We start from the raw sequence: 72,089 nt of genomic DNA, 5'->3' as shown, positions 1-72,089 counted from the left end.
TCAACTAGTTTAACCGCCTTGCTAAATATTTACAATCCAATTACACATGCATATGTATGTTAGTATATTCGGCAATCACCCTTACTAATCACCCACTTGCTCAATTATAGAGAATCAAAGTTAATATCACAATGTGTACCCTATATGGCCCATTATACATAATCAAATTTAACATCATCTATATATTTACTCATATGGCCGAATATACCTAATCATACATACACCTAACCAAAAATAATTTCTAAGATCTTTATATCATTTATACACTAAGCCGAGTACTCTTACCAAGTTCACCTATATTTTTCCAACAAATTCTTCATTGATCAAACACATATTCGGCTAAAGAAATGGCAATTTTAGCAACTTTTGATTTAATACTTAATCACTTATAATACATCTAAATATATATTTTTTTCATATTATTAACACAATTCACATACATTACTTAATATAACATTTTCACATTCGGCATTAGTATCAACCATAGTAGCCGATTCTTCCTACTTTGTACCCATGCATCTATTTGATCCTTAGTTAATTCAAACACTCAAAGTCAACCATCTCCATACCTCATCACCAAAGACATCAAAATACCAACCAAGAATGTAACATTCATGGCCGAATATCATCTCCATCATTTAACAAAGTTTGAAACATGGCTAGGTAGATTTCAAACTTACAACTTAAAATATACATGAATCTCAAAGAATAATATCAAACATACCTCAATCTAGTTACATGCATGGCCAAACTTCCTCCTAATTCTCTTCCAAACCAAACATGAAGCAAGAACTCCTTCCTCCTCCCTTAGAATTTTCGGTCAAAAGAGGATGAAAAAGGATGAACAAAATTTTTCTTTTCCTTTCTTTAGCTCACGGCAATGGGGGGGAAACAACCACTCATTTTTTTTTGTTTTCCTTTCTTTATTACCCATACTCCTTATTTTATTTTTTTCTAACATACCTCACTAAGCCAACATGTTCCCAACATGTTTCCACCCATAACATGGCCAACCACTAGCTCAAATTTTGGGTAATTTGACATGCAAACCCATCATTTTCATAACATGCATTAATAGACCATTTTAAATTAGCCTATCATATTTTCACCATGTCTCATATCGATCCCTATTTAATAATTTCTCATGCAATTGGCAAAATTGGAGAATGAAACTTCCACATACTCATGTACACACATAATAAGCATAGAATATGGAAATTAATTATTTTTATGACTCGGTTTTGTGGTCCCGAAACCACTTCCCGACTAGGGTCAATTTTGGGCTGTTACAGTTAGTGGCAACACCGAGGCGAGATGATGTTACAGAAGAAAATTGGATGACAGTTCTCTAAAATTTGCGAGCAGAAGACGTTGAATGGAGAGCCCCGTGGATGGTTCCTGATGAAATATTATACCGATGCGGAGATTTTGATTGGGTTCCCTTGTTAGGAGTATGGGGAGCCGTTGGATATGCTCATCTGCTTGCATTAAGACAGTACAGATCTAGACAGTTTACACCACCAACATACGGGTCAGCCCAGTGCGAGTTCGTGTTCACAGGGAATAATTACAAAAAGAAGGTTCGCGATATATCAAATGCCTGGAACTAGACTCGTAGAATGAAAAAGTTTGCTGCCAATCCCATGACTACTCCTGAGTACGACCAATGGTGGAATCAGAGGATTAATGACAACATCCCTACATCAGATCAAGGGAATCCTCAGTCGATAGAAGAACATTTGAAAGTAATCACATCTGAGCTAGAAATCATCAGGCAAGATTTTGAGAGGAAGAGTCTAGAGCTAAAAAAAAGGATCGAGCAATTGGAAGAAGAAAAGATGCAGCTAGGGTTAGATGTCGATGTCCAGAAACTAAAAGCTGAAAGACTTAGAAAAGGAAAAAATAAGGCTGAAGAAGACTTGGACAGTTTGAAAATGGACTATAAGAAGCTGCGTAGATCAATGAGAACCGCTGGGTTAGGAAAAAAATTCGAACAGTGGCGACAGGAAGTTAAAGAAGAGCAAAGCAAAGCCAACCAGTGGGAAGAAAAATTCCGCGATGCTCAAGCTCGAGAAGGTGCTCTGAAAAGAAGTTTGGTAGAAGGCCAGAATGAAAATAGGGGTTAAGAATTCGGGTATCAGAGTTAGAGAGGTCATTGTATCAGTATCGGTCGCGTAACTCTGTAATCAAGTTGAAAGCTAGTCAGAGTAGAATCGAAGAATTAAAAGAGAATATAGAAGAACTCAAATAGCACTGCAAAATCGTGAACTTCAGACTAAACTCTTTGAAGTAAATAACGAGCGATGGAAGGAGCAACTTCATCAATCTCAAGACCAATTCAGGAGCAGGGACTACGTCATGGGCGAAGCTTTGACTTAGGTGCGAGAAGTGGCTGATCACTTGCAAATATTAGCAGTACAAGCCGATGTGTTGAGTTTAAAATACGAGTCAGAATCGGACCGAGGCCGAGAACTAGCTTGGCTTCTTAGGCAGGTCAAGGCCTTAAGTATCAGGGCCAAGCCTTATATGTAATCTATTTTATGTAAAGAAACTTGTTTTCTAGAAAAAGTTACTCTAATGAAATCGAATTGGAATCAATACTTTTTTGCATTCATTGCATCCATTGCATTCATGCATCAGCATTGCATCATACGCGCTAAAACTCACAAAAAACCCTAAAAATCATGGCAGTTACCTTGTAACATCGTTACGGTACAAGAGGAAAAACAAGAGCAATGGACCAAAGGTTAGAGAGATTGGAACAAATGCAAAAAGAGTTGCAGGATCAATTACAAACACATATGCAAGAACAGCTTGCCAAAATCCAGCAAGATATGAGGACCATATGTTGGAGTCCCAGAAAAGCATTATGGACCAATTAACTCGTCTATTGGCTGGCGGATTAGAAAAAGGGAAAAGCCCTTTGATCAATGCGAGAGAAGATAATGAAGATCCTACCTACCCTCCGGGTTTTGCCCCAGTGGACGTTTAGACACAACCTGACATGTACACAAGAAGGCCATCGATCATAATTAGGCCCCAACCATTTCAGGCTGGTGTTTCGGGACCGATGAATTATCAGGCCGGCTTTGGCTCTAATCTGGGGGACAACCCAACCAACCCTGTGATCCTCAATCTCGATGAAGTAACAGAAGCAGAAAAGATAAGGGTAGAACTCCCGAGAGAGCTTGAAGAAAGGTGTAGATAGTTGGAAGAAAAATTTAAAGAAATGGAAAGCACCGACTATCGTGGTGGAATCGATGCTAAGGAATTAAGTTTGGTTCCGGACCTGGTACTCCCTCCCAAGTTCAAAACTCCGGAATTTGAGAAATACAATGGACTAGCTGTCCCGAAGCTCACATCACTATGTTCTGCAGACGAATGACAGGCCATGTCAATAATGACCAACTATTAATTCACTGCTTCCAAGAAAGTCTGGTTGGGCCGCTTCTAGATGGTACAACCAGCTGAGTCACACCCAGATCAGTTCATGGAAAGATTTAGCACAAGCCTTCATGAAGCAACACGGTCATGTGGCAGACATAGCCCTTGATAGAATCACTTTACAGAATATGAAGAAAAAGCATAATGAGAACTTTAGGTAGTACGCCCAGCGATGAAGAGAGATGGCCACACAAGTCCAACCCCTCTGTAGGAAAAGGAAACCACTATGCTCTTCATCAATACCCTGAAGGCACCTTTTATTAACCACATGCTGGGTAGCGCAACCAAGAGATTTTCGGACATAGTAATGTCTGGAGAAATGATAGAAAATGCCATAAGATGTGGGAAAATAGAGGCTGGGGAAAACGCCAAGAGGTCTGCGTAGAGAAAGAAAGAGCACGAGGTGAATAATGTGAGCTCATATTCGAAATCGATCACCGTAAGCCAACCAAGGTCGACAACTACTGGACAGCAGGGCCCACCTAGACAAAAGCCTAATACAAAACAAAATGGGGAAAAACTCCAATTTACGCCCATTCCAATGACGTACAAGGAGTTATACCAAAGTTTATTTGATGTACATGTCGTGTCTTCCTTCTATCTAAAGCCAATGCAACCTCCATACCCTAAATGTAATGACGCAAATGCCCAATGCGAATACCATGCGGGAGCCACAGGACACTCGATAGAAAACTGCACCACTTTCAAGAAATTAGTTGAAAGACTCATCAACATGGGGATTGTGAAATTTGATGATACATCTAGTACAGAGTGTAACAGCCCAAAATTGACCCTAGTCGGGAAGTGGTTTCGGGACCACAAAACCGAGTCATAAAAATAATTAATTTCCATATTCTATGCTTATTATGTGTGTACATGAGTATGTGGAAGTTTCATTCTCCAATTTTGCCAATTGCATGAGAAATTATTAAATAGGGATCGATATGAGACATGGTGAAAATATGATAGGCTAATTTAAAATGGTCTATTAATGCATGTTATGAAAATGATGGGTTTACATGTCAAATTACCCAAAATTTGAGCTAGTGGTTGGCCATGCTATGGGTGGAAACATGTTGGGAACATGTTGGCTTAGTGAGGTATGTTAGAAAAAAATAAAATAAGGAGTATGGGTAATAAAGAAAGGAAAACAAAAAAAAATGAGTGGTTGTTTCCCCCCCATTGCCGTGAGCTAAAGAAAGGAAAAGAAAAATTTTGTTCATCCTTTTTCATCCTCTTTTGACCGAAAATTCTAAGGGAGGAGGAAGGAGTTCTTGCTTCATGTTTGGTTTGGAAGAGAATTAGGAGGAAGTTTGGCCATGCATGTAACTAGATTGAGGTATGTTTGATATTATTCTTTGAGATTCATGTATATTTTAAGTTGTAAGTTTGAAATCTACCTAGCCATGGTTCAAACTTTGTTAAATGATGGAGATGATATTCGGCCATGAATGTTACATTCTTGGTTGGTATTTTGATGTCTTTGGTGATGAGGTATGGAGATGGTTGACTTTGAGTGTTTGAATTAACTAAGGATCAAATAGATGCATGGGTACAAAGTAGGAAGAATCGGCTACTATGGTTGATACTAATGCCGAATGTGAAAATGTTATATTAAGTAATGTATGTGAATTGTGTTAATAATATGAAAAAAATATATATTTAGATGTATTATAAGTGATTAAGTATTAAATCAAAAGTTGCTAAAATTGCCATTTCTTTAGCCGAATATGTGTTTGATCAATGAAGAATTTGTTGGAAAAATATAGGTGAACTTGGTAAGAGTACTCGGCTTAGTGTATAAATGATATAAAGATCTTAGAAATTATTTTTGGTTAGGTGTATGTATGATTAGGTATATTCGGCCATATGAGTAAATATATAGATGATGTTAAATTTGATTATGTATAATGGGCCATATAGGGTACACATTGTGATATTAACTTTGATTCTCTATAATTGAGCAAGTGGGTGATTAGTAAGGGTGATTGCCGAATATACTAACATACATATGCATGTGTAATTGGATTGTAAATATTTAGCAAGGCGGTTAAACTAGTTGATTTATTGATTAAGCTCAATGAGTTAAAGGAGGAGAATCGAGCAAAGGCAAAGAAAAGATCATCGAGTAGCCGAGTTGGAACCATCTTACCCAACACAAGTAAGTCATTAAGCATATCTTTGGTATTGATTTAAATGATCGTAATACCTATACCATTGTGTTTAATGAGATGAAATATATACAAATGTATATGTAAGTAGAGATGAAATTTGTCGAATGTAAAAAGGAAGTGAAGCCTATAGAGTGGCTGGTTTTCGGCACTAAGTGTGCGAGCAATAAGTGTTCATGGTCATGAGATTGGCACTAAGTGTGCGGGTTTAAATTGTACAGCACTAAGTGTGCGAGTTTAAAGTACATGGCACTAAGTGTGCGCGGTTGATTATTAAGCACTATGTGTGCGAACCCAATATATATTTTCTATAAATTATTTACATTAACGGTGCGACTTTACCGAGTCGATTTTGGACAGCGGAAAAGGTAAGTGTGCGAACTTGAAATGCATGACACTAAGTGTGTGAGTTTAAAGTGCATGGCACTAAGTGTGCGTGGTTGATTACTAAACATTATGCGTGCAACCCTATATATATTTTCTATAAATTATTTACATGAAGGGTGCGACTTTACCGAGTCAATTTTGGACAGCGGAAAAGGTAAGTACCTTGAGTTCATGGCTAATAGGCGCTATGTTTATATTTGGAGGTGAGCTTGGTAAGTTTTGAACCTATGTGACGATTATAGTTGAAGTCATGTACATAAGGTTCATTGTGGAATAGGTGAAAGTTCGTTTAATTGTATGATTATGACGAAAATAAAATGATGTATGAAAGGTCAATGTAGGACTTGGTATGAGATTGAACCATAGGGTTTAAGGAACTATGGTATAGTTCGGTATGGATGGAGTACTTAACCTCATTTCATTGTTTCCTGTTGTGATAATTTTATTAATGGATGGTTGTGGAATGCTTATGGCTTACTGAGTTATATACTCATTCGGTGTTTGCTTGTCACCTATTCTAGGTTTCTTGGACTCGTCTCTTTTTGCGTGATCGTGCCGTCGTCGAAGTCATCACACCGGCTAGCAACCTTTGGTATTTTCTTCTTAGTTGGTCTAGGAGAACATTTCGGCATGTATAGGCTAATATGTTTTGTTGAAATTTGGTATGTAAACTTTAGCCATGCGAAAATGGCATAATGTTCGGTTGAATTTGGTTCTAATGTTGGGTCGTAAGTCTTGGTAATACGATTTTTATGCCATATGTCATGGCTGATTAATTTTGGTGTTGAGATTCATGATACGGCAATAGCGTAGTAGGGAGATGTTTGACAATGATTAGCCTTTGGTATGGCTAGTCATGATTATAATTTTGTGATATGTATGATGAATTACTAGTTAGATCAATGAGAAATCACGAAATGGACATAGTTGCTTCAGTAACAGATGCTGGCAGCAGCAGTGACGTGGGATTGAAAAATTACAAAAATTAGTAGGAATGGAATTAAATAGTGAATAAATTATGCAATCGAAGCTTGATGAGTCTATTTTCATATAGAATCAACGAAACAATCATATGGACAGTATGTTAAGAGATATTCAGGTTCTTGTGAGACAGGGCCAGAACGGTTTCTGGGTTCCCTGTTTCAACTTTGGAAATTCATTATAAATTAACCAGAGATAATTAGGAGCCATTCCATATATGTATAGATTCCACTCTGAGTCTAGTTTCTATAGAAACAAACGGCATCAGTATTGAAGCTCTGTACAGGGAGATATCCAGGTCGTAATGCGCAAAGGTTAGTGTAGTCGACCCCAGGAACATGGGATACTTTTACTAATAAACTGTACTAATTGACCTGACCAAAAATTCTAGAAAAACATATGTAGATGGGCATATGAGTCTAGTTTCAGGGAAAATTCACGGAACTGGATTTCGAGTTCCAGAGCTCAAGATATGATTTTTAAAGCGACTAGTACGCAGATTGGCAGCTTGTCTGGAAAAATTTTAATAAGTGGTTTGAAGTCTGTTAACACCTCGTGTTCGACTCCGGCGACGGTCTCGGGTTCGGGGTGTTACACAGAGAATCCATTACCTAACCATGGGGATAAGGGAATAAATGCGATAATCGATAGTTTGGGGAAAGAAATTAAGATGAATATTGCAGAAGTGAATACCCCGTTGAAAGAAGTATGGAAGAAAATGGTGGAAAGATGTTTGATAGCACAGAATTCAGGGGTCAGGCCCCGAGAAGCGAAGAATTATTATGAGTTCCACGATCAAGAGGATCACGAGATTCAGAAATGCAGCCAATTCAGGGCTTTAGTACAAAGATTGATGGATAATAAGGAGCTGGAATTCTTCGAATATGTCGGGAGTCCAGAAGAAACAGATGTGTGTGCCTCCGAAGAGGGATCAATGAAGGATGTTTACAAAGTCAACCACCCAGTGGTTATCATATCATGTCCGATAATAAATGAAGCCGGGGCACAAGTTGCGCCAAAGGTCGTGATCCAAAAGCCTGTTGCTTTCCCTTATAAAGATAGCAAAAGGGTACCGTAGAACTATAGCCGCAATGTGACATTCTCGGGAGAGGAGACCCCGATTAATGCATCAGAGGAAGTTCAAGACGAAGGTTTTTATACGTGCAGCGAAAGGCGTTATACCCCAAATACAAAAGTCAAGCAGGTTAAAGAAAAATCATTAGCAATTGAGCAAAAGAAAGAGAAGTCGGCGGGGCCTGAACCAACTGTTAATGAATCAGTGACTGAAAAAGAAGCCAAGTAATTCTTAAAATTTCTAAAGCACAGCGAATATAGTGTCGTAGAACTGTTGCACAAACAACCAGCGCGTATATCGGTACTGCCCTTACTTTTAAGCTCCGAAACCTATCGCAGCGCTTTGATAAATGTGTTGAATGAAACTTATGTTGCTAACGATATCTCTGTAAACAAACTGGACCGCTTAGTCAACAATATAAGTGCCGACAACTTCATATTCTTTAATGACGATGAGGTACCGCCAGGGGGCCGAGGATCAACTAAAGCTTTGCACATCACGACTCGCTGTAAAGGGTACACATTACCGGGGGTATTGATTGACAATGGGTCTACACTGAATGTCCCACCCCTATCTACGCTGAGTAGGTTGCCAATGGATAGTTCCCATATGAAGACATGCCAAAGTGTAGTGAGAGCATTTGATGGCACGGAAAGGAAGGTAATGGGGAGAATTGAAATACCCCTCTTAATCGGGCCGAGCACATACGAGGTATATTTCTTGGTCATGGACATTAAGCCTTCGTATAATTGCCTATTGGAGAGACCATGGATACACTCGGCAGGGGCAGTCCCTTCATCGCTGCATCAAAAGTTGAAATTAGTGATCGAAGGTCGGTTAGTAACGATCAATGCTGAAGAGGACATCATCGCGGCAATAACCAGTGACGCCCCATATCTGGAGGCAAATGATGAAGTAATCGAGTGCTCTTTTCGATCTTTGGAGTTTGTGAACGCGATGTTCATCACCGAAGGAAATAAGATTCCAATGCCCAGGTTATTTAAGACTACAAAAATTGGATTACGGCTAACTGTTGGGAAAGGGGCTCTACCTAGAAGAGGACTCGGGAGATACCTCCAGGGAAGGATTAATATACCAGTGATGAAAGACAAACAAGACCGTTCTGGGTTAGGGTTTAAGCCGGACATGAAACAAAGAAAGAAGGAACTTGAGAAGAAGTAAGAAAGACGGAGAGCGCGATTGAGCGGGAGAGAAATCGAATGGGAACCAATGATCTTCCCCCATAGATCGAAGACTTTTGTGTTTGGAGGGGTCATTCACTCTGAGCGGAAGACGTCGGGAAAGGAAATCATGGAAGGAATGATGGAGAGTTTGGACAATAACGCCACATATGAAGAAGGAACTGGGGTAGAGAATTTGTCGGGCATTCGCCCCTATGAGCCAGGAAGTGTTCTAAATAATTGGACTGCAGAAGAGATTCCTGTAGTCTTTAGAACTAACTCAGAGTAATGTCCAAAACACACTTATTGCTCTAGGCCTAGGAGTAATAAGTGTCCTTTTGTGAAATAGGCTTATGTTCGAAATCGTTATTTCAATTAAATGCATCCTTTTGACTTATTCCGTGCAAATATTCTTTTATTCTTTTATTCATGATCATACCATACATATCATTGTCCTTAGATTCTCTTGTTCTTTGTATCTGCCTTCGCACCTACAACGGGTCTCCCGATATCAATGATGTGAGTGACGTTGCTACTAATTCAGAGTCTCCTTTTGAGCGGGATATGTGTCTAGAGGGATCTCAAGACTTTGAGGATGACGGAGATTGTAACTTATCCCCTGATTTGTTAAGGATGGTGGAGCATGAGGAGAAACAGATTCTACCCCACAAAGAGACCGTAGAAGTCGTGAACTTGGGAGATGAACTAGAAAAGAAAGAAGTAAAGATCGGGGCCTGTATTACCACAAAGACAAAGCGGGACCTTATTGAGTTACTCCAGGAGTTCAAGGATGTCTTTGCATGGTCATATCAAGATATGTCTGGGCTAAGTACTGATACTGTGGTACACAGGCTCCCCATCAAAGAAGAATGCAAGCCAGTTTAGCAAAAGCTTCGAAGGATGCGGCCCGATGTTTTGTTGAAAATAAAAGAAGAGGTCAAGAAACAATTTGATGTTGGTTTCTTACAAGTAGTTAAGTACTTAGAATGGGTAGCCAACATCGTCCCCGTCCCTAAAAAAGATGGAAAAGTATGGATATGTGTAGACTACAGAGACTTAAACAAAGCCAGCCCGAAGGATAATTTCCTGTTTCCTCATATTGACACCTTAGTAGATAACACGGCAGGTTACTCACTCTTCTCCTTCATGGATGGTTTCTCAGGGTACAATCAGATCCGCCCATAGCCTGCAGCCACCACCCTTGTCACATCCACCGCCCGTGTACCTGCAAGAAGAGCAGAGTAGCCAATTAAGAAGCAAGTTGTAAAGAAACTTGGATATAAAAAAGCCAAGTAAAGATTGATTTTCTCTCTCGGCAACCTATGATATATACAAAAAATCTTTTGGCCAATACAAACCATCAAGCAAACTTTTATCAACAAAAATAGATCCAAATACATACTCAAGCCATCAAGCAAACTTTTATCAACAAAAATAGATCCAAATACATACTCAAGGTGCAGCAAAGAACATCAAAGACCAAATTAAAGGTCTACTCTTTTCTTTTTCTTTTCTCTTTCGAATATATGTGAATATACAATCTTCATTCCATTGTAAATAATACATATATATATATATTAGATAAATTAAAAATATAAAAAAAAGAGAGAAAAATTACTTATGGGCGACTTTCGGCCACCGTGTACGGTGGCCAGCACGACGGAGCCACGGCGGGGGGGGAATGACCAATTCTGGGTACTCTCCAGAGAGAAAAACCTTTTCTCTTCCTTTTTTTCCCTCAATCTCAGAAAAATGAAATTTCAAAAAAAAAATTGACTTTTAAAGGCCCCTGGTACGGCGACGTTTTGGGGCCAATGCTCAGCACCCAAAATGGCGTCGTTTTGGCGTAAAACGGATCGACCCGACCCGATAAGAAGGATCCGCGTGTTTTTATTGCTTCGTGATATTTATGACCACGGTCCCCTCGCATTTTTTACTTTTTTATTTTAATCGTTTTTCATTTTCCTTTCTTTTTAATTCGGCCAAGTAATTTTACCTCCGTTGCAATTTAGTCCTCGGTCTATCTGAAGAGATATCCAGTTGAAACGCAGCGTATCAGGCCTGGAATATTTCCCAAATGGCCCTTATCCTTTTGCGCGTATTGCATTTAGACCCCGTATTTTCATTTTATTTCGATTTGCTCCAAAAAACTTCCATTTTAACTTCAATTCCGTCCTTTTTCATTGCCATTTTATTATTATTACTATTATTATCATGTATTAATGTACACTTTTATGTATGTATATATATTTATATAAAGTATTATTATTATTTCACTTTAACATTATTATCAGCATCTTTGTAATTACTATTATCATTGTATTATAATTATTCTTATATTTTCATTTTCTTATCATTCATCTATTATGTTCTTATCTGTTTATATTTCCATTATTATACTATATCTATTATTTATTAGCATTTTAGTATTACTATTGTTAACATTAGCACTATTTTTTATCAATGCTTATATGTATGTATTATGTTTTTTAATACTATTTTTAATACCATACATGTTGTGCATAGTCTTAATACTATATTATGCATATATATATATTGTCAATAACTATATTATGTATATATTTCATATATATATATCACGTATATACATTTTAATATCTCATATATATTATATATATGTATATAATGTATATTTTCTTTTTTAATACTACGTATATATTTTATTTCTATTATTACGTATATATCTCAATGCATCTATGTATATATCTACGCATCGTTTTATATTATTATTATTTATGTTATCGCTATTATTATCGTCTACATTATCATCGCCATTTTTATTTTGCCATGTTTTATTTATTTTTATTTATTTACTCATGTATTTGATCGTTTTATTTTCCTCATGCATTTGTTTATATTTACATATTACTAACATTTCTATTTATTCATCACTTATAACTGCTCATGTTAATGTTTTTTTGACACTATCACACCTATCATTATGTTATTATACATATTAATACCCTAATTAGCTTTATATTTTACTATAAATCACGTTTTTACTTAATATGTTAAAAACGATTCTTTCATAAAAGTAATATCTCGTATTAGGTAATTCGAGATAATCGTACCCTAACTTACTGGGTTTTGATTTTTCTCATTTAACCTAAATAACGGAATACTCTTTTAAATCGCTATACGAGTTTTGAAATGCTTATTCTCGGAGATACAAAGTGTTGTGCCCTAACTTACCAGGTATGACATTTTGTCACCTCGAAATAAGAATTTGTTTTAAAATAAAGGCAATATTCGGTGTTTGAGAATTCGAGAAAACGTACCCTAACTTACTGGGTTTCGGTTTCTCTCGTTTACTCTAAATAATCGGATCCCCTTTTAATAAATTAAAATACGCAAATTCTATATAAAAGGCAAGCTCGCTCTCAAAAATCCAAGATGTCGTGTCCTAACTTATTGGATGTGACATTTCATATTTTGAGACGAGAAGATCTTTAACACTTGAGCATTTTTATAAAGAAGGATCGCATTTCAAAAGTCTTTCAAGTTTTCAATCTTCGACACTAAGACACTAATTAATCAACTAGGTACCAATTTTGGGCGTAGCGAAGGTGCTAACCCTTCCTCATGCGTAACCGACTCCCGAACTCATTTTTTGATTTTCGTAGACCAAAAAAAATTATCTTTTTAGAAAATCTTAGCTTTTATTAAAATGATTAATTTAAGGTGATCCGATCACACCTCATCAAAAAAGATTGTGGCGACTCCCATTTTTCATTTTCGTTTCCAAAACTTAAGTCGATTCCCGTTTTCCGAAAAAATGGTTACGACATCAGTATAATGCTTAAGCAGAGTACGTGATCAGATTTGTTCTAATGACAAATATTAGCAAATTTACTGCAATCTTATGCTTTAGATCCCATGTTCTAATGACAACTATTCATTATAATACAAACATATACTAAGAGATCAATTATCAACTCACCCTTTTCAAAATTATGAGGAATATAAAAAATGAACAACCCAATACCTTTTTTTTTTAATTGGGATTTTAAAGATTTTTTTTTGGGGGGGGGGGTTGGGGGACAAATATAATTGCCGGACATGGATGAACCCATTAGAGGATTTGTTTGAGGGCTAGAGCCAGTGCATGAAATGCAGGTAGCCTGAGGGCTCAAACTTTAATTTAAAATTGTCCCATTTGTGACTGCAATGTGTCGTCATGTGCCTTGTAAAGAGTTTGCTATTTTGGAACATACAAGATTGGCCTCAGAGCTGGTCTTAATTCCATATTCTCGTTGTAAAGAAAACCATGTAAATATTTGAGGAGCTTGAAGCACTTGCAGATCCTATGAGGAAGGAAGTTGCTCTGGTCCAAAAGAAGATTGATGCAGTTAACAAAGAATTGAAGCCACTAGGCGACACCTGCCAGAAAAAGGTACAATTTTGCCACTTTTTATAACATATTTTGTGACGGTGCTTGTTGTAGCTATAAGATCAAGAAGATAATAAGAAATTCACTTAATTGACCTTTGTCGACGGTTAGAACGTCAGTAGAGGTATTATCAAATCAACAAAGTATACAATGTTTATATCGACAGTTTTTACTTTAACAGTGTACGAATCATCAGTATAGACTTTTAGACCTATTTCGACAGTCACATATTTCGACACTAAAAGGGTACACACGTTACATGTGCCAATGGGTAATTTTTTCGAAATTACCAAGCAAAAAGAAGCAAATCAAAACCAAGACCCATTTTGAGTTTCTGGGTTCTTGAGATTCAGGCATCGTTCCAGAAATCCGACCGATCAAGACGTCGCAAACGGTGAGGAGAAGCCACGATCGAAGTTCCATGATTATTCAACAATTGGATCTGCAGATCGAGGCTTGAAAAGTTCTAAAGGTTGAATTGTTTTTCCGAAATTTCGACAAGTTTTTCAAGAAAGCTAATCGTAGAACTAGAAAGAAGAGAAAGAGGCGAATCTTTCAATCCCAATTTTGGCTTGAACAAAGGCCGAACTGCAGCATAATGGCAACGGCGGCCAAGGCTGTTCATGGAAGAAGGAAGAAAAGAAAATTATATGTTAATTTTTAACTTAATTTTTTAATATTTAATAAATATGTTTAAAGAGATATTTTATTATTTTGGCTTTTTTATTTTATTCGAATTTAAAAACTTAAAGGGATATTTAGTCTTAGGTCCTTGGTTCAATTTTTCCAAAATTTAGGTATCACATTAGAAGAATTCTCAAGGTTTAAATACCAAATACAACATTATCCCTTAATTTTAACAAATAATATAAATAAATAAAAATATAAATATTATTTGATATTATTTATTTTTAATTATAATTAATAAAATTATTATATGCCATAACTATAATTTTAGTAATTTTTATTATTTATTAAGTGAATAAAATAAAACAATAATTTTTTATTATATATGTACACAAATTAATTTTTTATCCAATGTTTTTAATGTTTCTTTTCTCATAATAGTTCATTTTATTGCTATTGTTGCGATTTAGTCTAAATATATATTTGATCATGATTTTTAATCTCAATGTCATTGTTATTTTCAATCTTACCCAAATTAGTTTTACCGTTGAACCAAATGGGGTCTAAGGGTTTTGGTTGGATGCATTTTTGGAGATGATGATTTAGCATAGTCTATGGATCAAATTAGGTTGTTGGAGAAATATTGCACTGTTTTTAAAATCAAATCGACTGGATTGAGAATAAGTTGAAATATCGGTCTAAGGTTGAATCAGTTGATTGGGAAATCATTATGAATTAATTGAATAGAATTTTTTAATGATCGAATTAGGAACCGATGACTTTATCGATTACCAAATCGGTTACGAAAACTTTGCTTGGATTTGATAGTTGTTATGGGTTGGAGCACTTATGAAGTTGCCATGATTTGGGGTTTGTGAGGTGGATGATTTTATAGGTTTAAGTCAAAAGATTATGGAGCCTGAGAGGAGGTAATTTTGCAAATTTATGTAACAAAGATTTGTAACCAGACAAGATTGTCACAAATCTAGTTTTGACCTAAACAGATGCTCTTAGTTTCAAGTACAAGCAAATGGATATTTACAGATGAACCAACTCCTGATTAATCTTTTCATCAATAACAGATGACATCAAACACAAGTTGTTCTAATTGTATGATGGTGTAACCAAACGTAGCCACAACACTACATTCTTTGCAACTTAAAGATGGATTTTCATCGAGATAATTAATATTTTGATTTTTGTTCTGTACCATGGATTCTAAGTAAAGAAATATCTAAAACCAATATGCATTTCACTGCATAAATATGATGCAATCGGAAATAAATCTGTACCATGGATTCTAAGCAAAGAAATATGTAAAACAAAACATTAAACAACATGAGGAAACAAGCTGTAATAAAAGAAACTAGTTCATTTTAAACTGTTTGTAAAGTTGTGTTGGACTGAAAGTTCCAACCTTAGTCTTCAGTTTTCAGCTAAGATATTATTCTAAAGCAAACCAAACATAATAAAGTTATAACAATCCTACAACAAACATTGGAACAGTTTTCCAGTTGGGAAATGATAGTCAGAACATCGAAACTTAGAAAGGACCGATGTTGGATGCCTTGTTACAGCTCAAGGCTCGGCATTTTGGACGAAATCGACGCAAGTGCGACACTTGCAATCGAGAAATCGGCACTTGAAGCACCCGAAACACACACAAGTAGTGCAGCCTTTGCACGATGGAGATCGAGGGCAGCCTCTGCAACTCTTCCTGCTTGCTCGTTCTTCATCAACTTTGCAGGTGATTCTGAAATCGAAAAACAAAACAAAACAGCCGATTAGGATTTTTATCAAGCTCGAAACCGAGTACGCTATGTTGAAACTTACTTGTCATATGGCCAGTTAGCACACTTCCACTTTCTTGCCTTCGCAGCATCATGGAACCTCCGGCATTCCTCGTCGGTCCGGAGTCGAAATCGACGTTCTTTCTTGCACCTCGAACAACGGACAAACTCGTCACGATGGAAAAGGCGCTTGGCTCGCGTGCTTGTTAGCTCATTGGCTCCATTTGATGCATGTTTGTAGTATCTCAGAAGAACAGTCCTCCATAAAGGAACCTTCTTATTTTTCATGACCACCCAAATATGGTTCTTCCATTTCCTAGTTCCTTCTTTCCCAGAATGTTTTTCGAAATCATAAGGTGTCAATTTCTCTGGTTATCAAAGAATTCACCAAAACAATGTCAACAAAACAAGATTTGAGCTCGAAGATGACATGAACCAACTTAATTAAACTCGGCTTTAATGCTATTCTATCCTTATCAACATAGATAGAGTTTCAACATTGATGATCTTGGATCAAACCAGGATATTAAAATCAATTAACAGCCAATGCAAATCACTGTGTATGCTAATGGGAGACTCTTAAATGCATATAATTAAAATCAAAGAAGAACAAACAATAGCTTGAAGCTTTTTTATTGACTGTTTGATGTTCAACTTGATTTGACAACTACATATATGATTCCAAGAAATTTCAGAAATGGAAAACCAATGATTAGTTCAATGTATATAAGGTGAAATTGAAGCTCATCAAAGAATTGAAAAGCCAAATATGAAGTTGAAGTTACAAACAAAATTAAGCTAAAACAATTGCATTGATACAAAAAATGAATTACCTTCCTCACAATATGGAGTGCATTCGCAAGATATCAGAAATTGACCATTGGTGAAAACCCTAAGCTTCCCAATGGTATCACCATATTTTCTGCTGGTACATCCGCACTTAACCTCAATGAAGTCCGACCCTCTTTTCAATCCCTCAATGTCTTTCAACTCTTCTTCAGTGAACATATTTGATAACCTAGAAAAGAAAATTCAAAAAGAAAAACCCTAATACAATTGCTTTTTATTTAAAAAAAAACAAAAAGCAATAAAAACATTGAAATTTTTGTCAAACCAACAAGAATTTGAAAGAAAACCCAAGTATGGATTTTGATGTATTTACATATTGAGCAAAGAAAAGGGTTTCCTTCTTTATTTATTTAAATGTGTCCTAAAATTAAAACGAAGACATACAATGCTGAAGAAGGTACCAAATTGCTGGTTCTATGTAAATAAAGAACCGAAACTCACTCATCGAAGATATGTCACAAGCATGCAAGAAAGCTAAAACGTGTAAAAGATGAGAGAAAGAGAAGGGAATTAGTTTGGGCAAAGGACAATTCACATACATAAACTTCACCTAAAAAGATTATATCAATCAATATAACTACATAAAAAAAATCAATGTGAGATCAATTAAATAATACAAAATTTTACAATTTCCACCAATTATTAATAAAATAATATCTATTTTACAAATAATCAATAAAAACTCCACATCTTTTTACATTAATTTTTTTTTCAATTTTATGAAAAACAATTTTTATATGGATTTTTTTTCATGGGTTTTTTAATCGTTTCTTGTTAAATAAAATAAAATAAAAATGGGTTATTATATATCTAGGAAAAGAATTACATGCATCATAAATTCTTACAATATGGTAAAAGGAATTTTCAACATATATTAGATCTTTCTAAATCACTAAAAAAACCCCTAAATATTACAACTTAATAATCAATTCATCATTAAATGTGTTTCTCATGTTGTCATAATAATGGATTATCAAATAGTTGTCTCAATTGCTCTTTACAAATAAGAAAAACAATAAATTTGAATGAAGGAAAAAAGGGGAAATATGTAGATAGAAAATAAGAAGTCGAAGCATTTATTTAAGTGTTGAATGAGGGATTTTCCACTAAAATTTTGAACAATTAATCAAAGGAAAATGGTTTTAACAAATGAAAATTTTAATATTTTAATTAATATAACATAACAAAATCTTAGTTATTTTATAAATCCAAATAATTGAAGCACATAATATTGAAGAAATATCAGAAATTACCTTGGGTTCATCTGAGATAAGCGAAATCTGATTCCGGAGTTTCCGATGTTTTGTCAAGATTAATCACTCTTTACACTCTATTTCAATGACACAGTCGGCGAAATGAATTTATAATCAGAACAACAATTGATATCTCTCTAAACAGATTTAAAAGTTGAAATCTGATCTGTCAAATTATTTTTCACTCATTTTAACAATTCTTTCCCTATATTGAACTAAATATAATTTCATTTAGTAGGCTGTTTTAGTATAGAATCTAAAAGTTAATAAAACGAGTTAGGTAAAAGAATGACGCCACTCAGTCCACAGCACACGAAATAAATTTAGATACCTGTGTATTTATTATTGGTTAAGAGATGCCTACAAAAAGCAATGTTAACATTTATGAGAGGTGATTTGCCTCTCATGGAATTTCGAGACATCTAGTATGATAGAAAATGACCGCTTCTTTGAAAAAAATTAATTAGTTGGAAAAAAATCTTCACTTTTGTTATGCTAAAAAATATAATTTTTTCATGGGAATTTGGTTATTTAAAATAATTGTGGGAAAGTAACTTTCTCTAGAGAAAGTTAAAATTTATGCTTGAGATAAAATTACCCTTTTATGATTTATTTATATTTTTACTTTTCTACCAGACATTTTTCACCCCAAAATCATAAAAAATATATATATTTAATTTTAAAATTAATACTTTTGGTACATACTTTTAAATTTCTTTTGAATACTATCGAATTAACTTTTAAATTATATCCTAATTTAAATACATATTAGTAAATATTTAAATTCAATTATATATTAATTTTGAAATAAATATGCTAATTTATTTTTATTAAAATAAAAAAAATATTATTTAAAATAAATAGATTAAATTACATATTTATTAATAATCAATAAAAACTTCACATCTTTTTACATTAATTTTTTTTTCAATTTGATGAAAATTAATTTTTTATATGAATTTTTTTCATGGGGTTTTAATGGTTTCTTGTTAAATAAAATAAAAAAATGGGTTATAATATATCTAGGAAAAAAACTACATGCATCATAAATTCTTACAATATGGTAAAATGAATTTTCAACATATATTAGATCTTTCTAGATCACTAAAAAAACCCCTAAATATTACAACTTAATCATCAATTCATCATTAAATTTGTTTCTCATGTTGTCATAATAATGGATTATCAAATAGTTGTCTCAATTGCTCTTTACAAATAAGAAAAACAATAAATTTGAATGAAGAAAAAAAGGGGAAATATGTAGATAGAAAATAAGAAGTCGAAGCATTTATTTAAGTGGTGAATAAGGGATTTTCCACTAAAATTTTGAACAAATCAAAGGGAAATGGTTTTACCAAATGAAAAAAAAATTAATATTTTCAATAAAATAACATAGATTGAAGAAAGATCGAAAATTACCTTGAGTTCATATGAGATAAGTGAAATCTGATTCCGGAGTTTCCGATGCTTTGTAAAGATTAATCACTCTTTACACTCTGTTTCAATAACAGAGTCGGCGAAATGAATTTATAATCAGAATAACAATTGATATCCCTCTGAACAGATTTAAAAGTTGAAATCTGATCTGTTAGATTAATTTACACTTATCTTAACCTAAATATAATTTCACTTAGTAGACTGTTTTAGTATAGAATCCAAAAGTTAATAAAATGAGTTAGGTGAAATAATGACGCCACTCAATCCACAGAACACAAAATAAATTCAGATACATGTGTATTTATTATTGGCTAAAAGATGCCTGCAAAAAGTAAGGTTAACGTTTATGAGAGGTGATTTGCCTCTCATGGAATTTCGAGACATCTGATATGGTAGAAAATGGCCACTTCTCTGAAAAAATTATTAATTAGGAGGGACAGCCATGAACCCAAACATAAATCATAAAACGGAAAATTTTTGAGAATGTAACTTTTTTTTAGAAGTTACTTTTTCTCTACCATGAGAATGTGGTTTCTCACAATAATAGTGGGATGGTAACTTTCTCATCTTGAGATAAAATTACTGTTTTTGTTGTTGATTTATATTCTTATTTTTCTACCATAGTTTTTTCACCACAAAATCATAAAAATTATTTAATTTTAAAATTTATATTTTTGGTACATAACTTTTAAATTTCTTTTGAATACTGTCGAATTAGCTTTTAAATTATATCATAATTTAAATACATATTAGTAAATATTTAAATTTAATTATATATTAATTTTCAAATAAATATGCTAATTTATATTTATTAAAATAAAAAATTTAAAATAAATATATTAAATTAAATATTTATTAATAATAAACTAATTTTTGCTTTAACATTAATTTTATTGGCTAATTTTAAGGAAGAAGAGATTTATTAAATTTAACATTTTACAGTGATATTTGCAATTAGCAAAAATTACTTTTACAATGATAAAATAAAATCTTATAAACTTGAGAATATAACCCATATTTTAATCAGGCTTAAATATCTTATTTAAAAATACTTTTTAATATAACATTTTTATTTAATCCCTCTCAAATATCGAATAAGTCTTTAGATTTACACACTTAAACGAGTAACTCGTAATTTGAATAAATCTGTCCAAGACTAATGCCTTCCTTGTAAAATAAAATAAAATAATTTTAGTTTTAATTATTTTTTGTATAAAAAATTATATAATTTTCTTACAAAAGTTTCTTAATTTTATGATAATTACGGTATAAACAACTGATATACAATTTCATCCTTATCAAGTGTTGATTGAAGATATCACCATTTTTTTTCTGCTTTTCAATTGAACCTAGAGATTAATGGGTTATCTTTATATGGAATATATAATTATAAATAAATAATATTTTGAAATTATTTTAAAATATAAATATTATAGTAGTAGATGGTGTGAAATTCTATTTTTATATATGGTTTTTTAACTTAATTTTAGTTACTAATTAGAGAATGTAGATTTCTAAATTAAATTAAAATATGGTGACCACTAAATAATTTATTGTAACATTATTTATATTTTAAAATATTTAATTCAATTTTAATCGTGTATTTAATTTTTAAAAATAATGATAAACTTAATAAGACTTTTTTTTAAAACAACGCTAAAATTTATAATGGTTTATTATGTAAAAATGTAAGTCAAATTATTAAATATTAACAAATTGGAAGGACTTATTATAAAAATATAACTAGCAAAACAGCATTAAAAAATATATAAAAAGGCAGAAGGGCTTATTTTACAATTTTCCCTCCACAAATAATTACTTTCTTTCCTTGCCACATGTAAAATTTTTATAGTGTAAACACATAATAACATAAGAATTATTTTACAAATAATCAATAAAAACTTCACATCTTTTTACATTATTTTTTTCAATTTGATGAAAAAGAAATTTTTTATATTGAATTTTTTCATGGGTTTTTCATGGTTTCTTGTTAAATAAAAATAAAAAAAAGGGTTATTATATATCTAGGAAAAATATTACATGCATCATAAATTCTTAGAAGATGGTAAAAGGAATTTTCAACATATATTAAATCTTTCTAAATCACTAAAAAAACCCCTAAATATTACAACTTAATCATCAATTCATCATTAAATTTGTTTCTCATGTTGTCATAATAATGGATTATCAAATAGTTGTCTCAATTGCTCTTTACAAATAAGAAAAACAATAAATTTGAATGAAGAAGAAAAGGGGAAATATGTAGATAGAAAATAAGAAGTTGAAGCATTTATTTAAGTGGTGAATAAGGGTTTTTCCACTAAAATTTTGAACAAATCAAAGGGAAATGGTTTTACCAAATGAAAATTTCTTTTTAATATTTTCAATAAAATAACGTAGATTGAAGAAAGATCGGAAATTACCTTGAGTTCATCTGAGATAAGCGAAATCTGATTCCGGAGTTTCCGATGCTTTGTAAAGATTAATCACTCTTTACACTCTATTTCAATAACAGAATTAGTGAAATGAATTTATAATCAAAATAACAATTGATATCTCTCTGAACAGATTTAAAAGTTAAAATCTGATCTGTCAAATTAATTTACACTAATTTTAACCTAAATATAATTTCATTTAGTAGACTGTTTTAGTATAGAATCCAGAAGTTAATAAAATGATTCAGGTGAAATAATGACGCCACTCAATCCACAACACGCAAAATAAATTCAGATACCTGTGTATTTATTATTGGCTAAGAGATGCCTACAAAAAGCAATGTTAACGTTTATGAGAGGTGATTTGCCTCTCATGGAATTTCGAAGCATCTGGTATGATAGAAAATGATCACTTCTTTGAAAAATTTTAATTAGTTGGAAAATAATCTTCACTTTCGGCATGCTAAAAAAATATTAAAATTTTGAGAATATAACTTAGAATAATAGTGGTAAACTTAATAAGATTTTTTTAAAACAACAATAAAATTTATAGTGATTTATTATATAAAATTGTAAGTTGGATTATTAAATATAAACAAATTGGAAGGACTTATTATAAAAAATATAACTTGCAAAACACCATTAAAAATTATATAAAAAGGCAAAAGGGTTTAAGCTGCAATTTTCCCCTACAAATAATTACTTTCTTTCCTTATCACATCTCAATTTTTTATAGTGTAAACACATCATAACATAAAAATCTTGTAATAACATATATAAGATTTGGATTGAGTATTTGTTGATTTGAAATATTTTTAGTTTTATTTCATTAATTAAGTATTATGTGAATTTTTATGAAATTAGTTTTAACAAAAAAAAATCGAAGCTTTTTTTTATTTTTTTAAATCAAAGGAAAATTAGATGAAAAATCTTAAATTTCAAAATAGAGCTGTAATTGCTAAAAAAAAATTATAACTTATTGACATAAAAATGAACTTATTTTAGTTAAAATTTTATCTTAAAAAATTTTTAAACCATTTTTTAAAAATGCATTTTTCCTAAAATGTTTCACATTTTTAGAATTTTCTTTTTTCAATTTGATGAAAAAGAATTTTTTATATTGAAATTTGTTCATAGGTTTTTAATGGTTTCTTGTTAAATAAAATAAAAAAATTGGAATATTATTTATCTAGGAAAAAATTTACATGCATCACAAAAATTAAACTTTCGAATTAATTTGAAATTACTAAAACAAAACCCAAAAAATTACAATTTAATCATCAATTCATCATTAAAATTATTTCTCATGTTGTCACATTTAAAATTGAAGCATTTATATAAGAGGTGAATAAGGAATTTTTCAGTAAAGTTTTTAACAAATGATAGAATTAATGTTTTTCAATGAAATAACATCACATAATCTTAGTTACTTATATCTCTAAATAATTGAAGCAAATAAGATTAAAGAAAAATCAGAAATTACCTAAATTTTATCTTCGATAATTGAAATCTGATTTCGAAGTTTCCGATGCTTTGTAAAAATTAACCCATTTTTACATTCTATCTCGATATTAGAGTTGGCGAAACTAATTTATAATCACAATAACAATTGATATATGTCTGAACAGATTTTAAAGTTCGAATCTGAACTGTCAAATTAATTTACACTGATATAAACATTTTTTTCCTACATTGGCCTAAATATAATTTTATTTACTTGATTTAATAAAACGAGTTAGGTGAAAGAGGGACGCCACACAATCTACAATATACATATATATAAAAAGATACATGTTTATATATTATTGGCTAAGAGATGCATATAAAACACAATGTTTATGTTTATGAAAGAAATGTGATTTGCCTCTTCCATGAAATTTAGAGTGGGTTTGGATGGGCGTTGAAGTGTGGTGCGTTGCATTTAGCTTACTTTTTGTCTCACGCTATAGTATCGTTATAGTATTTAATTTTACCGCTACCGTTGTTTTTACACTAACCACAGGTAAACGCATTGCCTATCCCAACTCACCCTTAGAAGTATTCAGTATGATAAAAAGTTGTAACTTTCCAAAAAATTTAATTAGTGAGAAAATTTTATTTCTTTTAGCATGTATTTTTTGTTTGTAAATAACTTTCCCTTGACTATGGAATGTGATTCCTTATAATAATGGTGAACAACTATTTTTTACATGTACCTGGAAAGTTAATTTTTATTTTTGAGATAAAATTACCATTTTATTATTTATTTTCTTATTTTTATACAATACATTTTCACCACAAAGTTATAAAGAATATTTGGTTTTAAATTTATTTTTTTGGTACATAGTTTTAAATTTATTTTGAAAACTACAAATTAGATTTTAAATTGTATTCTAATTTAAATAAATATTAGCAAATATTTAAATTTAATCATAAATTAGTTTTGATATAAATATATTAATTTATTTTTATTAAAATAAATAAATTAACTTACGTCTTTATTAATAATAAACTAATTTTTGCTTATAGTATATAACACTGTAAAATATTAAAATTAAATTTTATTGGCTAATTTTAAGGAGGAGATTTATTAATTTTAATACTTTGGAGTGATATTTATTATGTGTTAGTATTTAGTATAGTAACAGTTAGAGTTGTGCATGGCCTAGGTCACTCAATTCAGTCGAAGGCTCACCTAAAAAGTACGAGGGTTTGGGTAAAAATATAAGCCTGAAAAATGGGCTTGAACAAAAAATAAGACCTATTTTTTAAACGGGTCGAGCCTTGGGTAAGATTTTTTCCCAGACTCGCCCGACCTGAATTTGCAAAAAAAAAAAAAAATTGTTGCTATTTTTGTACTGTTTTTTTTTATTTTGCTATTATATTGCTACTATTTTGTTGTTATTATTTGGATATTGTAGAACGCTTGTTTTATTATTAATTTCGCTATTATTTTAGAGATATTTGCTTGCTAAGTTGCACTTGTTTTAGTATTACTTAAGTATATTGTTAAATTCTTTTTCTATCTGTTGAAAAACATTTATTTTAATGTTTTTAGTGTATTTGATGTATTATATTCTTAAAAAATTATTTTTGTAAAAAAACAATATAAAAATTTTACTACGGGCGAGTTGAGTTTGAGTTTTAGCATTTTTATCCCAACCGAGCTTGAGCAAAATTTTAAGCCCAATATTTTGCTCGGGCTGAGCTCGAGCCTAGAACATGCCTAATTTTTTTACTTGGCCTGGCCCAAACTCGGCCCGACTAATGAACTTTTCTACTAATAGTGTATTTTTTTATTTCACAAGCAATTTTTTTACTACCATTATATTATTTTATTAAATTTCTAAATATAAAACTTAACATAATTTTTAACATATTATAATATAGTATATTCAATTTTCATATGATATAAATTAAGAAACAATAAGAACATAAAATAACATATTATAAACTTGATATTATTGGTTAGGGAGGAACTATTAATAGTTCTAGACATTATGTTAAAAAGAGCAAATATATCAAAACTTATAATGAGATTGTTAAAAAAATACATATATATTTTTATTTAGTATATAATCATATATGTGTACAATTTTTACTACCATTTTATTTTTTTTTCCTTTATTAAATTTCTAAGTATAAAAACTTAATTTACATTTTTTAAATAACTTAACATACTTATTATTATATTCAATTTTCATATTATATAAAATACTTAATACATAAAATAATAACAAAGCAAAACAACATATTCTTAATTTAAATGATTTGTTTTAAATTTATTTTTTAGTATAATATTTTTATCTAAATCCTTTCAAATATCAGACAAATCTTTGAACATAGATGACTAACCAACCTTTAAGCAAGTCTATTTGAGGAGAAAGGGTATTGTATGAAATTGTGATTCCACGCAAACCCTATCCCTTTCTAATATGAAAATGACAAATTAGATTTTTCTTTTAATTTTTAGCATTTTTAATTGGGTTTAAATTTGTTCATGAGTAAAAGGTTAAATCTGATTTGTTATTCTCCTATTGAAAAGGGATAGAAATAATTACAGTTTTACACAATCCCTTCTCTTATTTGAGACTATCTTTGTAAGAAAAATAAAAGAATTATAGCTTTACTTATTTTTGTATAAAGTATAAGGGCTTTTTTGTGTAATTTTCTATAGAAGTTTCTTATTTTTATGATAATTACGGTGTAAGCAACCATAAATTTGAATGACTTACAATTTCACCCTTATCAACCTTATCAAGTGTTGATGGAAGATATCACGATACCTTATTTGCAGTTTTTCAATTCAACATGTAAATAAAAAATGAGTAGGGTAAACTATACTATTGCTCACCCAATTATCAACATGTTTTTGTTTGGTCCATTGAATTCCAAAAATTTTCAATTTCATCACCAATGTTATCCACATTAAATTTTCCTGTCACTCCTCCATTATAACATCAACAAAATACTTGCATAACATTTTTTTATTGGTATAAAAATAAATTTAGCACTCAATGATTACACATTATGTCAATTTGGTCCAAATTCTAAAAAAATTCAAGTAATTTAGTCCTTAATGTTTACACATTCTTTCAATTTGGTCCTAATTCTAAAAGATTCAAAAATTATAAATAAATAAATAAAATTGCTTAAAACTTCAAAAAAAATTATGTGACAATGCATAGTCGTTTATGTGATCATACAAATTTGATTAAAATAAAATTTATTAGTTTCCTTTGCTTGTAAAATATACATAAAAATGAAAATATTCCACTGCAAATTCATATGCTCATTTAAAGGTGAGGCTTATGGGCCAACAATTAGATGGGTTGGCAAAGTTGGAGCAAATCTTGGACTTGGGTGAGGATTTAGAGAAAGGCCGGTTGAGATTGTGGATGGGAAGAAAAGGCCTCGTTGGACTCGAAAGTAGGTGTTGTTTCTGTAAATAAGGATTCAGCTTCTACAGGAGGTGATCACGCCATGAATGTTGATCAATCTTTATCGACTGAGCCTACAGAGGAGGTTAGCCGTGCCCAATGAAAATAATATGTTAGAACGTTCATGGGCTAGTAACCCTCGAACCGTTCATCGCTTTTAGTCTATTCTAAATGTAACAGTTTGATTTTTAATAGTGTTAAAAATGATAAATTTAAAACTTTATTTTCATAATTTAAATTAATAAATATAAAATATTAATACTTATGAAATTAATATAAAATTATATTAAAATTTGATCGACTAATTTTATTAAATTGATAGTTAACATAACAATAGCTTCAGGAAACATCTTTAAGGATTTTCAAATAAATTATATCTTCAATTTCAAATCTCAAATCTCATGGACCAAGACTCTTCTAAAGCTTGCTGCTGAGATAATGATAAGTTCAAGAGTCACACTCAAAATAACACTCTTCTATCTTGGAGTCTTCTAAATGTGTCATATTATGTAGAATGATATCTAATGTTTATTCCATGTTTTTGTTGCTTATAAGAAAAGTGTAAGAATAAGTATAAATATGAAGTTAAAAACTACCAACAGTAAAGTTGATGCACAAACGAGTTGTGGGTTTTAATATGGGCACAACTTGCACCACAACATGTTATGTACTAATAGGAAATTCTAAGGAAAGTGGGTTGAGAGCTAGCCACCAACTCTAAACTGGTGAGCTAGTTAGAGATTACCAAAGATTGGTTCCCAGTAACAACCTCCAGTTGACAACTACAATAGCCAAGTGTGAAGCTAGTAACTCTAATATACCACTTGGACGTGTTGGGAAAGGTGCGACAATAACACTTATGTTTTTTAAGCACTTGGCTTAAATCTAGAGACAAATTTGTGTCAATGATTCTAGATTAGCACTAATCCAACCTAAGTTATTAATTGTCATCAACTAAAGGTGACCCTTAACCATTACTTTCATGAATTGAGGTTGAATAATCAAAATAGTTGGGTATTGTTTCATTTACTTTAATTGCATTTTTGTTATGTACTTATCATATTTACTTGCTCTACTGTCTTTTAACTTATATTAGTTAGGTTCTGAGTCGAGATAATTAGTTAAAGTCTGTTGCAGGCTTCTAGGTTCAATCATCAAAATACTTCCTAATGGATTTATATTATTGTAATTATTACTTGACAACAGTACTGTGTAATTGCAATTATTGGGCGAGTAGTGAACTGTTGGAACAAAGGCAGCAGCAACAAAGAGATTTGCAAGCAGAAGCAAGAGTAATCGAAGCAGAAAAACAACAAGCAGAGCAGCAAGCAAGAAACTTGAATGTACAGCAAGAATTGTAATTGAACATTACATTTTTTTCATTCAAAATTTGAAATAAAAAGAGTTACAATTTGTTCATTTGATAGTTACCTACTAATCTAACTGCCTCCACTAATTTACAACCAATGTAAGTTAAAGTCAAATACAAAATGAGCTACCATATCAGCTTTTACATCAGCTATCTAATCACTAACTTAATCCTACTAACTATTAAAGCTAGTTACAATCAAACTGAACTAAATTACATCAAAACAAAACAGCAATGTCAGTTGCTTCATTTGGTCCAAAAACCATTCGTGCGCGCCAAGCAAAATGAGTTGAGCTTGATAGCTGCTGGTCTCGACAGTAGCATGCTTCTGGCTCCATGTTGCATTGCAGTCCAGCTTTCAACACTCCTCCTTGGACTGTATGCAACACATTCCAATTGCACTTCTCAAAGATTCAAATCGAGCAGCCCCTAAAGGCTTGGTCATTATGTCAGCCAATTGTGCCCCTGAGCTGCAATGCACAAGGCTGACTTCCTTTGCTTGTTCAGCCTCTCTAACAAAATGCAGTTTGATTTTAAAATGCTTAGTCTTACCATGGAACACAGGGTTCTTGGCTATCGCAACTGCAGACTGATTATCCACCCAAATTTCAGTTGCTTCATCTTGAGTTTCATTAAGGTCATGAAGCAGCTTTCTTAGCCAAATGGCCTGATTAACTGTTCCTGCTGCAGCAATGTACTCTGCTTCAGCTGTGGACTGAGCAACAGTTTGTTGCTTCTTTGAACTCCAACAAAACATGCCCGATCCAAGTGTGAAGAAGTATCCAGAGGTACTCTTCATGTCATCGAGGGATCCTGCCCAATCACTATCAGAGTAACCTTCTAATTTCAGTTCCTTCCCACTTTCAAACATTACACCAAAGTTAGCTGTGCCTTTGATGTTTGCAGCTTTCAAATGTGCCTCATTGCAACAATGCATGAATCTCGATAACAGGCTAACACCAAACATGATGTCTGGCCTGGTTGCTGTTAGATACAACAGACAACCAACTAGGCTTCGATAATGCCTCTCATTAACCCTTTGCTGATCACCATTGCTGGTTAATTTTTCACCCTGTGCCACTGGTGTACTTACTGCTTTACAATTTTGCATGCAAAATTTGCCAAGAATCTTCAAGGCAAATGTTTGTTGGCTGATGAAGATGCCCCGATCGGACTGGTGAACTTCCATGCCAAGGAAGTAAGTCATGACCCCTAAATCTGTCATCTCAAACACTTGCTGCATTTGAATCTTGAACTCATCAATGAGCTCAACTTTGCTCCCTGTCACTAACAAGTCATCCACATACAAGGAGACAATCAGCAAGGTTTCAAATTCTGACCTCTTAACATACAGAGTAGGTTCACTAAGGCTCTTCACAAATCCAAGCTTGGTCAGATAAGCATCAACTCTGTCATACCAGGCCCTTGGTGCCTGTTTCAGGCCATAGAGAGCCTTTCTTAACTTGTACACTTTGTCTTCATGTCCAGCAACTTCAAAACCTTCAGGTTGCTCAATGAAGATCTCCTCCTTGAGAAAACCATTTAGGAATGCAAATTTGACATCCAATTGGTGAACTTTCCACTGCTTCTGAGCTGCTAAAGCAAACAGTAGCTTGATTGTGTCCAGTCTTGCCACTGGAGCAAAAGTCTCCAAAAAGTCCACACCATACTGCTGACTGTAACCCTTCACCACAAGCCTGGCCTTGTGTTTGTTCAGTGAGCCATCAGTATTGTACTTGGTCCGGTACACCCATTTAACCCCAATAACCTTCTTATTTTCTGGTCTGCTCACCAACTCCCATGTTTCATTTTTATTGATCATTTCCAGCTCAGCTTCCATAGCTTCCATCCAGCTTCTGTCCTTGGCAGCCTCTTCAAAGTCTGAAGGCTCAATCACAGCAACATTGCACCTCTGATAGACATCAGCCAAAGTTCTGGTGCCCCTCACTGGTGTGTCATCTACAGCATCTTCACTTGGTTCATCTTCTGTAGGCTCAGCAACCAAGTCCAACTGATCCATTTCAAACATGTTAGCTTCAGCACTATTCCAATTCCACACCTTTTCTTCATCAAATTTTACATCCCTGCTGACTAAGACTTTCTTTGCTATAGGATCATAAACTCTATAGCCCTTCTTGTTGCTGCTATAGCCAACAAAGATTCCTGGAGTGGCCCTGCTCTCGAGCTTGGTTCTCTTTTCCACTGGAACAAGAGCATAACACACACAACCAAACACTTTCAAGTGTGTTACTACAGGTTTAACTCTATGCCAAGCCTCATAAGGAGTCTTATCCTTGACTGCTCTAGTTGGCAGTCTATTGAGCAGATACACTGAAGTGTTAACTGCCTCAGCCCAAAACTGACTTGGAAGCTTTCCTTGAAACAAGAGGCACCTGGCCATGTTCAGCACAGTCCTATTCTTCCTCTCACAGACTCCATTCTGTTGAGGAGTATAGACTGTTGTGAGCTGATGATGAATCCCATCACTGTCACAAAGCTTTTGAAATCTCTCAGACACATATCCAGAGCCATTATCAGTCCTCAAAGCTCTAATTTTGCAGCCTGACTGATTTTCAGCATAAGCCTTGAATTTACAGAAGGCTTCAAACACTTCTGACTTTTGCCTCAAGAAGTAGACCCAGCACAACCTTGTCAAATCATCTATAAACAGGGCAAAGTACCTGTTCTCACTGATTGAAGGTGTTCTCATAGGACCACAAACATCAGAGTGCACCAATTCGAGCTTGTTTTGAGCTCTCCAAGCACTGTCAGCAGGAAAAGGCAGTCTAGCCTGCTTACCAAGCTGACAAACCTCACAAACATTCCCACTAACCTCAACTTTTGAAATGCAATCAACCAAATTCAGCCTATGTAGCAGATCAAGCGATCTGAAATTGGCATGGCCTAGTCTCCTATGCCACAAGTCAGTGCTGTCAGCAAGGCTGGTGTATGCCTTTCTTTCTACTTGGCTAACATCCAGCATGAAGCATCTATCGGTCATGGAGACTGAGATTAACTCTAGACCATTCATGTCTTGAACAGTACAGCAACCATCCTTAAAAACTAATGTATAGCCCTTTTCGACTAATTGGCCTACACTAAGCAAATTCTGGTCTAAGTCAGGTACAAAAAGCACATCTGAGATCAGCTTGTTACCTGAACCAGTGCTAACCAGCACACTGCCCTTGCCCTTAGCCTCAATCAGCTTGCCATCTCCAATTCTGATCCTAGAGTAGAAGCTTCTGTCTAAGCCCTTGAACAACTTCTCATCGGCTGCCATATGGTGTGAGCAGCCACTGTCTAGTAGCCAATCATTGCTGGTTTTTGTTGTGCCAACAAAACAGGTTGCTATAAACACATGATCCTCCTGAGCTTGCATGTCCTCAGCTGGTCTAGCTTGTTGTAGAGCAGCCTCCCTTGGTTTGCCTTTGCACACCTTCTCTACATGACCAAACTGCTTGCACTTTCTGCACTGAATATCTGGCCTAAACCAGCAATATTTTTCTGAATGTGTTGTCTTCTTGCAGTGAACACATGGTGGAAACACCCTTTTTGCTTCATCTCTTCCTGACTTGGCCTTTCTATTGTGCCAAGCTTCTTGCCTTTTGCACTCATGCTTGAGCCTTCACTGGCTTTAGCCTGGAAAGCAGCTTCAGGATTCTCCTCCTGCCTATTTGCCCTCCTTTGCTCAAGTGCATACAGGGAGTTTATCAGCTCAGACAATGAAATGGCTGATAAGTCCCTCGAGTCCTCAAGTGAAGAGATTTTAGACTCAAATTTCTCAGGGAGAGTTGTAATAACCTTTTCAACAACTCTGCTCTCTGTGAAGTCCACTCCCAGGAGCCTAATGCTGTTGACAATGGCCATTATCCTGTCTGAGTACTGCTTGATGGTCTCAGACTCCTTCATCCTCAAATTTTCAAAATCTCTCCTGAGGTTGATCACTTGCTGTTGCCTTGTCTTGTCAGTCCCCATGAACTCCTCCTTCAGCTTCTCCCAGGCCTGTTTTGGTGAGTCACAGGCCATGATGCGAGTGAATATCACATCAGAGACTCCATTTTGCAAGCAGGCCATAGCCTTATGCTTCTTGGCTCGCTCCTCAGCATGCTGCCTCATCTGTGCAATGGTGGGATTGGCTCTCAATGGAGGTGGTTCAGCATCATTCTCAATCACACTCCAAAGATCGTGTGCCTGAAGATAAGTCTTCATTTTAACTATCCAAATGTGATAGTTTTCTCCAGTGAACACTGGTGGAGGTGGTGGAGTGAAACTCATCTTGCTAGACTGAGTTTAAGTGCTTCGATCCTTTTTAGTTTTAAGCTTTGCTGTAGATTTTAAATTGAAATCAACAGAATGCAAGCAAAGGCCCCTCAAAGACTCGGGCTCATGATACCATTTGTTGGAACAAAGGCAGCAGCAACAAAGAGATTTGCAAGCAGAAGCAAGAGTAATCGAAGCAGAAAAACAACAAGCAGAGCAGCAAGCAAGAAACTTGAATGTACAGCAAGAATTGTAACTGAACATTACATTTTTTTCATTCAAAATTTGAAATAAAAAGAGTTACAATTTGTTCATTTGATAGTTACCTACTAATCTAACTGCCTCCACTAATTTACAACCAATGTAAGTTAAAGTCAAATACAAAATGAGCTGCCATATCAGCTTTTACATCAGCTATCTAATCACTAACTTAATCCTACTAACTATTAAAGCTAGTTACAATCAAACTAAACTAAATTACATCAAAACAAAACAGCAATGTCAGTTGCTTCATTTGGTCCAAAAACCATTCGTGCGCGCCAAGCAAAATGAGTTGAGCTTGATAGCTACTGGTCTCGAAAGTAGCATGCTTCTGGCTCCATGTTGCATTGCAGTCCAGCTTTCAACATGAACACTAGTTTTGAGGCTTTTATTAATATTATTTTCAACTGAAATTCAATATGCTATCTCCCACTGATCAAGACTACATGGCCTGAAGGTCAAGATTTTAGAGCCTTAGAACTTTAGCCAACATGCTGCTCTACAAGCCATTGCAATAAGAGTTTAGCTCATTAACATTTACAACATGGTGGAGAACAAAAGGATGGTTGCCTTACTATACAAAGTAGAGTCAGTTATTCCTTTTGATCTTGGATAACTAATATTTAATTAAATTGCCAAGCATGCAAAAACCAATAATACTAGACATGCATAGCTCTATCCATCACTCATTGACCAAAACCTCCTTAAGCGAAAGAAAGATATAGTAGAGAAGGATGAGGTTCTTGAGCCTCAAGTGGGTGAATTGAAGTATTCTCAAAAGTGGAAAAGGGGTAAACATTCTGCTATTAACACTGATTTAGGAGATGATACTAATGAAGATGTAGATCTTGTATTGTTGCCCCATTTGTAACTAAAGCAACATCTGGTGGCATATCTAGCACAAATCAAGCTAGACTTACAGAACACCTTGATGAAGAGTTAGCCTGTTTGGACAAGAACATACGATATTATGAGATTCAATTGAAGCCCCTTAATCAATAGAGGACTCGTACTCTCCGCTAGAAGACCGATTTGCTTGCTCGTGGGATTTAATGCCTTTGCATTTTTTAGCAAAAAATGGGGAGATGGTTTTGAGTATGAGGAGATAAAGGGAGGAGTATATGGTGGATGGATTTTTATTTTTCTTTTTATATGTTTTACAAATGATAATTTTATTACTTTTATATTTGTGGCATTAACTTGTTGAAGTTGCCTTTAATTTTTGCCTTCTGTATGATATTATGACACTCTGAGTTTTTATTGATGTTATTTATTATTTTTGCATTAATGGCTGGTTTCATGGTTTTACTTCATATTTGGATTAAGGGGGAGTGTTTATTTGAAAACCACATTTACCTTTCTTGAACATGTTATGTTTTTGTTCAAAAATGCTAAAGGGATATTATTAGTGCCAGTTACATGCGTCAAATATTCCTTCAATTGCACCTTAGTTTGCATCAGGCAAGCCAATGCAACATGTCCTAATTGGTTGGCATTCTTTTGACCAAAACTATTGGATTCTTTAAAAGCACATCTTTAATGATTTTTAGCAATACTTTATTGAGGTCAAATCATGGAGAAAATCAAGTCAAACAAAGATATGTTGAAGATTTTTAATGTGATAAAGTATCCATATATGAAGAGATTCATTTTCCTTACAAGACTACATTAAGAAGATCTTTGTTTATTCTTGGTTTAATCCATGCTTTAAAATTTGAGGACTTAATTGATGTAAAAACGGTTGAATTGGATTTAAATTGATTTAAATATTTAAATTTATTATTATAATTTATAAAGGGAATGTAGCGGGTTATATAATTATTGATTTTTTTAAGGTAAATTTATTAATTCATTTTTAATGAATGGAACTATACAATTCAGGAAAAAAAAATAACAATACTCGTTGTAGATGATGAAGGATAAACTCTATCAACACAACAAAGGCTTTAACCTCAGTATCAATAGAACATATGACAAGTTGACAATTGGTTTTGTCACAACTTACGCACGAGATATCTGGAGTGATTGTAAGCACTTAATAGGATAAGAAAATTAGCCCGGATGGTCCACTGTGGCGAGCAAAAATCGACAAAAGAATCAAGTATTCACCAAATTAGAGAGGACGACAACAAAGTCATCCTTAAAATCACTTGCAAAAGTAAGATTACATACATAAGAAAGACTAAAAAACGTGCTATATAAGCAGACAAAAATTTTTGAAACTAAAAATTTATTAAACAATGGAAAAATAAACAAAAATATATATAAAACTTAAGACAACACGGGTCCAAATTGACTCGTAAAATCTTTTATTATCCTGAAATACTCTCAAAATAGAAACAAATTAAGAGGCTAACAAAGAGCCACTCACTTTTCTAGAAAAATTTCTGGTGGCCAATAGAGTTTTAGCGAACGACAAGCACCATCATATGTCCGTCACAACTAGTGAAGACAACAAAGATACTCATAAAATAGATATGCAAACTGAAAAGAAGGAAGACATGTGGAGCCAATGAAAAAAAGAAAGAAAGAAAGGATTGGTGGGACTCAAAGGTTAACACCGCTACTGAGCAAAACAAAAGAGAAGAAACAAACCACTTGTATTGATTTATATTCTTTAGTACTTCTTTTTCTTTTGAATTTTTATAAAAAAATTTAAAATTTTTATTTTAGTGTCATTGAATTAAAAATTCAACCCATTGAATTTGATTGCCTATTTGATTCTTATATAATTTGTTAAAATTTTATTACATTTTTTTAAAAAATAAAAAGGAGTTGGTAAGCACTTTCCATCTAATCACATGGAAATTTTTTGTTTGTTATGAATTCACTAAATGTCCATTCTTTCATGTCAATTACTCAAACTTTGCTCTCCATAGCTTTTACAATTGATGATCATTTTCTTTACTTTTATATATATATATATAAAAGATTCACATTTGCACATGTTTCGATTATGATTTTTGAGTCCCACCATTATCTCTAAAGGCCTGAAACTTTTTAGATAGTGAAACCATGTCCAACCTTTAGTTAATCAATGTGAAATCAATTTTTTTTCTAACACTAGTCTCTAGATAAGGGTGTGAACTCTAGTTTCAATAATTGATATTTGAAAAAGTTTTTGGTTTATTGAATGTGTTTGAAATTGTCGTTTTAATTGAGTAAAAAAAGTTACTTAAAAAAAGTGAGCAACCAGTTTTAATAAATAATTTTATTTTGTGAATTGAAATATTTATTGGCTTAAACTCAATTTATCTTACACAATAAATAATTTGTCGCAATGATGATCCAATTATTTTACGCAAAATTCCTCACTTACAAACAATAATAATTTCCCAAAAAATGTCTAGCACGAATGCAAAAATACAAAGCAAAGATAAGAAAATATTCAATTGAAAGTGCTCCCCATGTTAGAGTTTGTGTGACCCGAATCTCATCATTTGTTGAAGGAATAAATATTGCACAAGTTGAGTTCGTATAAAACTATACTTTTACTATTTGACTTTGATTAAAACATGGTTTTTCAATACTTAAATGGATGTAATCAAAACTCCTCCTACATAATTTGTTTTTCAACATTAGTAAATTTATTCTCTTCTGCCTCTAGTTTTGTCCTAAAAGAGTTTATACGCAACATCTACATATTCTTTTTTTTTATTACTTTGTGATCACTCTATTACCATTATCGACATTTATTATCATACCCAAAATACAACCAACAACAAAACAACCTATTTACTCTTAAATTTAAACTGACTTCATCCAAGAAAAACATTCTCCTCTTTGAATTTCAAAATCTCACTTCATCTATATGTAATTTTAAATCAACTATTGAAAAACTTCTCACTATTCAAAATACAGCATCGGCTCATCATAATGTATGGACAAATATGAAAAAACAAAACTTAAGGTTTTGTCATAATGATGACAACTTTGAATTATTTGGCTGTACCATGTCCTACAGCTTTATGCTGCAATTCAACTTCTATAGGGAGTTTTAATCATTACTGTAACCAAATAAGCTAATATAAGACAAAGGAAACCCTATAATTCAAGTGGTCGTATGACAGCCTAAAGTCTCCCATTAATACAATTGTCTGGTGATTCTGCAACCCAAATTAGGAGACTACCATTTAAAGCATTTGCTGTAAGTTATAAGGTCCAATGATCCTTTATTTTTCCATCATTGGAATCCAACCCTTTATTTTTCTATCTTTGGAATCCAACCCACCAGCCAATGCTGTCCCCCTACTTTATTTGGCTTTCTAAAGTACTTTGGATTTGATATAGATTTGGATATGGAACCCCTATATTATATATAAATCCTTTAAATTTTAAGGTTATTTGTATTTTATACACGATAAAGTCAGACAATTTTTTTAGAGGTGAAAATTTAATGATAGTAAAAATATAATTTTATTATTTTAATAGTGTATATTTTTATAATTTTTAAAAAATTAAATTAAATTTTTATTATTTTTAAATAGGGTCATAGTATAATTTTACCTTTATTAACTTAAAATTTTAAAATTTTAAAAAATTTAAATGAAAAATTTTCTATTCTAAGGGGCTAGAATCCTTGCCAACCCCCTAACTGCGCATCTTTGCTTATATTTCTCCCAAATTCAAGGAAATTAGCAATATCTCAATGTGGTAGAGGTATGTTGACTCTTTATTTATATTAGGAGTGTTAGTTTTAGGAATGTAAGATAACTTTTTGTAATAGAATTATGGGAATGAAAAATTATTAATAATAAGTTATATTATCTTATTTGGTTCATTTAATTAAAATATAATATTTTTATATTTAGTAGACGGAATATAAAATTATCTAAATACATATTTTACTAAATTATTCTTATTGTAATTTTTTTAGTCTCAATTTCTATAAATTTATAATTTTTTTAAGGTTGAAATAAAATTTTATTAATAACTTTTTTTTTATTGTTTAAAGTATCCACTGGAGTGAGTCCAATGACTAATCTTTTGCATTTGATAGACTTACTAAAAGATAAATGCTACTACAGGCATAGAAACAGAACGTCTACTACAGGCATAGCTAGTGGTGGAGGATTTGGTTCCTTTGGCTAAATGGTGAAATTGTTATGTAAGGCTCTCCAATAACTAAAATATTAAATTTAAGCATTTTAAGCCTTTAGTTAAATGGAAAAATTCAAAATTTGTCCCCTCTAAAGAATAAATAATTTAATTTAAGTATTTTAACACAATATATTTATCTTTGCCCCCCAAATTATAATTTTATTTTAACTTTCCTTAAACAAAATTTCTAACTTCGCCCCTAAGAAAAAATAATTTTTGTTTTTAATTAATCTTAAATTTATTTGAGAAAAAGACTTAAATTGATTAAAATAATAAAAACAAAAGGCATACTAATCCAAATTAAAGATTACATATGTAATATAAGATAACTTAAAGAATGTGCCATAATAAAATTACACTCTATATTACGATATTGTGATAATATATGAGAATGTAAAATTACGAGATGATTACGTAATATTATTTCGGAATATAACATTACAGACAATAATGTAAAATTCGACCCAAATATTCATGTTTGATTTGGCTAGCATAAATATGAAGATATGATCCAACAAAAATTCTTCAAATATGTAGGATTTTAGATCAAAGTTGGTTTTACAAAGACACCCAAATAGTTGGAGGCAAAAACAAAGAAAAAAATCTGTGTTTAGATGTTAGAAGATTCTTGCAATCTTCATCATAGCTAGGTACTTCCGTTTATCACGTATCATTTTTCATCTTTTTGAGACAACACAAATGTACTTTTCACGGGGCCTAGTTGTGTGAAACATGAGACCTCACCAAAAAAATCAAAGCAATGTATTCATTATTGAACCCCCATAAAAATTATTGAAGTTAAATAACATTGAAAATGGTAAAAGTCTCACCAGAAATTAGATTATATTTTATTGTTAAAAATTAATCTTTATACATATATATATATATAAGGTACACGTAGCATGTCATGTATAATAGCCTCGTTATTTTATTAGCCATGCTAATTTTTAATAAAAAAAATTTTAACAAACTTTTAGTTGCCACAACAAATTTCCCCCAAAAAAACAGTAACATCTGACAAGTTTTTTTGAGTTGAATCCAACATGGATATGGTGGGTGTCTGATATCTGATGGGCAAATGTTTTTAAGAAGTTGAATCCAAATGGATACAGCTTTATGTTGTATCTTGATGCATTTACTCGCTTTTTGTTCTCATTCATTTTCCTTTGTATCAAAATCAAGATAGAGTGGAAAATTGACTCTCAAGAGATAGCAGATTTTACTCATTAAGGGAAAATTCTGACTCACTGAGTTGAAACAGTGTGTTCCTGCTTATGATAATCCTGCCTTGAGATTTTGCATGAAAACTATTTGGCTATTTGGCTCATTAAAGGACAATATTATCTAACTTGCTTAATGCAACTTTCTAGATAATGATAAAGATACATAATTAAATCTCAATTAAATTTGTAGAATTAAAATATTTTATTGTTATTGTATGAAATAATTATCCAATAATAATATACTGTGCATGCATAAAAAGTAGAATTAGAGTTTATTTTTTCAACAATCTCATTTCTGATTACTACCCATAATTTCTATTCAACTCATAAATACGAGGATAATGCGTTTCACCACACTCAAACCCACATTCTCCTGTATTGACAACAGTATATCATAAGTATTAAAAACAAGAGATAAGAGTTCTTCTAGTAGTTAATAAATTAGTGATTAAAGAGATAAGGATAATTTTATAAATAAATTTAGCATAAAACACATTTACAATTTAGGTTTAGTGTAAAATATACTTATTGGTCGTAGTTTCAAGAATGCTCACTTACCTTTCGATTTTGAAGAAAATCTCATAAACCTTATTGAAATATATTTATTAAGGAAATTTTAAATAAAAATATAATTGTACTCTTATTATTTATCTAGTTTATTCATTTTTATCATTAATTACAAAATAATTAAAATTTAATTACCTATTGAAATATTATAAAATTAAATATATTGTATTTCTTATCTAAAAAATTATATTTGACTTTAATTAAAATTAAGGGTGTTTGAGAAACTGAAAAATTAAGTATTAAATTTTTATTGTTAATTTTATAGGTGCTAAATTTATATTAAAAAACTATTGGGTAAATTAGAAAATACAAGTACTGAATATAATTATGTTGTTTGATAAAAATAAATATTAGTTTTAAAAATGATTTACTTTTTAGTTTTAATCTTATTAATATAATATTTTATATTATTTTGGAAAGTTTTGAATAGAATACATGTAGTAATTTGAATATTGCATTTTTTAAAAGGATATTTTGTTTTATTTTTTGATTAAATAAAATCAATTTAATATTTTTTACATTAAGTGATAAGTAGCTACTAACTTATTTATCTTATCCAACGCTCTCTTTTTTTTTTAAAAAAATGTATATTAAGTAAAACATTACAATAATTTTCAAACACATTTAAAATACATTATATTTACTAGAATAGTATAACACAATTTATAATTTAATTTAATAATAATTAAATTATTTTTGTATAACTAATTAATTTTTTTAATATTTTAAATTAAAATTTTTAATTGAAACTGAATATAAAGATTGAAAATAAAAAAAATAGAATAATAATTAACTAATAAATAATAAAATTTTTCATTTTATTTAAAATTCATTTAATAAATATACATTAGAAAATAGTGGATTTTAATGATCAGGGATAAGTCAATATTTCATAGGCATATATAATTTATATATGAGAGAGTAACGTAGGGTGAATTTGGATAGGCGGTGTTGACAGTAAAATTAAATATTGTAATGTGAGACAAAAAATAAACTAAACGTACCGTATTCCACCGCTAATCCAACAACATATAACATCAAGTCAATAAAACACTCAATATAAACAAAGATAAACTTATATCCGATATTATAAACATAAAAAATACCAAATATCATATCAAATTCAATCATGTGCCCAACACTAAGTAAAAAAAAGCAAAGGGATTTTTTTTTTTAAACAAAAGATCTGAATTCATTTAAGATTAGATATGAACTCATAATCATAATAGAAGAGGAGATATTGGAAAAAGCTCTAAAAATATGAATTGTTCTTCATAATCACCAATTACATAAGTTCTTTTTGACCCATAACTTCCATCCTTGAACCTACCTCAGTTTCATGAAAGCCAAGCATCAATGGATTTTTCTGATCATCATGCTGTTTTTATAGTGTTGTTTGTTGATTTCCTTCTAATCCATTGAACCATAAATTCAATACCCAAATTTTCTAAGCTCCCAAACGACAACTTGGCAAAGGAAAACTTATCTATCTTTACTTAAACAAAGCAAGACTTTTAAGGTCTAAACCTTTGTCTACAAGACTGGCAACTGATCTCCATGCACTTAGAATCGATCTGCCTTATTGCTCTTTGCTTCATTTTCTCAGCCTTTATAACTTCCTCCCTTGCCCTTAGCCACATATGCCTTGCTCTTGCAAACTCAGACTGAGCCATCTCCATTTCCATCTTTGCAAGCTCCCTCACTCTCTCTGCATATGCCGTTTCAATGGCTGCCAATCGAATTTGCTCTCCCGCTTGCCATCTCAATGATTCGATACTGCTGCTATCGGACTTAACATCATAAATGGAGCCTCCTGTTTTAACACTATCTGATGGTTTCTGGATTGGCCGTAGATTGATTGATAATTGCAGATCAAGTGAAGGACCTTCGTAGTATTGATCGGTTACCGTTGAATGATTCATTAGTGAAGAAGAACTGGAAACTGTGGCGGCGATCGGCAGAGGAAGCAGTGGCTGTCCACTTTGATCTTCCTCTTCTATCTCGGCAAAGAGGTTTAACCATCAAAAGGGAGGGAAGGAAGATATTCCCATATGTAAACAACCCAAGCCATGCCCTAATTACCTTATTACCCCTCTTTAGATCCAATGATTGCTTTTCTAGGAAGATAGATATCATTCATATTAGTTTTACTTCAATAACCTTTTAGAGATTTGTGACTACTAAGTTAGCTCTTAAAAATTGATAAAAATAATTTAATTTTAAAAGTTAAAAAATATTCACTCTTTAAAAACTGAAAAATAATATTTTGAATCCCTTTAACCTTGAATCTTTAGCAACTACACCTTTAAATGACCCTGAGTCAAACCTGATGACTACCTTATTAACCATCAAGAGGGAGGGAAGGAGATATTCCCCTATGTAAGCAACTCACCTCAAGCTCTAATTACTTTATTACCCCTCTTTAGATCAAATAAATTTTTTTATGATCAAGTGTCATTTATTTTTTTTTTACAGTTTAATTAATCTTTTTAAGATTCGTAACTATCTATTTTAATAATGTTATATTCATTCTGATGTGAAAAAAAGTTTAACATAAGTATTTCTCGGTGTGAAAAAAGGTTTTAATCCTAATTTTATTGGGAAAGGCATATTTAAAGCTAAAAAGCTCTTACAAAGATTTCTACCTTGGCAGTTGAGGGATGCCAGCAACAAATTTAGAACAGTACACTGTCGCCTAAAGTAAAACATATCTGCTGGGAGAGCTTGAGAGAACTTGTTCCCTGCAAAACTGTCTTACCTCGAAGAGGGATTGGCATGGATATCGGTTGTGCCAGGTGTGGAATGGCGAAAACTCTAGACCATGCTTTGCTTCATTGTCTCGAGTTGAAAGATGTTTGGAACTTCTTTAAACTCGATGTTCTGTCTACATCTATTTCTCATTTTATTAAGGATTGTTTTGAAGGCATATTTAGACCTGATAAGGATAATTTTCTAACATGTTTGTGAGCTATATGGTTTCGACAAATTGCATTTGTTTGGCGGCAAAATTTTTTACAACTTATTAGCTAATAAATTTTATTGGTAACTTCTTGCAGACATAGAGAGATTCAAGGGTGTGTATCAAACGAATGTCAACTCCTTCCTATCAGGCCGTAGTTTTGTCAGTTGTATGGATGGTCCATGATGTTGGTTGGGTTAAATGCAACCTCGATGCAGCTATATTTCAAGTTGAAAAGTCCATAGGCTATGCTACTCTTGTTCAAGACGAATGAGGCTTTTTAAGCCTCTTTTGGGATAATTTTCCCAGTCCCATGAATCCTTATTTGCAAAGGCTTTACCGGTCCATGAAGCTCTTTTCAGGAACAAAGAACTAAAGCTTAAAAAGGTGATTATCGAGCTCTCAATTACTTAGAGAGGTGCCACCCTTCTAAATTTAAAGACTTGTCAAAAAATAGATTCAGATTTAATGTTTCTTTTCTCTGTGGGTTGGGCTTTGGGTAGATTTTTTTGGCCAACCCGACTTGAATATATATTATATTATATTATAAAATTTATTTATATTAATTATAGATGTTAAATAATAATTATATATTTATATTAAACTACTAACCTAATAACAATTTAACTCATTACCCCTAAAGCCCAAAAAACCTACCCAACTAAATAACCTAGCCTAAATTAAAATATGAACTTGTTTATTTTATACTTCTAACACTGCTTTTTTTTTCCTTTTTTAATGTATTTTTAATATGTTAGGAAACATTTATTTTAGTTTGTTTAATATAATATATTTTTAAAAATAAGAAAAATATGACAATTTCTCTCTGTGATAATGCTGATCCTGGAAACTCCACTGTGGAGAAGGTTAGGTTCTGAGACAAGGAGGAAGAGACGAGTAACGACATGATGATAGAGCTGTCCTCAAATCAACCTACTTCTTGGAAAGACATGCTTGTCGGCCACTCTTCAAAGGGTGGTTTCAAGAGATCGGAAGAAAACGAAGTCATTGATATTTTGGAAGGGGACATTCAGGAAACTATTGTGAATGGAGTGTCTTCTATTACTTTTTCAGACAGGATTCATCAAATCCTCATCTAAGGTATGGATAACACTATGATTTTAAAACTTTTAGGCCTTTAATATTGGTTTTTTGGTTTTGCAGAACAAAATTTACAGCATGTGGAGACCCTCAGCCCCTATTCGCATGATGGATATTGAAAATGGCTATTTTCTAGTCAAATTTCAAAACAAGTTGGATTGTGAAAAGGCTCTTTCTGAAGGTTCGTAAACTATATTTGGCCAATATTTGACTATTCAGCCTTGGACGATGGCATTTGACCAGGCCTACCCGAGTGTTGTGATGGCATGGATTAGATTCCTTACGTTACCTAGTTACTTGTACAACCGTAAAATCATTACAAAAATTGGAGAACTCGTGGGTAAAGTGGTCAAGTTAGATATGAACACTGACAGTAGAACGAGGGGACGTTTTGTTAGAATGACGGTTAACATTAATTTGGAAAAACCTTTGGTGTCCCAAATTTTGATCAACGATCGTTCACAAAAGGTGGAATATGAATCTCTTTATACTATTTGATTTCACTGTGGACGGTATGGCCATGTAGAAAATATTTGCAACTTCAGAATCCCTAACTCTACAGTTGAGGTAAACACTGACTCGTCTGTAACGGCACCGGAGAATCAAAATTTGAACGTTGAACGATCGGAGAAAAAAGACGAGAATTACAGACCATGGATGATTGTAGAAAGGAAATCAAGGCGTAAACCAAGGGATAACCTGTAGAAATCAACCGAAATTCAAGAAAGGGAAAAGGAATGTCTCCGAGGTAGCAGCCTTAATTATAAGGATTTAAACAAAGAAATTCAAGCGAGAGATATGGCTGATTTTCGGAGGTCTAAAGGGAAAGTTGTTTTAATTGAAGATAAAAGCAGGAAAGATATGGGATTTCAGAATAATGGTCAACCTGAATTAAATAAGAAAAATAATAAAGGTAATTTTAAGGAGGTGGGTTCTCAAACTGCCCTAGGCCCGAGTATCAATAGGAATATTGGACCGCAATTAAGGCCCAGATTAGTTCACAATAGTACTAATGAGAGTGTGCACATTATTGAAGATCATACCACTGGGTTAGGCCTAGGAGATCATGCGTCTAAATAGGCCAAAGATTTGATGGGCCAAGAACTCCAGGTAGGAGAGAACCAGTAGGCCTCTGTTCATATTGGATGCAGCAGTCGAGCCTTAGCAGTGGAAGCTGTGTCAGAGGAGGTCATCGACAGGGAGATCCTGCAGGTCGAAGGGAAGCCTCCAGCGCACCGTTTTACCTCGTCTTTAAAGGGGACTGACAGATGAGCTGTGGGTGTGGACGTCGGCAGCCTCGATTCAAGCAAGCCTTTGGCGGTGGTTTTCTTTGATAGTAAAGATACTATACCCACAAAAAGCTCATTACTTCCGATGGGGTTCTCCGGTTTGGGTAAAGGGAATAAATATAGAGGCAGAATCAACAAGTAGAATAAAACTCTCCATGGCAACAACGTGAGATTCAAAAATGCTGGCTCCCATCGTGTTTCACTAAAAAATCCATGGAACATTTAGTAGAGAGTATTTCGACTATTTCTAAGGAGAATTTCGACTCTGGGAATTTTACTAGAGATGAGGACCAGAATGAGGGGTTTGATTCCCGTAGGCTGTAAGGTTGATTCATTTTGATGGTTTTGTTACTTTTGAGTTTTTAAGTTTTGTTTTATTTTATTTTTATTTTTATATGGAACCAAATCTAAAAATTTTCTCATAGAACTGTCAAGGGCGTGCTAGCAAGAACTTTATTCGAGTGTTTTGAGCATATAATTCGAAGCATAGACTAGATATTATTTGCTTGGTTGAACCAAGAGTAAGCAGTAATAAAGCTAATTTTATAATTGAGCAACTGTGCTTTAATTCTTCTTATCGAGTTAAAGTTGTTGGATTTTCAGCTGGCATCTGGGTGGGATGGAAGGATTCTGTTTGAATTCAAATTATTAGAAGTCGTCCCTAATTTATTTTTCTTCGTGTTGTTAACTTTATTTCCAATAAGTCTGTTCTTATTTCTTTTGTCTATAGCAACCCCGATAGGTTGTTCTTATTTCTTTTGTCTATAGCAACCCCGATAAGTTGAAACGAAAGTTGCTTTGTGAAGGATTAAAATCCGCATCCCCAACCCAATCTATTCCTTGGCTTATTATGGGAAACTTCATTGCCATTTTATCTTCTATGGATAAAAGAAGCCCCTAAAATGTAGGTAAACATTGTGAATTATTTGGTAATTTCGTTGATTCTTGTACTTTATAGGATTTAGGGTATTATCGACCCTCTTTCACTTGGAAACATAGTGGTACTTTTGTAAGATTAGACCAGGCTCTAGCAAATGATGAACGGATGTTAACATTCCCGCAATGCTTAGTTCAACATCTCACTCGTATTAAGTCTGACCATCGGCCTTTCTTTCTTTATACTAGACTGGACTTTGGTATGTCTAAAAAGTGACTCTTCAGATTTTTAGCAGGATGGACGCATCATAACACTTTTCCCTCTTTTGTAAAAGAAAAGTGGATTTTTTTAGGTAATATAGTCGATTCTTTAAATAGTTTTACTTCTTCTATTAAAATCTGGAATAGGGATGTGTATGGTTTTTTGGGTACATGTAAGCGACTTCTTATGCGTTCGCTTAACAATATTCAAAAGGCCATTGATCATTGTCCCTCTAGTCAGTTAGCTTAAAAAGAATTGGAAGTTTGAGATGAGTTAGAAAATGTTCTTGACCATGAGGACTTACTATAGAGATAAAGGCTCGCTGTGACTGGCTTCATTTGGGTGATAAAAACACGAACTTTTACCATAGTCATACAATCAACAGAAGAAACTTCAATCGTATTGCTAACTTACGTATAGAGGATGGGGAATGGTGTTCTGATCAAGATATCTTGTAGAATAAGGCTGTGGATTTCTTTGAAAGGCTCTATGGTGAGACTCCCCCTACCTTAAGGGCACTTCTAGTTTTGGTTTTCCTAGACTTACTTTATTGAAGGTTTCTTTTTTGGGAGATGATGTCACTAACGAGGAAATCAAAAGGGTGTTATTTGACATGGCGCCTTTAAAAACGCCTAATAGTGATGGGTATCATGCTCTTTTCTTCCAAAGCAGTGGGATACTCTTGGAGATAATGTATGTTAGTGGGTCAAAGATGTCTTTTTTGGAAAACCAATTGAGCAGAAGCTAAATAACACGTTGATTGTTTTAATTCCCAAAAAAGAGAGTCCCAAATATTTCAATCAATTTCGGCCCATTAGTTTATGCTCTGTGCTTTATAAGTTGGTGATGAAAGTGATCACAAATCGGTTTAAGGTGATTTTTCCTAACCTGATCTCTCAGGAATAAGCTAGTTTCATAGCTGGCCATAACATATCTGATAACATTATTCTTGCACAATAAGTCATTCACTCTATGCGGTGCAAGCGGAAAGGAAAAATCAGGATGGCCATTAAGCTAGACTTGGAGAAAGCTTGTGACAAAGTTAGTTGGGAATTTATTTCTATATCGTTAAGTGTGGCTGGAATTCCTATCTTTCTTGCGGAAAGTGATTATGTTCGCCATATCTTTATGTACTATGCAGATCCTTTAAATGGAGTGCCTACTCGAAAGTTTAAACCGGTTAGAGGAATTCGTCAAGGATGTTCTCCATCGCCTTATCTTTTTCTTTTCTGTATAGAATGGTTAGGGCATATTATTCGGATTGAAATAGATATCGGTAATTGGTAACCTATTCAGTTAGCTCAGGATGGCTCTGCAGCCTCACACTTATTTTTTGTCGATGATTTGGTGATCTTCTGTAAAGCGCATCTAGATCATGCAAGGTTGTTAGATGTAACCCTTAAAAATTTTTGTGAGACTTTGGAACACAAAATTAGTGTTAGGAAGAGTAATATCTTTTTTCCAAGGTCACTATAGGTGAGGTTCATAATCAAATTACTCAAATGTTCGAATTTCAGGAAGTTCAGAATCTCGGCAAGTATTTAGGTGTTCCTCTTCTTCACGAAAGGGTTACCAAAAATACAGTAAGTTTTGTTGTTGATAAGGTACGGCAAAAACTGCAAAAATGGATGCGATGATGCTTTCTATGGCAGGGAGAATCACCTTGGTGCAATCAGTTCTACTCTCCATTCCCAATTATTTTATGCAGTCTCTAATGATTTCGAGAAGTATGTGCTTAGAAATTGAGAAATTAGTCAAACATTCTATTTGGGGTCGCACTGATGGATATCAAAAGATGTCGTTAGTCAGATAGGACTCTATTTATCAACCACAGGCTCAAGGTGGCATTGGCTTTAGACACTTGGATGATCAAAATCAGTCTTTTCTAATGAAGATTGGTTTTAGTCTTGTTTCTAGGAGCGATGCACTTTGGGTTCGTGTCCTTCGCTCTAAGTATAGTTGGAAAGATAAGCTTCTGGACTCGATTAGCAGCACTCAATGCTCTCATTTATGGAGATCTCTTTCTAAGATTTGGTTGTTATTCCGTGAAAACTTAATTTGGTCTCTTGGTGATGGCTCCACTGTCCAATGTTGGAAAGACCCTTGGATTCCAGGTATGGGTTCTTTAATCTCTAAAATTCCATCTTTTACTAACCTTGATTTAGACTGTCATGTTAGGGAGTTTGTCAAATCGGATGGAAGCTGGAATTTGGAGGTGTTTCATATATGGCTACCTGAAGATGTGATTTGTAGGATTATTAGCATTCCTCCTTCGCACTCAAACTTTGGATCAGATAGGGTGATTTGGGCTCAAGCAACTTCAGGAGCCTTTTCGATTCGAAGTGCTTATTGGGCTTTAAAAGAAACTACTTGGAATCCTCAAGACGAGCACTAGAAGCCTATTTGGCAATTTTCGGAACCACAAAGAGTTAAGAGTCTTTTTTAGTTAACTTTTCAGCAAAGACTCCTTACTAATTTAGAGCGTATAAGAAGGGGAATTGGCCACAGTACTTCATGTACTTTGTGTGGACATGGGGTTGAAGACTTGGCTCACATTCTCAGAGACTGCCCTTTTGCGAAGGATGTGTAGACGCTTGTACTTCCAGAAAAATTTAAACAAAAGTTCTTTTTTACCTCTTTCCCTAATTGGCTTTCACTTAACCTTTGTTTTCATGAAAAAGTGCAGGATAGTAGGCTCTCTTGGTCATGCTTATTTGGACTAATTGTGTGGCGTATCTGGAAGAATAGAAACTTTTTATCTTCCAAAATATTTCTTGGACTGCAATGGATGTAGTTAAAACCTCTAGCTACTGGGCTCGTCAATACGAATTACGAAATGGGAGCAGTCAAATGAATAATCACAGTTCGAACTCTGCAAATTCTTTGGATGATACTTGGGTTTTTATCCACGGATGGAGCTGTGGCCAGAGATTCTGGATATGCTGCTACAGGAGGTGTGGTTAGGTACCATGTTGGCAATTGGATAATTGGATTTACTCGTTTTTTAGGAGTTTGTTCTCCATTTGAGGCTGAAGTCTGAGGTATCCTTGATGGAATTCTTATTTTGCTTAATAAGGGATACAGGTGCACCATTATCTTAACTGATAATCTTAAAGTCTCCCAAATCTTGTCTAACTTGGATTTGGGACATTCCGGGATTACTATACTCAGAAGGACACAATGCATCATGAGGGCCAAAGGATGCGGAAGGTTAAACATATCCCAAGAAATCGAAATTTGGTGGCAGATCGTCTTGCTAAACTTAACCTAAATTGGAAATCAAGTGTACAAGTTTCTAATGAAGCTTCCAAGGAAATAATAGATTTGCATCAGGAAGATAAAGACAATGGTTGTCTTATGTCGTTAATTTTATTCGCTTTTTATTCAAAAAAAATGTAATATATTTTTTAAAATTTGTTTTTATATAAAAAAATTTAAAAGTAAATATGGGTGGAGTGGGTCAAGGTTGAGCTTACATTTCTAAATTCAGGTCAGGCTTGGGCAAAAAATTTGCCAAATTTTCGGTCCTGACCTTGAAAATCAATATAGAAGTTTTACATGGGCCCTGCCTGAATCTGACCTAGCCTAACCCGCAAACAAGTTTAGTAACTTTAAAATTAGGGATGGTTTTTAAATGAGTGTCTTATTTTAAGAAATCAATTACTTAATATGCCTTTCCTATGGAATCGACAAAGTGTAAATAAAGTCGTTAACTCTCTAGTTAATGTAGTTTTATTATTTGCAAACCATATTATTTGGGATTCAATTCCTCTTAGTTTAAGTTCAATTTTGTACTTTGAATTGATTCAAGTTAAATTTGAAAATGGGATGGACGATGGGATCCTATATACAAGGTAAACTTACTGGTTTTGGTTAATAGTTTGTCCTCCTTCCTAAGTACTTACTTTTGGTTCAAAACTTTGTGATCTAAAATCTTTGTTTCAAATATACATATAATATGTTATCCATTACTAAATTTGTATTTTTATGCAAAGGTAATAGAAATTTAGTATAAAGGTTTTCAAAATCTTAAATAAATGAAATAGATATAAAAATATTTTTTTTGTTCGAAAGATAATATCACTTATTATAACATTGTTACAAAGAAAGGGATACTATTAACCGTGTATACATTGGAAATTCAGAAGAGATTACAACCAAGACAAGTTATGCACACTTAACATGAAGTCAAGCCATACCAGACAAAGCAAACTACACTTGTAACAAGCATCCACCACCTGAGAGAGAGCAAAGCAAGACTCAAGTCACTCCTTGGATGAATCTAACACGCCGAGACAAAGATTTCCAGTAAACAAAGTGAGCGTTTTACCTTAAATCATTAAGCCTATTTCCAGGTCTTTGCTCTAGTGGTGATAAACACAATATAACAAACTTGAAACGATAGAGTGTAGCTGCTAGAAAACGAAAACAACCAAAATGAGCCATAGAAGACTCGAGAAATCGAAATACATAGGATCCAAAAAACATGAGCATATAAGGCTAGAGAAAACCTCCACAAAAGAGGACCCAAAGGAAACCTTTGGAAACCTTTATTATGCCAGAAAAGGGAAAGTCATCCTTTACAACCAGCAAGGGAGGAGAAGGTAATAGAGAAAAAAAAAGGAAAGAAGAAAGGAAAAAGAAAAGAAACATGATAGGAGGGACGAAAAAGACAAAATGTGGAGGAGGAAGGGACAATGGGTGTCAACTCTAGGGTGTTAGCCCTAGATCACTGGCCAATAAGAGAGAGGTAAACCCACTATCGACAGAAAGAGGAAGAGACCAATAAGGGAAGAAACAAAAGGAAAACAAAACAGAGAAAATAGAGGGAGTGTAACATCCTAAACTCTTAATTCTAAATTTATAAAATTATGATAAGAATAAGCTATAGGCTTAATGGTTTAGAGTGAGTAAAGAGACATTGTTGCAATTTTTCTCCCTTCCTATTTTGTGTCGTCCCACCTAGTTAACTTAGGTTTAAAAGTCAAATTTTTATTTTTTGTTCACTATTTATCCGTTTCTTCTTTTGGTATAGCCATCAAAGCCTTCTTTGTCACACCCTAAATTCGATAGATCCTATTTGAGGAAATAATATATGCACATTAATTGTTTTGGCGCATTATAGTAGTATGATTCGCCATCCGACTGATTCGTTAGCAAGGTAGAGTATTGGCGTATTCTAGGAAGAAAGTATCCGCCCGATGCCGGTATCTAAGAAATTGGTCCAGGATATCTTCAAGTGAAGAAAGTTTACGCCTCAGAGTTCTTAGTTGAAAAATGAAGAGTTTATTAAACGTATGGGAAAAATTGTAAGAATAGTTAAATGTCTTTAAGATCACGCCATAAGAGAGTCATCACCAATATGAAGTGTGCCTGGTTTGTATGAGCATTGTTCAATTGGTTCTTGTAACATGATTAGTTGGGAGTTAACCAGATTAATTTGACTCTCTTCTTGACCGGTCTACCATAACGTCAAACTAGCCGAATTTTTCCTTTACTCTCCTAGATTTTTTTGCCTTAGTTTGCTAAAAATTAAATAAAATAAATAGGAGATGAGTGATTTGAACCTAGGACCTCTAAGGGGTACACTAACTACTTAACCATCAAGCCTAGGTCATTATTTAGTTATTCATTTCATGTAACCCCTTATACTTTGGATTGTAATTGAGGTGTAGGATTCAAATCAGTTATGAATGGTGTATGCGTGTGTATTACTTTGTATGTTGGTCGATTAATGTTGTTGTACCAAATACTTATCTATCAACCTCCAATTATCTTGTTGTTTGGGTGTTAATTAGCTTCAATTACTTGTTGTTTTAACCTGCTATGTGTTTGTCGATCAGCCCTTAATTTTAGCCATCAATTGTCTTGTGGTTGTTGTACTAATCTCAAAACTTTGCAACACTTATTCCTTTTTTTTGTTTCAATTATTTTTTGCTTCAGCCACTGCCTTTAAATGCCATCAAAATTGGTTTAGTTGATATGCTTGTTTAATGTTATTGTGACTCGCTACTAGATATAATGATATTGTGGATGTTCTTGTTATCATGTTTGGGTGGATTTGGGTTTTATGCTTTTGGTATTTTGACAATTTTGTGGTTTGATTAGTTAGTTTGATTAAAGTTTGATTTATTGGAAAATTGTTTAGATTAGTCATATAACTAAAATTTGTTATTAATTGACTAGATTAAGTTGGGTTGTTTCTAAGTTAAGTGTAATTAGAATTTATGTAGCTTAATTTTAAATTAGTCTCTCATTTTTTAAATGTGACAGTTTAAATTAGTTGGTCCAAGCTTATCAATGTTAATTGTGTTGGATAGAGATAATTAAGTTGAATTCGTTGCATCTTATGATAACTTGATTTGAATTAAACTTAGATTAATTAACTATTCGAGAACAAGGTAAATGTGGTGGAATTATTAGATTATTTTGCTATATATTCGATGCATGTAGATATGGTGTATGATAAATAGTGTTCGAGTAATGGTGAAATTGAAATTATATCTAAATTAGATAAACAATTAGATGAATTTGACTTAGATTAATTAAAATTAGTTTAAAGATTAAAACTAGACTAATCGCCATAGAATTGATAACTTATAATTGTTTTAATGAATTTGTATATTTTTTCTATTAGAGTGAAAGAATTAAGTGACCCATTGAAAGCAAAGCTCGTTGTGGGTTGATCGTTTCTAAGAAACAAACACTTAGAATTACATTTTGATCCTTACGTTTTAAATTATCTAAAGTTGTATAATTAGGTTCGTTCGATTTTGAGTTGGGGAAAATTGCGGATAGCAATTGGGTTGTGAACTTGCGTAATTCAGGTGTGGGACTTAGTTAAATGCGCATTGTGTACATGAGTACTTCTTGTTTGATTTGGTCAAATCATGGTATGTCTTTAAGAGTTGTTTGATTGATGTTTTTGTTTGGTGTTTGGTCGAATTGTGTATGTACCTTTCAATGGGAAAATGAATGCACATATATTTTCCCTTTGATGCATGTCGAATATGAAGTGTGGATCTTACCTTGCGTAGTTAGCCTTAAATTGATATTGTATAATTTATATTGGTAAAATGTGCTTACGAGACTAACACCCAAAGACACGGTAACCCCTAATGACATGTTATTTATATCCTATCTATTCTTGAGGTTCAATCGGGATTTCTACATTGTCGATACCTCGTCAAGAACTTCCGTGGTGTCGTACCATCACAATTATACTAGTTAAGCATTTAAAACACATATAATTTAATGCTTATTAAACATACGAACTTACCTCAAATTAGTATGGAAACAAATCGACCGATTAATCCACTACTTTGTCTTTCCCCCAATCTAAATCTGAACGTGGCTTTTCTTGAGCTATATATAATCAAATTTAACTAATTTAATACTTATTCTAATCAATTCAATCCAATTTCATGTTATGGCAAAATTACCATTTTGTCCCTAAACATTTGACTTCCTTACAAATTTGTCCCTAGGCTCGTAAAAATGAAATTCATGAAAATTATCTACACTCAAGCCTGGCTGAATTTTATAGGTGCTCATAGAAGCCCATATAATTCCAAATTTCACATATTTAACACACAATTTTCACTTTTCTCAATTTAGCCCATAATTGACAATTTCAATAAAATTCACTTAACAAAAGTTGTTTATTTAACAACTAAGATTCATTTTCTTCCATTAAAATTAAATAAAAATTAAAAATCTCTCATGGAAAAATCCTATACTTTCAACCACATTGCAAATTAATCCTCCATTTAACTAGATTAAATTACAACGGTCTCGAAAACATAAAAATCAACAAAAACGGGTCAAAGAATCACTTACATGTAAGGGAACTAAGTGGCTGAAATATTAATCTTCAAAAACCCCTATTTTGCTAAAAATTGCTGTCGATAAGATGAAGCAAATGGGTTGGTAAATTTTGTTTTTACTATTTTATTCTTTAATTACCTAATACCAACCTAACATTACAAATTTCATGATTACACTCCATGTACATCCACTAACTCAATTAGTGGTCTAATTACTCAATAAGAACCTCTACTTTAAAGTTTTATAGCTATTTAACACCTTTAGCTAGTAGAACATAACTTTTGCGTTTTATGTGATTTAGTCCTATTTCACAATTTGAGCATACAAACGGTAAAATTTCTTAACGAAATTTTTATACCATAATTCTAACATGCTGCTGATATTAAAATAATTTTTTAAAAAATAAAGTTTTATAACCTCGGATTTGTAGTCCCGAAACTACTGTTCTGATTTCACTGAAAACGGTTTGTTACACTCGTGGTGTGTAGCGAATGGATGGTTAGGACCTTATTGCATTGTCATTCTCGATCATGCATATGCATAACTGTTGAAGCACCATGATTTTGTGAATCCTATGTACATCTGTAATTACCAATAATATGTTAAGCTTTTGTGCTCAATTGTTAAACCGGTTTCTTGCATGATTTGTAAGTTCTGCATACTCTATTTACTTTTGATTAAGACTCGCATTGAGTTTTTTAAGCTCATCCCATTAGTTTAACATATTTCAGGTAATCCGCAAGGTTAGGGCTTGGACTCAGCATTTGGAGGTCTCGACTTGGTTTTTTTCTAAATAAGTATTAAATTTTATAATTTTATTTTATTCAGGTTTGTAAAAAAAAATTCACGAATGGTAGCATGGGTATTGTTACGGGAATATTTTGATATTTGCATGCATTGTGACTAAGACTAGATAAATTAGATAACTGAATAATAAATTAATAATTGGTCTAAAAAATTAGGAATAATGGCTTCTACTAGTAAATAATAGAGTCCGGATTTTTCACTACAAAACTAGTTTTCGAAACTCTGAATGACTAATAGTTAAATATGTTTTTTTTAATTTTCTTTTAGTGAATTACAATAACAGGGTAATGCCCGAATGACAAATACAATTAATGTGACTTGAACTCGAGTCACACTTGGGGTGGTAAATATTCTTAACCATCATGTCATTACATAAGGTTTAATTATATAAGAATTTTAATATCTTAATTTTAGTATAATATCATGATATTCTTACAAAGTGTTTTTGCTTTTTAAATTACAATTACACTTCACAATTTTAATTAATATATCCATATAACTACAATCAAAATCGCACAAAAAGAAACTATATTTAGAATCAATAAATCAATATAATTATGACCATAATCAATTAAACAATCAAAATAAAAAATTATGACATAATAAAGTGATAATTATCCACAACAACACAACACAAATAAATCAAAGGTAAATGATATGAAGATAAATGGAAATGCTAAAACTTAATTATAAGTGAAAATGATAGTTTTACCCCTATTTATATAATTAAAATGACTACGATATATCTATTATGACTACAATAACCCTATTTATTTCTGATGACTCTCAAAGAAACTGGTTTATTACGAAAAAATACCCATAAATTTCTGAAAATATATGTAAATAACTAAGCAAAAATCTTTGATAATTCAACCAAGTAAAAAAAATTGATAACGAAAAAAGAGAAATTTTACGTTAGACATTGCTTTGGCTTTGGAAATTAAACAGATAAAAGATGAAAATTTGTGTTTGGGGATTGTGTGGTCTCCAAAAATCAAATTTACGTCTCTCTTTTGAGAGTGCGGTGTATTTTACCATTGTATTTCACTATCTCAGATTTTTTAGATGTTTCTATTTTTAAGTTAGTTGGTGATAAAAAAAATAAAAAACTAAATAATTTGACGACCATTTTATAATTTTTTATAATTGGATGACCCAAAAAAAAACTATAATTATGCGATCATTTTATTGATGATAAAAAAAACCATAAATGAATAACTTCAACTATAATTAACCCAAAATTTTTAAAAATATATCAACTATTTAATATCAATTTAAAACTAATACATAACATTAATATTGAAATGTACCTACGACCCTGCATTAAAGTTATAATCAATTTGTTTTTGCTGTTTATAAATGGAAGCAAATTTAAAAAACAAATGCAATTAATGCCCAATGGAAAGAACTCTTTACAGGTGGATGTAATCATCTAAGGAATCTATAATCTAATGATTAGTTTTAACAGTGTTGGGAAATATGATAATATTATTAATACAATAATTAACCAACAAAAAAGAATATTTTTATTTATAAGGATGGATTGTCATGAGTATTTTTGTCAATATAGAAGGACGTGAATTCGAGTTAGACTTGTTCATGGGTCGGGTTACTCGCCCAAAGGCCCACCTAAAATTTAGGAGGGTTTGGACAAAACTATTAGGCTTGAAAAATAGGTTTGAAGAAAAAAATAGGCATATTTAAAATATGGGTTCGGCTCGGGCCTTGAATGTCCCGGCCCGATCCGTTTTAAGTTTTTAATACTTGATATTATGTTATTTTTATATATTATGTAATTTAGAATACATTAAAAAATAAACTTATACTAAATATATAATACTATTTTAATGTCAAGATATGACTATATAAAAAATTTCAATAAATAAAAAATATATAAAATTATTAAATATTAAAATAATAATAATATGAGCAGACCTAAAATGGATTTGGATTAGTCTTTTACGAAAATGGATGGGTTTAGACAAAATTTTAGACCCAAATTTCGGGTTAGGCCGAGCTTGGACAAACATAAAATATGTTTATATCATGTTTAGATCTAACCCGACCTAGCCCAAGAGCACCTTTAGTTCGAGTGCACCAAAGCGCATTATCATCTTAACTATGGGTTGAAAATAGGCTACAAATAATTTTAAACATTCTATCAAAAAAATAGATACGATGTATTGTTAAAAAAAAATTTAAATTTAAAACCTAATTTTTCTATATCTTTTTGTTGAGAAAGAAAAAGAAAAGACAATGTATAATTTAATGATTAAAAGAACTCAATGGCTAATGATTTCTTAATTGTGAGGCCATAATTACAAAATTAAAATGTTGGCTATCACATGGCCAGCTCAAAAACCTCTTCCCATATCTACTTGGCAATCAACTTCATCTTCTTCTTCTCCTTCCTTTTTGACTTCCAAATATATAATTTTAAAGTATTTATTTAATAATTTCAATCCATCTTCTCATAGTATCATTTTAATGTTATAAACTATTTCATCACTATAAAAATTATTTTCAATACATTATTGTAATTGAGAAATATTATTTAAAAATTTTAAAAAAATAATATTTTAATATATTTCATAATTAGAATGAGTACCAACTCAACCTAACCTTAACCTAAAGTGTTAGTTATTAATTTTTTTCCCAAAATGAATATTATTTTTTTGGAAAATTAATATAATATAAGATTTTATTAAGAAGTACCTTTAACATATTTTTAAATTAATTAAATAATAAAATATATAAAATATTTATGTAAAAATGTATATTTAGTAGTTTTTAGAAAGAGATGTCGATTAAGTCTCCTAGATTTTCGAATTGAGAGAGAAATTGAGAGAGATTAATAATTCTCACTATTTCTTAGATTCATGGGCCCAATTCAATTCAGTGAGATCTTTCATTCACTTTTTTTTCCACCAAAAACGTTTTATAAAACTCTTGGACCCCGAATTTGGAGTATCCTACTTTCACGCAATTCACAAGGTTGAACAAGCAATTGATTTTTCACGATCAAGGGTGTAGTACTATTTGTAGTAGCGGTCCTTATATATCATATTAAAAATCGAAATAGGGTCGAAAAGAAAAATCTCTATTTCACAGGGTTTCTTCCTATACTTATGAATTCCATTGGACCCAGAAATGATACATTAGAAGAATCTTTTGGGTTTTCTAATATCAATAGGTTGATTGTTTCGCTCCTATATCTTTCAAAAGGGAAAAAAGATCTCTGAGAGTTGTTTCCTAGATTCGAAAAAGAGTATTTGAGTTCTCCCAATAACTAAAAAGTGTATCGTGCCTGAATCTAACCGGGGTTCTGTAACAGCCAAATTTTTCAGTGGTGTCGGAAGCAGTGATTCGAGATCACTAAATCCGACGAGTAAGTTTAGAAATTTTAATAAATAATAATTATAGACCAAGCACGAGCCTAAAAGAATTATTTTTAATTAATGAATTTTGCGATTTTTAAAAGAATTAATCAGGTAAATTGGGTTGAAAACGAGGTATCGAGACCTCGGATTCATAAACCGAGCCATAAATATTTTTATAAATATTTATGGAGTGTTATTAAGTTAGTATTAAAGTTTCGTTAGAAAATTTTAACGTTTGGTTAGTCAATTAATTAAAAAGAACTAAATTGAAAATAGTGCAAAATTTATTCAATTATGATTAAATAGTTTAAGTAATTAAAAAGGAGGGATTTAAAAGGGAATTGGACCCAATTTGTATGGGCTGGACGGCTGGGTAAGAAAATCAGCAAAAAGACAAGGAGAAACAAGGGCAAAATGGGAAATTTTGTAAATTAAACATATAAAACAAGACAAAATTGAAAAATATGGAGACATCATCATTTTTCTTCAGCAAAAAAGCCATGGAAGGTCTGAAAGCTGCTGGTTTTTCATACTTTGACATATGTGAGTTCAATTCTTTCCCTTTTCTTTGAGATTTTTATGTTTTTGTGACTTTTACAATTAAGTCCAAGTGTTTAATTCATTAGTTTTTTATTTTATGGACAAAATTAAAAGTTATCATTGACAAGTGTTGGCTGTTTATGATGAATTAAAATGAATTTGAAGCTTTAATTTTATTGTTTGATGATTTTAACAAGTAATTTCAATAGAAATTGATTTTAGGACCTAATTATGAGAAAGTTGTGAATTAAGGTTTAGTGTTAAAATTCTAATTTTCAAAGGTTGTGTAATAGTTTAGAATGATGGAATAAAATGTTAATTGAGAAAAATTAGCTTATTAGATGAGCTAATTGAGCAAGGACTGAATTGTATGACCTGTGAAATTTAGAGGAAAAATGGTAATAAACATCTTGAACTAAAACAGTTTTGGACAGCAGCAGTAGGCTAATTTTGCAAAATCACCATAAATTGTAAAAATCGAATTAGAGGATGAATAATATATGAAATTAAAGCTTATTGAGTCTAGTTTCTCATAGAAGAAACGGTGTAAGCAATTGAATTGTAAATTATGTGCTATAATGAGTTTTGTGAGACAAGGTCAGAATGAATTCGGATTCCCCTGTTTTAAATTTAAAAAATCAACAAAAATTGGAGAAAATTAATTAAAGGCTCAAATTTATATGCTTAGAATCTTTAATGAGTCTATTTTCAATAGAAATCAACGGGAACATTATCCGAGTTCTGTACTGTGATATAATTAATTTTTAGTGAAGAGAGATCAGAACTGTTGGATAGTGAAACAGGGGAAACTTAAATGAATAAACTGTACTAATTGGCTAAACCAAAAATTATGAAATTTTTATGATAAGAAGACATATGAGTCTAGTTTCTGGAAAAATTCATGGATCTTAATTTGGAATTCTGTAGCTCAAGATAAAAATAATTTTGTAACTATAACACAGATGGACAGCGTGAATATTCACATAAGTAGATAGTGAAAATTATGGATAATGTTACCTATAAGTGTGTTGTTTATACTAAGGATGTGGATGGAGAGGAGGAGGAGGAAAATATACATTTATATATGAATGACTTGTGTATAAATTGATCACGTGCCCGATTATAATCGATAAATGTTGAATTAGAAAGGATATAATGTTTTATTTGGAATATTTAATATGAAATTATGATTATCGTTATAATACAAAAATCGTACTAGTGAGTTTGTATAACTAAATTTTAGTGACCGTTTGTTAATTTTATGAATTTCATGATGTGTTATTTCATATGAATTGATGATAAAATCGTGAATAATGTAAGAGCGTGAAAATTGAATAAACGATCAAATTGAGTATTTTCAGTGACAAGATGAATTGATGGAAAAGACAATGGTTGATCCATGGCAAAGTGCGAAATGTAGGTATGGTATTATCCATACCGAGTTGTGAAATGTAGGTATGATATCATCCATACCGAGTTGAGAAATATAGGTATGGTATTGTCCATACTGAGTTAAGAAATGTAGGTATGGCATTTCCCATACCGAGTTGTGAAACGTAGGTATGGTATTTTCCATACCGAGTATAAAATGTAGGTATGGTATTTCAATGAGGAAAACCATACCGAGTGGTGAATCGTGGCACTGAGCAAATGACAGACTCAAATTCGTAAGACGTTCTCTAATTTGACAAAGATTGATAAGTGACATATGAAATTAGTATTTGTAGACTTATGGTTATTATTGATATTGAGCTGAATTAAGTGTACCCATTGATATTTAAATGATTCAAAGGGTAAGGTTCTGATATGAGATAATATGAGTTTGAAATGAATTATCACCGGTATATACCTGAATTATATGGAAATGATGGTACGTGAAAAAAATTGATATAATGAAATGAATAATAAATGTTTATAAAGAAACAGCAAAAGAATTATATCTATCATGATATGTAAAAGCGTGATTATCTTTTATATGTTGTTACAAGTGAAATTTCTGTTAAATGATCTGTAAATTTTGGTAATACTCTGAATTCCTATTCCGACGACGGATACGGGTTAAGGGTGTTACAGGTTCGCAGTGGTGGAGGAATTGGATCGGAAAAAAGAGGGATTCTAGTTGTAAGATATCTAATGAAACCATCACTAGAATTGAGATCTCATTCGAAGAGAAATATATCAAATATCTAGAGTTTCTTTTTGTATATTATATGGATGATTCGATCCACAAGGATCATGATTGGGAATTGTTTAATCGTAACTCGATTGGTATGGACATTGTTGCAATTGTAAGAGGACGTGAGTTCAAGAACGCTAAAACACATTATCCTCTTATTTATGACTAAAATTGACTATTAAACCAATATGATAAGATTCGAAGACTTACACAACTGATAAATTTTTTTAATAAAGATAAATTTTTAAGGAGTGGTTTTAAGTTGTTTTATTTCAATATATAAAATAGTTTTTGAATCTTTTCTTTATGAATATATTGTTATTATTAAATAAAACCAATAATTTCATTTATGATTTTCAACTCATTAAATCAATTTTTTATTATATATAATCATTTTAAAAAATATCTTTTTTGAAAAATATGGAATAATTTATTATTTTTCTAATAAAATTAGAATAGGGGCGAGATGATTATTTATTTATTTATTTATTTTTCTCATATTTTCCATCTCTAGTGGCATAAAAATCAGAGAGAGAGAGAGAAAAGAGAACATAAGGAGGGAGAAAGAGAGGCTACGAAAAGACCGAATTGACCTTGGCTTTCTTTTGAAATTACCCTTTCTTCTTCTTCTTCCTCGTCGGCGTCGTCGCCGGCGTTGTTCTCGTCGTCTTCGGCATCAGCTCCGATCTCTCTCTCTCGGTCGCCGTAGATTCCTTTTCATTTCTTAAACATGAACGAGAAGGCCAGCGTTACCAAGGAGCTCAACGCCAGACACCGAAAGGTTATTCTTCAAAATTCACCATTTTGACCTTGTTTTATCGTAATTCCTAGTAGCTCCCTCGTGTTTTCAACTTTTTTTTATTTGATCTGTGTTTATTATATCAATTTTTGCTGCTTTTCACATTTTTTTTTTGAAATTTCTCTTCGATTTTTGGTTGTTTGATTTAAATTTCAGCTTTTGTTAATGGATTTGATCGAATCGAATGTCGAATAGCGAATATGAACTCATTTTAGGAATCTTTCCATATGAATAAATGGTTTTTAATGTAAAATTGTTATTATATTAAGATCGGTTTAGATAGATCGAGCCGGTAGATTTCATCGAGATTAATAGAATTTCGTCAGCTAAAAATTGGATTTTAAATAGCTTCTTACTATTTCGGAGAACTAAACTCAGTTTTCCTCAATCAGTTTTCTCTATGAGTTTCAAGTTCTATTGCCTAATTATGCCTTTCCTTTTTTAAGATCTTTGTCAAGTTTGGCGATTATGATTTATTTGTTCATATATTTGAGAATTTTTGAAAGTTTGATTTTTGGACCATAGGAACAAATTTACGCAATCTTCCCATGTGGCATCAGAGCATATGCTTTAGGTGGTCGAGGGTGTTAATTTCCTCCATTTTCTATTGTAAACGTATAATTCTTGCCTGGAGCTTTAGGTTATTGTGCTTGTATGTTAATCTATTTGATATAATAGGTTCATCTAATTAATGATTCTTGTTCATGTTTGTAATTTTGTTGATTTTGATATTCCGCCAGTCTGATAAAGTTCTTATTTTTTTTTACTTCTTCTCATGCAGATTATTGAAGGTCTTCTTAAATTGCCGGAGAATAGGGAATGCGCCGACTGCAAAGCCAAGTATGTATCAAGAAAAATCTAGAGAGATGATGTGGATATCATAATAGCAAAAACTAATATATAAATTGTTTCAATGCAATTTAAATTGTTATAGATTCTGTCATTGGATTAATGATAACTTCATTCATATCATAGTGCTAATAATTGCTTCCTTTCTCTTCAGAGGTCCGAGATGGGCAAGTGTGAATTTAGGTATCTTTATATGCATGCAATGTTCTGGGATCCACAGAAGTCTCGGGGTACACATATCGAAGGTGCTTTTCTTATCTCTAGAATATATACTTTAATCTCTTCCTGTTTGAGAAAGTTTATCGAGTTGCTGCTGCTGCTGCCACAACTGTTGTACTTCATTCACATATTTTCATGATAACTAATTCTAAACCTTTTTCCCATTATGGGTATGGATTTGGCTCACTCAGATGTTGGGATTGCTCTTGTTTTGTGCTACCTAAGATTTCATCTTCCTTTTTCCTCCTCAATGTGTAGGTGATCCTACAGTCATCCAATTGTCTCCGATGCTAACTGTGATCCTAAAAAACCTTTTACCTTATAGTGCTTGAGCACGTTTCTTTTTCTATGTTACTGGTTATTAAATTTTGGTTTTATGATTAGTGAAACCCAGTTTATCTTTCCCAATTGTATACCTGCATCTTACTGGCTCTTGCTTCAGGTTCGATCTGCTACACTAGACACATGGCTTCCTGAGCAGGTTGCTTTTATTCAATGTAAGTTATTTGTTAGGTCATGAATTTGCATTATTATGATCGGTGATGGTTTTAATGATAAGATGATAAGAGCCTACAAATTATGACAATGATTAATGTTTATCATGCAGCAATGGGGAATGAAAAGGCAAACAGTTACTGGGAAGCCGAGTTACCCCCTAATTATGATAGAGTTGGAATTGAGAACTTCATCCGTGCAAAGTATGTATCATGGAGTTTTCTGTCTCCACCATTAACCTATTTTAGCTTAAGTGAGGGTTTTTTTTTTTTTGTATTATATTAATTGTTGTTGTATATTGTAGGTATGAGGAAAAAAGATGGGTTCCTAGAGATGGAAAATCCAAATCACCTCCTAGAAGGTTGGACGAAAGGGCTCCCTCACATTGGCAGAGACCTACTGAAACAAGTGGTAATGGGCACATTAGTAATTCCGAGAATTCATTTGAGGAAAGGAGGAACAAGCAAGCACTTGGTCAGAAAGAGAATCTTCCTGCAACAAGAGTTAGTCTTCCTGTTCCTCCTAAGGGACCTGATCAGGTACTAAGTTCTTTATGTATCTGCTTTTGTTTCTAATTCTTTCCAGAAAATCAATCATCCGCTTTTCTCTTGATGCATTTTCATGGATACCTAGAGATATTAGCATTAGAATGAAGAAGTATGAGACAAATGCCATATGGAAAGAAAGTTTATCACTTGCAAAATTAGCAAATAAATAATATCAATTTGAACTAAAGTCTTCAATCTGTTTTGTACATGGTTGAACTTACTTTCTTGCTTACTAGTGTATAGGATTCTATTCCAGTAGTTGACCACTTTTATTTATTATTATTATTTAAATGTTCATATCACATAATGTGTTGATCGAATAGGTTACACCCGTACAGAAGCCTGAACCAGTTGTTGCACCAGCTGAGGCAACAAAGCCAGCTGTAGAGACTGCTCCCGTAGCCATCGCTCCTAAAGTCGATTATGCTACAGACCTTTTCAACATGCTGTCCTTGGATGATGGTCCAAGTGAGAATGGTTCTGAGGCAACTTCTACTGATGATTGGGCAGGCTTCCAGTGTATGTCCTGACATTTCTCAATAACTTTTGTTCATTGACGTTTTTTCATTATCATCTTGTTAATGGTATTTTTACCTAGTACTAGCCTCCTGAGAAATGGTTAGAGCATTTTATAATTTCTTTTGATTTTGACATATGCTATTCTGTAGCTGCTGGAGGGGCCTCCACAACTGACAAGCCCAATCCACCAAAACCTGCTGAAAGTAATACCAAGTCTACTAGTGGAATTGAGGATTTATTTAGTGATTTACCTCCATTAACAACCAACCAAGTCCCAGAGAAGCCTCAAAAAGATGTTAAAAATGATATTATGAGCCTCTTTGAAAAGGTATATCTTCAACAGCATTTACTTGGGTCTTAGGAGTCCTTGGTGTAGAACTTATATTAATTGATCATTTTCAGGTTAGAGCTAATTGATAAGCATGACTTTGCGTTTATCTCTGACCCTTTTTTTTTCTTTGTTGGGTACAATTTTGTTGATGTGATGGTTTCAATCAATTACAGTCCAATATGGTGTCACCTTTTGCTATGCATCAACAACAACTAGCTATGCTAGCACAACAACAGTCCCTTCTCATGGCTGCTGCAGCTAAATCTGCTCCTGGAAATGCTCAACAGCCTCCATCTAACGGCACAAACATACCCTCTCAAGCTTGGCCAAACATTGGCTACCAATTCCCTGGAATGATGATGCCCGTTGCTGGGCAGGCTGATCTGCAGAAACTTATGCAGGTAGACTCCATCACATAGTTACAATTGCTTTAGAACAAGTCTATCTAACAAGTTTCTCATGTGGAGTACTTCTTTTTCATTGCATTAGGCTATGAATATGGGACAGACGCAAACGGCGAACTCATCTGCGTATCCATCATCCAGGTACATATTTAATCTCTTTGTTCTCAGTTGTCTCCTTTAATACCGTCGGCCTTGTCACGAGTTTGTCCCATAAATAACTATTTGTTAGATTAGTAATTTCATTCATAAGTCATAAGTTGTTCCATTCTCCTAAGGTACTACTGGTTATGTCATTTCTTGTAGCTTTTATGGATTGGGACAAGTTGCCCCATCAAATGCTGTTGCAACGACCGGAGCAAGCAAGCCTCAATCAGCTTCCCCAGCTCCGTCCCCAAATCCTTCGCAAACAGGTAACGATTACGATTTTTCATCATTGACGCAAGGGATGTTCACAAAACACTGATCCAGGTCTGGTTTCCGATGATCAATGGCTTTGTCATAATTACAATACCCAAGAAGTTATTTTCACAGGAATTTAGAGGTTTGGAAGGGTTTTTACAGGGGATTTGATTGTAAACTATGTGTAGATGCAGTTTCAGTTATTTTTGTTTTTCTTTTCAAATTTGAGTGATGTATGAGTAGATTTATATGCCGATACTTTAATAAAAGATAGTTTAGGTTGAATTGGATTTAATCAGTCTTGCTCAAAACATGGTTTCTTTTAACAACATTATTATGTTCTTTTTGCACGGTTAGATATGGTAGCTGATTAGTCAAATTATGTTTTTGGTCCCTCTATTATGCTAGAACTTGGATTTAATCCCTGTAAAGGAATTGGAATAATTTGGTCCTCTTACTTTGTAATATGTTATTAGTTAGTCCTTAACGTGTTGATATTTGTTTTCAGAAAACATCTTTTAGCATTCATTTGATATGTAAATTTTTTATTGGATTTAGTTTGATTTTTTATTTAAAAATCACCTTTATACATTTGATTGACATGTGGACTTTAAAAAAAATTATGTTAAATTAAAATACCAAAATTCAAAATTTGACTTTTTGGACTTTTTTTTTTTGAACTTTTTTGAAAGAAAAAAAAATGTGGAGCTCGCTTAATTCATTCATCAAACATACAATCGAGTCATACATGAGTAGCGTGAGGAGTAATGTTATGATTGGACGGCACTTTGAATGCAATAGGATGCTTCTTGTCCTACTTTGTAAAGAATTCTCTAGTTATTACACATCTACTCCATTATTTATCTATACCCTGTGTTAGGTGATTGGTTGAGCATCCATCAATTGCAGTCTTAACTCATTTAACAAAATATAATGTCAAAACCTCTATCCCGATTTAAAAGGCACTCATAGACTGGCAGTACAAGAAGTGGTCTAAGATGTACCCACATATCACCATCCAATTGGTGACCCAAAGATTAGCCACCACTATGTTTTATACTGCTCGCATGGGATCCGTCATCATGTCATCTGTTATTAGTGGTACACTCTCATCTTTAAGAAAGAACAATTAAGGCTTAACCATAGATATATAGTGGACTTACCACTTGATGGACCACATAGGCAGGCCATCATTTTTATTGTCGGTGACATGATACTGCTAGGCATTGGGACCTTTCTTCTATATATACCTCAACACACGATAGATAAATAATATTTTTCCCATTTTTACTCCCTTAAGCCTTAGCACTCTACAGTCTCCTCTCATTATTGCCTTTTCCTCTCCAACTTCCTTCCTTCTTAGCTTTACTCTGGCTCTATGCCTATAACAAGTGAACCGACTTCTTTGTCATCACCATCTTCTCTTTCTTGGTCCTTTTAAACACTAGTATCAACGTATTAAATATCTAATCAAATCATTTTATAAAATAATAAATATGTTATGCAAGTTATTTAAAATTTTAAAAAATAACACAATAGGATTTGAACCAAAGATCTCATAATTTTTAACATTTCAACTTTACCAATTCAACCAAAATTTTATTTATTTTTTATCTAATTTTTTATAAATATATTTGTTTCTGAAAAAAATTTCGCCAACACCGTGGGTGTGTAATAATTTAGTTTAATATTTAAGAATTTGATTGAGTATGTGTAACCTATTAATTGAGACTATCTATGAAATTATCAAAAATCTATTATTTTTGGTATTTTTATTTTTTTATATTTTTATATAAACTCTAGAAAAATATATACACATGATAATATTTGAGCCCAAAATATTATAGTTTTCATTATCTCAGCTCTATCGTTTTAACCAAAACCACATTTGTTTCTTACGTCATTATTTATTATTTTATATAATCTTTTTTCACCTACATCATTAGTTTGTCATAATCTAGTATTTATAGAGCAAATAGGCAATTGTTCTGATTAAGGTTAAATCACTTTTGGAGGCCTGAAATTGGTAACTATTTAGTTTAAATTTTTTTGGTCCAAGTTAGTACTTGATATTTCCTTAAAGACCCTAATGTTCAAGCCTCAATGTGGGAAACAATTGTCAAGTTTAGGGACTCACCTAATTCAAGCCTCAATATGAGAACAATTGTATAGATATTGAGTGGTATCTGATTTCTTTATTATAGTTAAATTTTGATTTTAGTTTTTTGTGCATATATAGTTTTATCTCTTTGTTTTTATAATATTTCAAATATTTTTATCCAAACACTTCGGTTTAATAATTTTATTGTGTCTCATGTGATAATAATTTTTTCATTTAATCTTTTAATATCTCATTTATAACTTAATTATCTATAAATTTGTGAATTCGATATTTGAATTTATGTCTTAATTATGTCATGTCAGTAAGTGTTTATATATCAAAAGATATAAATAATAAGAATTTTTTATATAGTGTAATTGAAACATTAACCAAATTTATTGAGTAGATTAGCTTTAGATTGGATTAATTGAGGTCGAGTTAGATTAAAATCTAAAGATTTTTCAAATTACGTCACCTTTGATTTAAATCACTTTGAAATACTTGTTTAAATTTCATTTATAATTTATATCATTTTCATGTCCGACTTAAACCTATTTAAACTATCGATTTGTTTTTATGATGAAATCAAATAAAAAGTGACAAAATGCGAACATTAAGCAGGTGGGTCGTTTTCCAATTTCCATGGATGCCATACCGATTTTAGGTTTAATTAAGCTTTCACTTTCATGCACCAAAGGGAACCTACTAACATGCTTTTTAAACCTGTCTCGTTGTCTTGTCTGAAAACACCTGCTTTCAATTTATCCATTCCTCCTTTTCAGCAATAATAAACCTAATCCAAAAGCTTAACAAATATTGCCTAAATCAAGTGCACTCAGAAACGATAATGCCAGTTTCTCTCCCATTCCCTTTCTAATTTTTCTATCACCCTCTTTGCATCTTCCAAAAACTCTTAGGGTAGTTCACATGGTGTAAGAAATCCATAGAGCATCATTGAATGAAAGCTTGATAAAAGTTGATTGTGAATCTTGTGTGTTGGTCTCATGGTTAAAGTGTTTACCGTCTTAAGTGTAGCATAGGTTTAAGTCGCGCTAGTCATATTACTGTTAGAGTTTTGCCCTCCTCTTATAGTAAAAAAACTTGTTGATTGTAATTTTTAGTTTATGTTAGTTTAATTTTAATTTAAAACCATTTTGTTTTCTCCGGAAACAATAATAGTTCTAATTTAGTTTCTTTTTGTTTTTGTTTTTGTTTTTGGTTATGTTTTTGCATATTTACGAAATTTATCAAGGCAAGTGTGTTGCTAGATTTATCAGGAATCATTATCGGGGAACTTTATCAAGATACACCAGTGTAATAGTGAAAATAATATTGAACTCTAAGATGATAGAAAAAGGGATAGGTCATTTAAAACTTGCTCTTCATGTATCATGAATACGGTGAAATCTCTTGCGAAACCTTTGATAATGACTAATTAATTTACCAAAGTTTGATTTGACAGTGACGAGACAAAAATACAATTATTAATGATTGATCCCACACTATTAACTAATATTTATGGTTTGTGGTAATGAAAGTGTCTTTTATTACAATACCAATTAGGATAAGCATGGTTTGGATTAACGTTCTTGAAATTAAAAGCATAGATGACATATGTAGGACCAACTTTGAAGGTTTTAAAATTAACCCTACACCACATTTGAATCCAAAATTATCACTTTAAATTTTTTTTAGTTTACTAATTACAACTAACTACATTAAAATTATAAATAATATATATTTCAGCAATTATAATTAGAATAAATTCAATAAAAAATATACATGAATTAAAAATTAAAATAATTCCGAACAAAGTTTATATATAATGAGACTTAAACTCATAATAAATCTGAAAGAGAATCTACATGACTACACATGGTATTTACAAATAGTGAGGCTTAAACTTATGTTTAGAGTCCCAATGTTTTAACATTTGTCAACACCACTAAAACCGCATTGCTCACTCTAAATCTTACATTATTTCAAATATAAACAACAAAAGAATTGCGTTCGGATATTATAAATAAAAATTTTCTTTTTTGGGATTCCTTTAGCTTCTAAGCTTTAAATTTTAGTCAATTTACTTTTTATTGGACGAAAAGTTTTCCGAACTATTAAAATTTTAACGGTATTGATGTGATAACTCTTATGGTGATTCATGTGTAATTAAAAATTTAAAAATTAAAGAAATAATAATAAAACAAATATGATTAACTAAATTTATAATTATGTATACTTAAATAAAATAACAATCACAAACCCAAAACCAAAACAAAATAAAACAATATTTGTCCCATGAAAATTCATCATTTACTTCTTATTTTTTCCCCTCACATGCATGTACCTGATTTTCAATGGTGCTTGTTAGTAAATGGCCAAACCAGAAGATACTTTTGTAGTTCGACAAAATCATTGCTGTACTTGAAACAGCTACAATTACTTCAACTGTCATTTATCAGACATAATTATATGTACAAACACTCCAAGACAACTGAGTTTCTGGGAATTTTCTTTTTGGCTGCAACTATTTGATAATATTTCTCAATCCCCCCCCCCGTTACGTATGCAGATAATCATTCTTGGTATTCCAATACCACCCACCAATCTCCCGGCCAACTCCATGTTCTACACAGCGTACTTCCATCCATTCAAATCTTCCCTTACTTTCATAAGGGATGTAAATGGGATGCTTGTGTTTCTAAGCTACTCGATTTCTATTCAAAAAGAGCTCAAATTCAATTCGATCATTGTTAAGTCAAGATCGAGTAGCTTTAGCTATAGTACAAGTTATGTTCGGGTATCTTAATACTTGATTCAAACAACTCATGAGCCTAAACGAATTTTTACCCTTGATATATATTCACTTAAAACCTCCCAAACCCTATTTTTGGTTGTTTAAATAATGTAGATGAGCTTAATCAAATTGAGTTCAAATAGTTCTGTTTTACTTTGAGTCAAGCTTAAACTTTTATAATAGTATTGACTAAACTTGAGTTGAGTTTAAGTAGTGAATGTTGAATCGAACTCAAGTTTCTTGTTGTTTGACATTGACTTAATTAGATTACTTCTCTCCTAGCTAGCAGTGACAAAAATAGCATCGAGATTAAAATTGAATCTTCTTATCATAAAATTCCGTAGAAAATAATCCTATTCATGTGTTAGATCATGGTCCAATTTCAAAATATTGTTGTCTAGAATTGAATTTGACTTGGCCTAACTTATCTCTATGGCTCGGTTCATAAATTATAAAATATTAACAATTTTTTTATATTTTTTATTATTTAATTTGAATGCCAGCAGAATCTAGTCAATTCAAGATCAAACATATCCTATCCAAGGTTGGAGTTGGATGAGTGCTTGACCAATGAACACATCTATTAAAAATCCTATGCATCAAGATCAAAAGAGACTCTCATACTAGAAATGTGTTTGGATTGTGGTAAGACGAGAAAAATGTAAGTAAGATAAGAAAAACCAAAGGCTGTTTTTTCTTATTCAGGTAGGATTTTTTTTCTTTATTTAATGAGAACCGACTATATCAAAAATGATTTTTCGTGACATTTTGAAGACATCACAATAACAACACAAAAAAGTAGTTTTTGAGCTTCTGTGATGCTCTCAACGAAACGTAAGAAAACGTCACGCATGAAAAGTAATGAAAAAATTTTCGTGACACTTTAAAACATCACAAAATGTGCTTTTTTGTGACATTTTTTATTGTCACTAAAAGTAAAAAATTCTAAAAAAAAAAATTCATGACGCTTTAGAACATTACAAAATGTGATCTTTTTGTGACACTTTTTAACGTCACTAAAAGTAAAAATTCTCACATCACCAAAAGTTTGTTAATATGGTGGCGCGTAAAATGTCACGAAATTTGAACAAAAAAAAAGTCACGAAAAGTTTGTCTGTTTAGTGACCCTTACTTAAAACTCAATTTCTTAAAAGTATAGAGGAAAGAAAATATATTTTTAAAATTATAAATCTTTTTTACACTTTTTATGATTTATTTTATTTTTAAATGGTGTAATTAAAAAAATGTTATAACACATCATTTACTTTCTTTTCCATTGATGAACTAAAAGATAATTGTTGCAATTTATTGTATTTATATTTAATGCATTGATCATGTGTAATTTCATGCGCTATCAATGAATAAGATAATGATATGTCATTAAAATGTTTTTAAATAAAATCTGTGTGACTTAATTTTTAAAAATGTGTTTGCATCGGCTTCATTGATAATGCATAAAATAAGGTTTTTCCTTTTCGCTAGAATGTATATGCTTTTGCTTTGGTGTCTGTGCATGTGATTGGTCATGGCAAGTCAAGTTGTCTCATGTCTTTCATTCCTTTCTAGTAAATATGGAATTTGGTTTCTAAAATTTACCTTTGTTAGATAAAGAGAATGGAAAGTTATTGATCATAAAGAAGAGCACAATTGAAGAGGAAATAAACTACGACTTAT

At 32.3% G+C, this 72,089-nt stretch overlaps 3 protein-coding genes across 7 annotated transcripts; 1 reads left to right on the top strand and 2 right to left on the bottom strand.

The window, feature by feature from the left end:
• Positions 1-15,634: 15,634 nt before the first annotated feature.
• Positions 15,635-22,156, bottom strand: LOC107947919 (protein ULTRAPETALA 2). 3 transcript variants are annotated; one of them, XM_041110790.1, is made up of 6 exons: positions 22,030-22,156; positions 19,589-19,665; positions 18,170-18,246; positions 16,901-17,085; positions 16,111-16,435; positions 15,635-16,030 (listed from the first exon to the last, which is right to left on the bottom strand). In XM_041110790.1, the coding sequence occupies exons 3-6, from the start codon at positions 18,178-18,180 to the stop codon at positions 15,856-15,858; spliced, it is 696 nt and encodes a 231-aa protein (XP_040966724.1). In that variant the 5' UTR covers positions 18,181-18,246; positions 19,589-19,665; positions 22,030-22,156; the 3' UTR covers positions 15,635-15,855. The 3 variants fall into 3 exon arrangements, with proteins under 3 accessions (XP_040966724.1, XP_040966725.1, XP_040966726.1); XM_041110791.1 differs by lacking the exon at positions 22,030-22,156 and having other exon boundaries at positions 19,589-19,763; XM_041110792.1 differs by lacking the exons at positions 19,589-19,665; positions 22,030-22,156 and having other exon boundaries at positions 18,170-18,378.
• Positions 22,157-40,988: 18,832 nt separating this feature from the next.
• On the bottom strand, positions 40,989-42,085 carry LOC107948615 (zinc finger protein SHOOT GRAVITROPISM 5). Its single transcript, XM_016883231.2, has one exon. The coding sequence runs from the start codon at positions 41,660-41,662 to the stop codon at positions 41,255-41,257; it is 408 nt and encodes a 135-aa protein (XP_016738720.2). The 5' UTR covers positions 41,663-42,085; the 3' UTR covers positions 40,989-41,254.
• An 18,720-nt stretch (positions 42,086-60,805) lies between these two features.
• On the top strand, positions 60,806-65,815 carry LOC107948616 (ADP-ribosylation factor GTPase-activating protein AGD5). 3 transcript variants are annotated; one of them, XM_041110789.1, is made up of 12 exons: positions 61,458-61,738; positions 62,282-62,371; positions 62,538-62,596; positions 62,760-62,850; positions 63,267-63,321; positions 63,432-63,522; positions 63,624-63,858; positions 64,191-64,386; positions 64,536-64,714; positions 64,891-65,118; positions 65,207-65,262; positions 65,425-65,815. In XM_041110789.1, the coding sequence occupies exons 4-12, from the start codon at positions 62,803-62,805 to the stop codon at positions 65,582-65,584; spliced, it is 1,248 nt and encodes a 415-aa protein (XP_040966723.1). In that variant the 5' UTR covers positions 61,458-61,738; positions 62,282-62,371; positions 62,538-62,596; positions 62,760-62,802; the 3' UTR covers positions 65,585-65,815. The 3 variants fall into 3 exon arrangements, with proteins under 3 accessions (XP_016738721.1, XP_016738723.1, XP_040966723.1); XM_016883232.2 differs by lacking the exon at positions 62,282-62,371 and having other exon boundaries at positions 60,806-61,738; XM_016883234.2 differs by lacking the exon at positions 62,282-62,371 and having other exon boundaries at positions 61,457-61,738; positions 64,206-64,386.
• The last annotated feature ends 6,274 nt before the right edge of the window (positions 65,816-72,089 follow it).

This window comes from Gossypium hirsutum, chromosome A04 (assembly GCF_007990345.1).
Source record: "Gossypium hirsutum isolate 1008001.06 chromosome A04, Gossypium_hirsutum_v2.1, whole genome shotgun sequence".
Taxonomy (NCBI): domain Eukaryota; kingdom Viridiplantae; phylum Streptophyta; class Magnoliopsida; order Malvales; family Malvaceae; genus Gossypium; species Gossypium hirsutum.
This window is presented reverse-complemented; position numbering and strand designations above follow the sequence as displayed.

Bases quoted from the DNA above. Each gene is read 5' to 3' on its own strand.
- LOC107947919 (XM_041110790.1), bottom strand. The intron at 16,436-16,900 runs GTAATTCATTTT...TTTGATAACCAG, and splicing joins CACTCCATATTGTGAGGAAG to AGAAATTGACACCTTATGAT. The intron at 16,031-16,110 runs GTAAGTTTCAAC...TTTCGATTTCAG, and splicing joins GCTAACTGGCCATATGACAA to AATCACCTGCAAAGTTGATG.
- LOC107948615 (XM_016883231.2), bottom strand. From the start codon at position 41,662: ATGAATCATTCAACGGTAACCGATCAATACTACGAAGGTCCTTCACTT.
- LOC107948616 (XM_016883232.2), top strand. From the start codon at position 61,688: ATGAACGAGAAGGCCAGCGTTACCAAGGAGCTCAACGCCAGACACCGA. The intron at 62,597-62,759 runs GTATGTATCAAG...CTTTCTCTTCAG, and splicing joins TGCGCCGACTGCAAAGCCAA to AGGTCCGAGATGGGCAAGTG. The intron at 63,322-63,431 runs GTAAGTTATTTG...TTTATCATGCAG, and splicing joins GCAGGTTGCTTTTATTCAAT to CAATGGGGAATGAAAAGGCA.